The 72,089-nt window shown below is 31.4% G+C and overlaps 4 protein-coding genes, 4 long non-coding RNA genes and 1 other non-coding gene across 9 annotated transcripts; 6 read left to right on the plus strand and 3 right to left on the minus strand.

Annotated features, from left to right (window-relative positions):
- Positions 1-5,792: 5,792 nt before the first annotated feature.
- LOC148766302 (uncharacterized) lies at positions 5,793-7,423 on the minus strand. The gene is made up of 2 exons (XR_016035040.1): positions 6,780-7,423; positions 5,793-6,146 (listed from the first exon to the last, which is right to left on the minus strand). It is a non-coding gene; the product is annotated as an uncharacterized LOC148766302 (long non-coding RNA).
- An 11,231-nt stretch (positions 7,424-18,654) lies between these two features.
- LOC105951491 (uncharacterized) lies at positions 18,655-22,101 on the plus strand. Its single transcript, XR_016034982.1, has 2 exons — positions 18,655-19,302; positions 21,882-22,101. It is a non-coding gene; the product is annotated as an uncharacterized LOC105951491 (long non-coding RNA).
- On the plus strand, positions 19,301-22,101 carry LOC148766303 (uncharacterized). The gene has a single exon (XM_088827000.1). The coding sequence runs from the start codon at positions 19,815-19,817 to the stop codon at positions 20,838-20,840; it is 1,026 nt and encodes a 341-aa protein (XP_088683126.1). The 5' UTR covers positions 19,301-19,814; the 3' UTR covers positions 20,841-22,101.
- A 2,441-nt stretch (positions 22,102-24,542) lies between these two features.
- Positions 24,543-26,594, minus strand: LOC148766304 (uncharacterized). The gene is made up of 6 exons (XM_088827225.1): positions 26,482-26,594; positions 25,885-26,364; positions 25,707-25,810; positions 25,240-25,414; positions 24,901-25,167; positions 24,543-24,821 (listed from the first exon to the last, which is right to left on the minus strand). The coding sequence occupies exons 2-6, from the start codon at positions 26,353-26,355 to the stop codon at positions 24,543-24,545; spliced, it is 1,296 nt and encodes a 431-aa protein (XP_088683351.1). The 5' UTR covers positions 26,356-26,364; positions 26,482-26,594.
- Positions 26,595-26,693: 99 nt separating this feature from the next.
- On the minus strand, positions 26,694-28,544 carry LOC105956451 (uncharacterized). The gene is made up of 2 exons (XM_088827016.1): positions 26,926-28,544; positions 26,694-26,849 (listed from the first exon to the last, which is right to left on the minus strand). Exons 1-2 carry the CDS (start codon positions 27,517-27,519, stop codon positions 26,694-26,696), a joined length of 750 nt encoding a protein of 249 aa, XP_088683142.1. The 5' UTR covers positions 27,520-28,544.
- A 10,612-nt stretch (positions 28,545-39,156) lies between these two features.
- LOC105964761 (bidirectional sugar transporter N3-like) lies at positions 39,157-41,887 on the plus strand. The gene is made up of 7 exons (XM_088827073.1): positions 39,157-39,250; positions 39,879-39,961; positions 40,787-40,997; positions 41,090-41,248; positions 41,333-41,452; positions 41,543-41,662; positions 41,760-41,887. The coding sequence occupies exons 2-6, from the start codon at positions 39,891-39,893 to the stop codon at positions 41,657-41,659; spliced, it is 678 nt and encodes a 225-aa protein (XP_088683199.1). The 5' UTR covers positions 39,157-39,250; positions 39,879-39,890; the 3' UTR covers positions 41,660-41,662; positions 41,760-41,887.
- Positions 41,888-43,462: 1,575 nt separating this feature from the next.
- Positions 43,463-44,442, plus strand: LOC105964404 (uncharacterized). The gene is made up of 3 exons (XR_016035017.1): positions 43,463-43,484; positions 43,567-43,666; positions 44,086-44,442. It is a non-coding gene; the product is annotated as an uncharacterized LOC105964404 (long non-coding RNA).
- Positions 44,443-53,148: 8,706 nt separating this feature from the next.
- LOC148766305 (U6 spliceosomal RNA) lies at positions 53,149-53,249 on the plus strand. The gene has a single exon (XR_016035147.1). It is a non-coding gene; the product is annotated as a U6 spliceosomal RNA (small nuclear RNA).
- Positions 53,250-56,967: 3,718 nt separating this feature from the next.
- Positions 56,968-59,455, plus strand: LOC148766306 (uncharacterized). The gene is made up of 3 exons (XR_016034781.1): positions 56,968-57,262; positions 57,651-58,583; positions 59,211-59,455. It is a non-coding gene; the product is annotated as an uncharacterized LOC148766306 (long non-coding RNA).
- Positions 59,456-72,089: the final 12,634 nt, after the last annotated feature.

The raw sequence follows: 72,089 nt of genomic DNA on the forward strand, positions 1-72,089 counted from the left end.
TTGGTTTTATTTCTATGAGTTGAATCGATTGTTTTTGTCATTAGTCAGTTTATTTTGCCATTATATTCCTACGATGATTGAATTTTTTGGTGCTGAAAGTTTATAACTTTTTGAAATTATTATGTGGTATTTGTTTAAATTGTTGAGTGGTGTTATTTGTCTTTAGTTCTTTAAGTGAATTTATTTTGCTAATCGATAAGTACTTTTATGGAGTCCGGATTAAGTTATTGGGATGCATTGTCAAGATTTAAAAAAAAAATATATCCTGAAGAAAAAATAAGAAAAATGAACGTGTCAAACTTTGTTAATGTGAATAGAGAATTTATGTTTCCACAGGAGGAGTTAAACTTGGGTGTGGAGTAGTTTAATGGTATTTTTTTATTTTGAAGAGAAAAGGGTCCTGTGATCATTTAATAGGAAAATATAATTAAGTTAAAAAGATAGGGAAATTAGAATTTGACGAGATTGCCCTTTGTGATCTCCAGAAATTTTTTCTTCCGTCAAGCGAATCCGCTGGAATATATTGTGGGGTGCACTTAGGGATGGCAATGGGTACGGGTTTGGCGGGTCTTGGACCCGGAACCGACCCGTTTGGGGCGGGTCTGGGTCAGCTAAATGGTTCTGGGGCGGGTAATGGGTTTAAGTTTCTAGAACCGGATGGTTCTGGGTCGGGTTACGGGTCTTATTGGAACCGACCCGGAACCGACCCGTATATATATATATATATATATATGTATATATATATATATATAATTTCGAGTTTCATTTATCAAACTATCAATTTCCATCTTGTCTATTCTCATTTACCTATTTTCAATGTTTTATTTTTCGATTCTCATTTCTCGTGAGTAATATTTATGACTTGTCGACCACCGCTAATTGTCTTCCATTTTGAATTTTACTTATTATCGAAGTTAAATATAATTAATTGTAATTTTATTGTTCATGTTATGACACTTGAAGAAATTTTTTTAAATATTGTATTTTAGTATTGAGATTATTTCGTAAAAATATACAAGCAAAATATTATGAAAGTTAAAAAATATTAAACTTTTTGTATGTTAATGGGTCTAACGGGTCTGGCGGGTCGGAACCGTTTAGTTAGGGTTTGGGTTGGGGCGGGTCTGGGTCTAAGCTTAAGCGGGTTGGGGCGGGTCTTGGGTTTATATATTTTTCGTGGGTCGGGTCTTGGGTTTAGGCAAACCCGACCCAGAACCGACCCGTTGCCATCCCTAGGTGCACTTTGAAATTAGCTATGGAAACTTGGGGTGCAAAATGACTTTATTTTGTTTCAAGGGTGCATTGTGCCAAATGCTTATAATTCAAGGGTGCAAAGTGGAATTTATCCGAACTAATCATTAAAAGTTATTCAAAAATATAAATACAAACATTTAGAAATTGGCTTTTGTTTATTTTTTTATTTTTTGGGTGTGAGGAGGTTTTGCTTTGCTTCTTTTTAAGGGAAGTGTAGTCATTTCATCTCAGTCAACGAGCTTTATAATGGTCGGTGGGCTAAATAAACTACATCATAAGGGGATCTGATAATTTTTTTTTAACACCAGGAATTTTCCCGGCAATTCGACATCTCACAGGGGTATATGAAATTACTTCTTATAAAAATACTAAAGAAGCCCTTAAACTAATTTGTATTACTTGATTCTTTTATTCGAACCATAAATTTATGTTGATAATTGTTATATAGTATGAAATGTGACATTGAAACCGGTAAAGTAACATGCTAAATTTGTTATTCAAGGTCGATAGAAAGATAACTTTCCACAACGAACAACAAAAAAAAATTATTTGAAGTGTCCAAACATTTCCACGAGTAAAGAAACAAACCAACTAATAGTTAAGGTTTTCTACAACTGCTAACTATGCTTTACAACTAAGTAGTAAATCAGATAAATGTATAGTACACAAGTTACATGGGGCAAACCAAAGAAATGTGACAACGTATGCACAAATAAGCAGACAGAAGCAAGCACGAGCAAGCGAACTCCTAAAAAGCTAACAATTGGAAGGCAATCAGTAAAACAGGAGAAAATAAACAAACAAACAAATGCCTGACGAACACATCCTAAATGAATTGTCATTTCTATACTACTTATAAAAGTGTGAATAAATTGAAGGTTTCTTCCCTTTTTTATTCTTACAAAATTACCCCTGCAAAATAATACTAAAAATCGCATTTGAGGGTCAATTAAATAACTTTGTTAAATATATTAATGTTACTAATGACATTAAACACACAACATTACAAAGTAGCAATGTTAATAATAATATTTATTTAATAATGACATTAAACTACACAACATTAATTACAAAGTAGCAATATTAATATTAATACTTTTTTTACATTGCCATTCTGATTGCACCTATTGCTTTAATTAGGTCTATTATTTTATACGTTTTTTATTCATGAGGATGAATTTACTGAATAGGCATTTAGTCCATTTGGTATTACTTAGGGACTCTTTTGTCATCATCATGCTTTTTTGTCTTAAATTAAAAACGGAAATATATTTTAAATTTTTCACTGGTAATTTTAACTCTTACATCATTTTACTAAAGATTTACTATGTTAAAACTTAAAACTCTTACTAAAAAATTCTACTTTTAAAAATAAAAGATAAATAACACATGAAAAGACGAGAGACACATTTTATTTTGGGATTTTTTTTGCATAAATCTATGACCAACCACCTTTATTATTCTAGATTATCTGTTATATCTCTTTTGTCAATAAGCCAATCTCTTTAGTATGTATTATAAATAAATGAAAAATTAATGTATATGACAAAATTACCCCCAATTATTTACACTATATTCTTAATTGTAACCCCAATTGAATAAATTTTGACCACAAAAATTCAATTTTGACCTTTTTTTTCTTGAAATTACTTTTTCGCCGCCAGTCTCCGGCATTGACTTTTTCGATTTTTTTTCCCGCCGCCAGTTTCCGACGCCGATCTCCGGCGTTGATATTTTTAGTGATTATTTTTTTCTTCTTCTAAAAGTTTTATCCGTTTTTTAACCCTCGTCGCTAAACATTGACCCTAATTGTACTGTCATTAAAAATAATTATACTGTCACTAACAATACATTAACGTAATTATATTGTCGTTGACAGTACATTAACGTAATTGTATTGTCGTTGACAATACATTTATGTAATTGTACTGTCGTTGACAAGAAAATTAGAGTCAACGAAAATATTATTATTTTTTTGAGTTTTTTTTTTCAATTTTGTTTGATTTGTTGACAAGTCAGCGTAATTATATTACTGTCGTTGACAATAAAATAACTGTAAACACAATAGTATTACTATTAACCACATAAATATTATTATGTTTTGGGGTTTTTTGTCTTTTGTTTTTGTTTGAGTTGTTGTCGGAGTAACGTAATAATATTGCTGTCTACTATTGTAATATTACTGTAAACACAATAATATTGTTGTGGTTGACTGTAATATTATTGTTGTTACGGTAATATTAATGTGAACCACATCAATATTAATTTTGTTGGCTTTTTATTATGTTTACCTTTGTTGAACGGTCAACATATTAATATTACTATATTACAAAATAATAATAACTTTGATGTGTTAATATTACTGTGTTAGAGATTAATATAGCAATAATACTATGTTAAACTGTAGTATAGTTATTATTAAAGTGTTTAACAGTAATATAGCTAATACAATTGTCAACCACAACAAGATTGATGTCTAAATGGGGGGCAAAAAGATGTTTTAAAAAAAAGTCAACGCTGAAAACCGACAAAAAAAATAGGAAGAAAAAAAAAATCAACGGCGGCGACGGACGAAATTGTCCATAAAATTGTGTTTTTTTGTCAAAATTGAATCATTTATGAAATTTACGGTCAAATTGAGGTTACATTAAATTAAAGGATGAAATTGGAGCATATTAAAATGCGATGGGCTATTTTAGTCTTTACAAATCTCTGGACAATGTGTGGACTTTTTTTAAAAGGTTCTTTTGTCTGAACCCCTTTATGAATAAGTACTCATTTCTGAGCTAATATTAAAATACCCTTTTATTTTAGGCCTCCTCCAATTACAATTAGTCCAAAAAAAATATTACTTTTAAGTTAAATCCAGAACCTTTTTAATTAATATAGTTTCACGATTATGCCCTTCGTCCTATTTAACATAACATTTTATTTAATATTAATTTATAATTTCCACCCACACTATCAAACCCTATGCCCACGTTTTGATTTCTCCCACGCATTCTCTTCTCTATCGCCCCAGCCCCTTCTCTACATTCTCCATTGCAGCCGCCTCCCTTTCATCTCTCTCCACCGGTCACCTTGCGATCTTTGTTCGTCCGTCGCCGCCGTCGCTCCTTTTTTTTTTCCCTCAAGCGGCAGTCCAGCACCCCATAACGGCGGAGGCCTTGCATCGGAAATAATTAAAGTGGTTGAAGAATGATTCATGGTTGGTGGTGGTGCGGATGACGAGTTTCTCGATTGTGGGGTTCTGGACAGTGTGGCGGGGAAGATTAACCTGCCAGATGTTGATTCTCTCGACAATCTTCCAATATCTCGGCCTGCATCTTTTCTTTTTTCCATTAAATGTTAGGTTTGTTTATTTTATATAAAAAAAACACATATGCATATAGTTGTTTTTTGTAAGTTTATAGTAAAATTTTGTAATGGAATTCGTTAATTACATAGTGATTTTTGTTAATCACAGAGTGCTCTTTCATTAATTACAGAGTGGTTTTTGTTAATTACACAGTGATGTTCGATAAGTTTATAATGGACTTTCATAACGGAATACTGTAATCACACAGTGATTTTTGGTAAGTTTTATAGTGCATTTCAATTTGTTAAAATTATTTTATTTTTAAATTTAACTTTAAAAAACAAAAGTATAAAAAATAAAAAATCGAAATTAAAAAAATGAAAAATAAACGTTTTTAAAAATAAAATCAAACTTATCTAATGAAAAAATTGAAATAAAAAAAGAAATAAAAACGAGAATTTTTAGAGTTGATTTGAGAGCGTTACTTGAGGCATAAAATCTGAAGCGTGACTTGGGGCATAATTTTTAGAAAAGATTTGAATGTGGCTTAGAGGCTGGATTTGAGTACATTAACATAATTTTTTTTTAATTTATTAGAATAACTAATTTGGACCTATAATATATTTTGGGTTGATTGGATTATAACAAATAACAATTTAAAAAATGGATTTATCAAGAAGTTAAAATTCAATAGGGGGTTTTATCAAATAGCTCATCTATTTTAATAGATAATTTTTTTTTTAATTTATTAGAATAACTAATTTGGACATATAATATATTTTGGGTTGATTGGATTATAACAAATAACAATTTAAAAAAATGGATTTATCAAGAAGTTAAAATTCAGTAGGGGGTTTTATCAAATAGCTCATCTATTTTAATAGCTTAGGGTCACTAAAAATGTCAAACCAAGTCTTGGGGGTTCACTCAAAATTTTGTTATAAAAATAACTATACAATGAATCACCTATAAAATATCAATCACCTATAAAATATTTACACATTTTGAGTTTATACTATCATATTAGTGCAAATATACCAAACTCAATTTTAATTAAATAATAAAAAAAAAAAAAAAAAAAAACCAGACACGTGCAACGCACGTGCACCTATCTAGTTTTCATAAAATATAAATTTGACAAAAACAAGGAGCTAAAATGCTGCACAGCAGTTCGGATCAAGAAAATTCCACCGGCATACTAAGAAAAATTAACCGAAAGGAACAAGAAAGCATGAGCAGATGATGGTGCAAAAATAAGAGAATAAAGAAGACTTCATCAAGCACATTCTCAGTACTACAACATAAATATTGGCAAATTCAAAGCCGAAGAATACAATCAAATCTGAGAAAAATAATAACATCGTAACATATTGTGACATAGTTTTAAAACTTCTAGCAGAGAAAAACTTGAAGAAAGTGAGCCTCAGACCTGAGATATAAGTGTTGTAAACATCGAGAACGGTGAGAGCAGTGACTTGGAGCAGGCGGACAACGGTGGGATATGGCGCGTTGCACGGGATTCGTTCTGTCGTGGCCGGCGGCAATAACCCCAATTTTTCACCATATCAAAAAATGCGACGCATCTCATTCGCATCTGAATGTTGGAGGAATTTAGCGATAACAATTAGGAGAAGGAAGTGCAATACACGCAGCAGTTTCAACAATTTTCAACAATTATAGGCGGAGATGACAAATCCCGCTGCAAATATCGATATGGGAGGCAAAAACGAAATACACTACACAATGCACCGTTTCGATTACTATCCGTCAAAGACCTGAATGCATTAATGAAACTACCCCTAAAGTGAGAATATTAGCTTTGGTAGCAAAAACATTTGAAGAAAAAAGATGGATGTCCAACTACACACTAAAAATCATTACTCTAACACAATTTGAATCTAAACATTGTAGCAAAAATGCAGCCGCGTCCACAAATTACATAAAAAAAGCCACTACTATTTTGACAGAGAAGTTGGTAATTAACATCAAAGATAGATTTATCCCAATCATATTCATAGAAGCGTATAAGCATGTAAATCAAATATAGATAACCAATGCAATTTTGATTCAAATCAATGCTCTAAAACATACCATCGATACACACAATAGATGAATCAACTTCCTCAATGTATCATTTAATAAAATCACATTAACATTACACATACAAACAAAGTATTTTAGCCAAAAAAACACACAAAAAGAGCAAAAATAATTAGTAAAGGTGTACCATCTTGAGTGAGAAGGGGGTAATCTGCAGAAAGATTTATGAAACAATCGCAATTAAATGAGAGACGGAGCAAAACAGATGCGCCGTGAAGTGTGTGATGCGACACGGGTAAATCGATTGATAAAAGAGCAAGCCCCTAAAATAGCCAACAAGAAAAGCAACGCTGCTGTCCAAACCCACACCCTGATGTTTAGCAAAGGTGAACATGAAGGTGTACATTATAACAGTGGGCTAACCAACTCTAAGAATTAGTAATGGCTGACCTCCTAATATTGTTTGATTTTCTTCCTAAAAAAAATCAGCTATTGGGCTACTGCATTGCTGTGGAACTCGAACGCAGTTTGCCCAACAATTTACATGAATTTGGTCAAACAATATATTGGAATATTCTAGACGGAATAAAAATTAAAAATGCCAACTGTGGGATAATTTACACCACGATTTGAGATGAAAAAACAGTGCCCAGTGAATCTCTGAAGCCTAAAAACATAAATCCTATGCAATCAAAGTTTTTAACTATCGAAAAACAACAATCACGCATCACCAACACAAAACAAACCAACATAAATATTGTTCTGCTAAGAGTCATGTTTCGAAACCTGTCCCAAAAAAGTCAATAAATAGATAGGGAAGAAAAAAAAAAAAAAAAAAGCACGAACATATTATGTAAAAATAATTACTTGTCTAAATTTCTAACTAACTTGCGAAGCTTAGAACTCGAGTGACAAGAAGATTTGCTCCATTTCAACTGAAAGCGGATACCGTTTCGTAGTGGAAATTCTAAGAAGGCCGCCGTCCTGTATAGGTTGCCATCTTTCACATTTATCAAATGTTATGTTTCCGATTTCTGACTCTTACCGCCTCCAAATCTTGTCTGATTTCTTGGTTTTTCCATTTCCGACTAGGATGGTGCGCAAATACTCTCTGATTCTCTTCTCTTCAATGTCTTTCGTTAAATAATTTGGCCTGACACCGGGCTGGGTAATTCTCTTCGGACCACAAATACACAACAAACCATTTAAAGAAGATGAAACTGAATATATCTGAAAATAACACATTTACAAATGCTTCACCACCACCACCACATGTTTATTAAAAAACAAGTCTTGTTGTGGAATGCACATAGAATCAATATCCCGGTGAGTTTCTGACCGATTCCTGATCGGAAAGCTGATTAGAGGCCTCCTCCAAGCAGCTTTACAAAAAGCTGAAACTCCTCCAATAAAAGCCCATTCAGATCACAGTAGTTTCTGATAAATGGGAAATTAGGGCGAGTGCACCAAATATGGCGCCATAATTTGGACAAAACAGAGGTTCGGACAGCATCATCTTCTTGTGACACGAAATAAACTATCCCACTGCAGTAACCCTTCTGGCAAATCGGATATCCTATTATCCTCCTCCATGGAATTGCAATTTGGAACCCCCTCCTCCGTCTTCCCCACCCCTTAATTTAAGGGTGTTGCTATTTGCAGCGGTATTTTTACTAAATACAGCCAAATCTTTTTTTTTTTTTTTTTTAAATTCTCTCCCCTACTCTCAAACTCTCTCAAGTCTTAAGACATTCGAATTTCGAATAAACAATTCGACTTTTAATCCATAGCAAACGAGGCTGGATTCCATTAAAAACGCATATCTATGATTAGATCTAAGTACATTTCACAAAAAAAAAAATTGAACTTCCCGTTCTCTTGGGCACGAAAACTTAAAGATTCTTCAAACAACCGTGCTCTGCAGAACTGTTGCTTGAAGAACTTCAAGTTTTTGTTGTGCCCTAGAGAAAGGGAAGTTCAATTTTTTTTTTTTTTTGAAAATTCTTGGGGTTTCGTCCTCTACAAAACGGGGAGTTCAATAATTTTTTAAGCTCCTGGTTCTGCAAAATTCCTTGAAGATCTTCAAGTTTTTGTGATCTACAGGAGCTTCAATAAAATTTGGTTTTTCCATTTTTTTTAAATATCGATTTTTTTAATAATTTGAGGAACATCATAACACATGTTGGGATAGTTGTACTCATTTACATATTTTATCGTCAAATTCTTCGTCAGAATCACCATCATCACCCTACCAAATTATAAAAATTAATAATTAGTATATTAATAATGGGTTAATCTCAAAAAGGCCTATGACAAGGAACTTAGAGGGTGTTGGGCTAAGCTTTTAAGATGTTAAAAGAAGCTTATAAGATGTTTTAGAGCTTATAAGCTCTTCTAAAGTGTTTGGTAAATTTTTAAAAAAATATCTTAATTTTTTTTGAAATAAGTTGTTGGAGACCAAATAAGATCTTTTTAAATAAGTATCTCTACCCCATTTTTTTTATTTAAGATGTTATAATGAGTAAAAATAGGAAATAAGTTCATTATCCAAACACTGTAAAAATTAATCCTAAAAATAAGATGTAACATCTTATCAGCTCTAAAAACATCTTATCAGACGTAAGAGCTTATCAGTTGTTTAAAATAAGCTTAGCCAAACACCCTCTTAATTAAAAGAGGGACATCCAACTTTTTTGTCTTTCAAATTTTTCGCTTTTACCTCGTAAAAGTAATTCGAGTCAGTCATCGAAGAAGTTGTTGTTCGGTTTTGAATTTGTCGAACGACCTTCAGATTCTAATTTTGACTTTCTTTAGTTGGGAGAGTTTCTAGTTTTTAGAAAGTTAAAAAATTGACTAATGAGACTACTGTTGCAAATAAACCAATTGTAGTGAAAGTCTTACTGCAATTAGCATTTCAGTTAATTTAATTGACCCCAACAAGGTGTAGAGGAGAGAGAGCCCCACTAAGCAGTACTGGACCCACCACGAAATAAGTAACATGTTGTATTTATATTTTTGGGTTTTTTGCATTTTGCATTTTTGAATTACACCATTTTGGCACTTTGCACCCTTAAATTGCAAAATTTGCAGATTGCATCCTTTAAACATAAATTGTTTGGCACTTTGCACCCAAATCACTTTTGGATTAGAAAACTTACATGCAACTTGCTGGAAACCTGGATGATGGGCGAGTTCATAATTTTCTTATTATCTATCACCTTCCCCCAATTCATAATTAGCGTTCCACCACTTTTATTTTCATCCCTTTAATCAAAAAATCCTAAAATAATTTTAGACATTTCTTCAATGTTTTCATAACCGGACCGGACCTGCCGGTTCAACCGCGAACCGGTGACTGGTCCGGTCCGGTTCGACTATAGAACTCGGGAAAGCCAAAAAACAGGGCGGAATGATTATAGAGCAGGCAAATCACGTTTGAACCGAACAAAAACGGTGAAAATCGGCTATGAAACCCGGTTTATGGCAACAATAATAATCAGCGGAAATTTGTGTACTCCTCTCTGAAGTTGGTTTGTAAGAAGATGTTTGAGTTGAAGGATTTAAGGAAGACAGTAGAGTAAAAGGAGAAAAAAAATAAAAAAATAAAAAAAATGTTTTTTTCTTCTTTTTGTGTTCTTCTGAACATTGTCGGCGGAAGGAAGGAGAAAGAGTGTAGATAGACACGGCCACGGTTTGGTTCGGGCCAGTTCATATCGGTTCACGGTTCACTTTTTCCAGAATCGGAATTGGCCCGTAATATGCACGGTTCCACGGGTCGGGTCGGCCCGCCGGTTCGGGCCTATACGGGCCGGTTCCGGGTCGGCCCGAAAAATTTGAATTTTTTTTTTTGAAATATTTGATGAATAAGTAAATTATAGGAAAAATTAGGTTGTGAGGGTATTTATAGGAAAATTTGCGGGGAAAACATTTCAAAAAAAAAAAAATAATAACGGCCGTGTGATTTTTTTTTTATTTTTTTGATTTTTTTTTAAATCCGGGTGAACCGCCGGGCCGGCCCGACGGTTCACGGTTCACCATTTCATAGAATCGGGCCCGTCCCGAGGACGACGGGCCGGTTCACGGGTCCCAGGCCGGTTCATCGGTCAACGGGTTGGGCCGGGTCATCAACGGGCCGGTTCTGGGCCCAAAACCGGCCCATGGCCGTGTCTAAGTGTAGATGGTGAGACTTGAGAGTATTGCGGTTGAACCCAATGTGTTAGGGTTTAATGATATCTTTAGTAATTTATACGAAAACAATACTGCGTTATTTATTAATTTAGTTAATTTTTATTATTGCTATTTTTCTCAAACTTATTTTTGATTTGCTAACAAATTTATTATTTAAAATGTATTTACATAGTATAATAAATTTTCAATGATTGAGAATTTATTTATCTATTTTTTCATACATTTATTTTGATATTTGTAATTTTAAAATTTATGTTATGATCTTATAAAATTTAATTTTATTTTCTCTATATATTCAAATTTATTATGGATAATGAATGGAATTTCAGGTTGATATTTAGTGATAGATGTAGTTTTTTAATGTATTAATTATCTGTACTATAAAATTATATATATATATATATATATATATATATATATATATATATATATATATATATATATATATGAAAACCCGGTTGAACCGATCCAACCGTGACCCAGTTGCTTGTCCGGTTCTATCTCCGGTCCAGTTTAAAAAACATTGCATTTCTTTCAATGGTAAATTAGTATAACCACTAAACAATAATAGTAAATCAATTTTTTTTTTTTTTTTATCTTTTGAGTTTGAAAAATTATGTAATTGAAAATTTTAGGCCAAACCCTCAATTTTTGTTTTTTGAATAGTCATATGACAAAATAAGGCTACTGGGGTCTGAGAGGTTTATTTAGTGGCAGAGAGGTGGTGTCTATTAGTTTCATGATGGGAAGAATTTTGTGGTCTCACTGAATAGTTTGGATCTAAAAATAATTTAAAAAATAGCGTTACCATAGAATAGAACTTGATCTTCTGAAGGTGTGTTATCGGACTCGTGTCTATATATTCCGGCCATTCTTTTCATAATTCACATATTAGAGCAAATAAAGATGGCTAAGAAGAATTTATGATTTTTTTGACTAAAAGGACGAAAAATGAAAATGGTTAAACGATAATTAAGAATTGGGGGAAGAGGATAGATAATTAGAGAATTATGAATTTGCTCATCTTCCAGGTTTGTTTTCAGCAAATTGCAGGTAATTTTTATAAGCCAAAGTGATTTTGGATGTAAAGTGCGAAACATTTATGTTTAAAGGGTGCAATCTGCCAATGTTGCAATTTAAGGGTGCAAAGTGCCAAAATGGTGTAATTCAAGGGTGCAAAATGCCAAAAACCCTTTATTTTTCTATTTATTTATGCATATGTAATTTTGTGCACATAATCGTGCAATTCAAGGGTGCAAAGACCTTAACACTATTTGATCTAAGTTTTAAAATTACAAAAGAACCCACCCCTCCTAATTTAAATAATTATTAATAAAAAAAATTGTGGCTGGCGTTGTGGACTATGTTTTCTCGCTGTCTTGAATTATTTATTATTATTATTATTATTATTATTATTATTATTATTATAATTATTATTATTATTATTATTATTATTATTATTATTATTATTATTATTATTATTATTATTATTATTATTATTATTATTTATTTTTTTAATAATTATTTAAACTCGGAGGGGTGATATTTTAGTAATTTTCAGACTTAGATCAAACGGTGTTAAGGTCAAATGTCTGAAAACTAACGGCGAGGGCCACATTGAGACAATTTTCAAGTACCAGGGGGCAAATCGATGCAATTGAGAATGGAAGGGGTTAAAGTGATATCGAGCCAAAGTACAAGGGGGCAAATCGATGAATTGAGAGTAGAAGGGGGTAAAGTGATATCAAACCAATGTACAAGGGAGCAAATCGATACAATTGAGAGTACAAGGGGGGTAAAGTGATATCCAACCAAAGTACAAGAGGGGAAAGTGGAATTTATCCTTCATTTTTTAATTTAAAATTAAATATATTTTTGGCATTTTCTTATTATTTGAAGTTGAAATATTAAAATTATTAGATCTTATGTTATATTTTCTACAATTTGGCTTTCATATAAATATTTTTGTTTAGTTTTATAAAAATATATATATAAAATTCAAATTCGGGGGCCCTAATTTATAATACATATAATTTAGGGGGCCCTATGAATATTACAGATACTTTGGAGGCCCTGGGCATAGGCCTGAGTTGCCTATGCACTAGAACCGGCCATGTATACACATAAACACACACACCCACATTGGTGTGTAGACCAACAGTAAAAACGCACCCGGTGTATTGTTTTCACTGGATGTACCATAGAAATAAATAACCCAATAAAAGAAATGTTTCCGGAAGGAAGGCAGTGTCGAACATTTAAGTGTGGGCTAAGTTTCTGATATAATTATAAAAATATACAAATCGTTAAAATAAATAACCAAATGTAGCTAACTTTTTTTTATATTATAAATTAATGTAAAATATTAAAAATAGATACGTCAGAAAAAAATACAATCGTTTGGATTAATTCGTAGACACTAATTTGAACAATCGAAGCTTTATTAAATTTCAAAAAACCGAATAATATTCAAACATTAAAAAAAAACCCTAAATACATTTAGAATATAAAATAATGAAATTAATTAAGATTATTCAACAAATTCTAAGAAAGACACAAATAAGAGTGGGATAGAGGGATTGTTTGATAATCACCTTTGATAATATTATTTGTGCTTGTTATAAATCAATGTGATTGTGTGAAGACGAAGAGAAGAGAGAATAGAAAGTGATGAAATTATGTGTGGTTGGCACTTCACACCCTTAAATTGAAGAAAAAAAACGCCGTCGGAAATGTTTTTCGCGATACTTTAAAAACCGTCGGAATGGCAATGATTTTTTATTTTTTTTCCCCAACATAATGAATTTGAGTTGAATGTTTACAAATTACACAACGGTGGTCAATATTCTAACAGGCTAGAAAATGAATGGCTATTCTCTAGCTGAATCCATTTTCTTTAGCTGAAAATTTAAAAATTCCATCCACAAAATCTTATCTTCAAACATCAACGTATGGAGTAAAATGTTATAATCCTTAACAATAATTTTGGGGAAAAGGTGTTCAGAGAAAAAAACTAAAAATAACTAAATTATAATTTTTTTAAATATAAAATTATTAAAAAGAAAACAAAATTAAAAAAACAAAACAAAAATGTTAAATGAAGTTGGTGGAAATGCTTAACGCAGTTAGGAAAAGAATTGCATGTAATAGGAGCATAATCTTTCTGTCTCTTCGTATCTCAAAGGAAGGATTTAGGATTGAACTTAACCCTTGTCTCTTCGTATCTCAAAGAAAGGATTTAGGATTGAACATAACCCTATATGTTTTTCATATTATGGGAGTATATCAAATCACCACATTAAACATTTTTTTTCTAAACTCCTTATTAATTCTGAAATTTATTAGACTTCTTTGTTTTGCTATCATGCATTCCGATCCCATGTTTTATAAGTATATCAGTAGCATTTGACAATATTATTGTATCCCGAAAAATTAAATTAATTATTCTTGTCGTGCACACATAATTAATTCGTTTAGAATTTCTACAATTATTAAGATGTTTTTCCCTTAAATTTAAAAATTAAAAAAAAAAAAAAAAAAAAAGAGAGAGAAATAAAGAAGGGGCTCTTTGAGAAAACCCCCTCACTACTTTTTTTAATTGAGGGAGGTCCAAAATATTTTAGTCTATTTGAGAAAAGTCCACACCCATTTTCAGCCATTATGATTTCCAGCTTTATCCCCACCCGCCACCTCATCACTGGGTCAACGCTCCGCGATTTTTTTTTTTCCGTTTTTTTAATCGACTATGAAGCATAGTCGATTAGTCTTAAATCGACTATGCTTCATAGTCGATTAAGGAAAATCTTTAATTTTTTAATTTTTTTTTGTTTCTAATTTTGTTTTTAAATTTTTTTTGGTTTTGTTAATTTTTTTCTCTATCAGGTTTATTAATGCATAGTCGATTAAAATTTTAGCTATTAAAAATAACAAATCACTATTACAAAAAAAATGCAAAATCAATTATATTTAAAAAAAAATACAAACATTGTAATTGATTTATACATTGGAATCAATAAACAAAAAAACAAAAATAAAAATAAAAAAATTAACAACTAGAGTCGGTTAACCTTAATCGACTACTGAACATAGTCGATTAAGCCTTAATCGATTATTAAACATAGTCGATTAAACCACGTAGTCGATTAAGGGCCCTGCCTGCGCGAATATTTTTTTTCTGCGCTGTCTTCCGCCACAATCCACCAAAAAACCCTAGATTTGTTCTTCATCATCACCACGTCGTCACCACACCACAGCATCACCACCCCACTTCCATATTCTAACTGTTTTTACTCCAAAAAGACCTTGATTGCTTATGGGCCTTGATTTACTCCCATCATAATCCAACTCTCCTTCGAAACCAATCCCTAACAAGAATAAAATAAATAACCGGAGCTAAAGACGGCGGTTTTGAGTGCTGCTGGGAACACCGCCGCCATGGCCAGTTGGGTGGCGAATACAAAGGCATCTTCCTCTGACCGATAATCCATGGCGGAGGTAATTGCCAAGAGAAAAGAGAAGAGAGAAGACGAGAAGAGGGAAGACGAGAAAAGAAGAAAGAGAACGGCAGAAGAGAGAAGACGAGAAGAAAAGAAAACGAGAAGACGAGAAGAAAAAGAAAGAGAGAACGACAATGGGTTAGGGATAATAAGGATGGTTTGGGAATTATTAAATAATATTTGGATAGAATATTAAGTAAGGGGGTTTTCTCTAATTATTTTTGGGAGGGATGTTTTCTTACCCCATTTACCTAGATGAGGGTGTATTGCTAATTATCCCAATAAAGAAAAGGGGATTGTTCAATTCTCCTTTTTTTTTTTTTTTTTTGACTTTTTCTAAATTCCCATTTTCAAACTTTTCTTGTCAAGAGATAAATATAAAAAGTCCGTTACCTTCACAGTTTAGGGACATAAAAGAGGAAACAAAATACAATTTTATTCTAGGGATAATTTGATAAAACCCCCTCACCACACAAGTGCAATTACAATGAGCCCAAATTTATTTTATATTTTTAAGATAAATCCAAAACATCTTTTATTAATAAAAATTAATTAAATATCACCATTATACCCTTGGCTTATTATAAGGTATCTTAGGGTTGGGTTGAAATTAAAATAAATATACGTAATATCTTTGTTCTTCTTTTTTTCCTCATCCATCGTCGTTCGCGCCGCCCTTTTCTGGCATCTCACTCCAACCCACCATACTCAGTGCAGCTCCAACAACCACCTCTGCAACTCGCCGCCGCACCCCGCCACAGCGCCGTCGCACGATTCTTACTTAATGTGAATGCTTCCCTAATGGCATCGTGGTATATTTTCCCATATAGAAAAATATTACCATCAGTACCATTATTGATCATTTGATTGTATTGTATTGTCTTACATAATATTATAATCCATTATTGATTGTTTTATTTCTCTGTTTTTCAATCATAAAAAATGGGGATTTCTCTGTTTTTATGATTGTGTACAAGAATGCATTAATTGGATTTTTGAAGACAGTTAAATATCTCCATTAATTGGTCAGATTGATGATTTTTTTTTATGAAATTGCTGAAGGGGAGAAAAAACTTTCGGATTTTCAGCGAACCATGAACCAAAAGTGGATTGGAAGAGTGGATTAACCTTCTTTTTTTTATTATTTTTTATTTGTAACTAGTAGTGGATTATATTAATTCGTTGTGGAATATGCACATTTTTAGTATTTTTCGATACGTTTGTAGCGGATTATATTAATATTAAAGTGGACTACGTCAATTTTATAGTGATTTTTGATAATTTAATAGTGATTTTGAATGAGTATATAGTGGTTTTCAATATCGACGAGTGTGTAGAGGGTTTTATTTTTTCGATGTTCTGTTTTCTGAAATTTCAGGGAGGCGTCGGTGGCCATGGGAGATGGAAGACGATATAGGGTCGGGAATAGTGGATTTCGGTTTTTGTTTGTTTTTAGTGGATTACGTTAATTTGTAGTGCATTACGTATATTTCGGTAAGTTTGTAGTGGATTACATTAATATTAATGTAGATTACGTTAGTTTTATATTACTATTTACTTTAATTTCATAGTGGTTTTCGATAAATTTATAGTGGTTTTTGATGAGTTAATTCGTAGTGCATTACGTAGATTTCGGTAAGTTTGCAGTGGATTACATTAATACTAATGTAGATATTTATATTAATATTTACTTCAATTTCATAGTGGTTTTCGATAAATTTGTAGTGGTGTTTGATGAGTATGTAGTGGTGTTTTGATAAAAAACTGAAAGAATATAAAAAAAAATAAAAATAACCATTTTTTGTTTAATTCGAAATAAATAAAGTATTTTAAAAAAAATAAAAAGAAAAAGAAAAAGAAAAACTAGAATGACGTGAGAATTGAGATTGTGAGAAATTTTGGGGATTTGAATATTTAAAAAGAATTAATTGATTCTCCATAATAATATATGGTAACTTTCAGTAATCTTAAGTAGGGGCATTTTAGATAATTGAAATCAATTGGGTTTATCACAAATATCAACAAAATAATATGGATTTATTATGAATTGGAAATTCAATGAGGGGGGTTTGGCAAATAGCCCCTTTATTCTATCTCTATTCTATTGTTTTATAGGAGTAATAATTAGCTCCTTAATTTGAGAGTAGTTGTAGCGAATTTTTGTATGTAAGTATTTGAAATTAAAATCTACTACATTCAATTAATCTATGCTATATTTGTGTTTGTGTGTCAAAATAGAAAACTGACAAAAAATTGCTGCAGTTTGCAAGTTCATTTAATCCACCCCATTTACTATTAAATTATCCACCAACTACCACATTAAAAACCTTGTGACTACAATGAAAAAATAAATATTTTTTATCATTTGCCATCAAACTTATTGAGTTGTTTTTTTAGTTTAATTTGATAATAACTTAATATAGCTCGAACGAGTTTTAATTCAACAGAACACGAATCAAACTCAATTACCTTAATGTTGATTGAATATTATGTTATTATTATTTTTTTTCTAATCGGATTCGAACTCGAATCGAGCTTCATAATTTATCAAGCTTGAAAAATATATATATTTAAGCTAATTAGTTGGTTATGTTAACAACCAAATTAAAACGAGATTTTGAATCAAGCATCGTTGAATAGTTTGATTTCATCCCTAGTTGTGCTCAAAGAGTGTCAATTTATTATGGTGTAGATCACATTAAGAATGTGAAAGCTACTTAAATTACATTAATAAATAAGAATATAAATCCAATTTATTGTTGATTTTGATGTTAATGCTACTTAGATATAACCTCCACAAATAAGAGCAAAATTCCATTCATCATTAATTAAGTTTGCTTATAAAAGCCAAATTATATTATCTAAATTACTATAGAGGGAAAACATATCTGCTAACTTATTATACGATGGAATGAATATAATTTACATTATAAGGAATATAGTAAATATTCTGTAAAAAAATAGTGTGCATTTGGTTACACAATTTATCTTTATGTGAATTTATTTTCATTGTGATTAAAATGGTGGACCTCCATTTTTGAATAAACCAATTACGCATATTTTTCTTTTTCTTCCTTTTTTGTATTATTTTTATTTTTTTCTATTTAAAATAATAAAATGTATATTCAGATATTTTTGGATATTATATATATATATATATATATATATATATATATATATATATATATATATATATATATATATATATATGAATTTTAACAATCTCAGTTATGCATTAACAATTACACAAAGGTGCTGTAAATTGTAATGTAAGCAAACTCACTGCGGCACTGACACCGCACTGACTTATTTCAGAGGTGAAAGAAAAAGAAAATACATACTAAATTTTCTAGAAAATAGTTCTCTACAAGGGGAAACTACAGATAAATCCCTAATCCAAAACTTGAAACACAGATCAGTCCCTAGGTAGTTTCCCCTAGCAATTCAGTCCCTACTCACACGCCTAACATGCAGATCAGTCCCTAATGTGAATTTTATATATTTTATTATATCTTCTTCTCACTCTCACCCTTTTCTCTCTCCTGCTTTTCTCTCTCTTCATCTTCTCTTTCTTTCTTCTCTCTCTTCATTTCTATCTGCTTTCTTTCTTCTCTATTTCTTCTCCATTTCTCTCCTCTGGTTTCCCCTTTTTTCCGGCGAAAAAATCACTGTAAAACCCACCCACCCCACAATGGCTACAAATGATGTATCTAACGATGTACCCAGTGTGATTCTTGGAAGTTGTCGATACAAAAATCAACTTCACATTATTTCCATAAAAAGTAATTCGACATTAATGGAGATATATGGTGCTATTATCAACAAATGGAATCATATCCATCCAGATGCACTGATCCTCCAATACTTGGCTCCTCGGGAAAGATTGTATGTGACATTGGGCACTGATGAAGATGTGGAGAATATGGTTGCATTGCATCTGATAATGAAGATGAGTGTGGTGGACATTGTCGTGACCTGCAAAGATGAAGCTAATTCGCGTGGAAAGAGGGTTCGCACCGATGGCTGGTAGGTCTCCATCTTTTTCTGTACTGCTGAAATGCATTTCTTTATGGTTGTTAATTATTGTGTGATACATAGTATAAAATATGGCACATAATAGTATCATGCTAATATAAATATGGTATGGACGTATGATACTTACAGTACGTAACCTTGATCTGAGTAGTATGGGTGATAGGTAAATTTGGTACTGCTGGTGGGAAAACATAGTATCATATAATGAGGAAGATAGTACGTTACCTTCATCTGAATAGTATGGGTGATAGGTAAATTTGGTACTGTTAATGGGAAAACATAGTATCATATAATGGGGAAGATAGTACGTAACCTTCATCTGAATAGTATGGGTGATAGGTAAACTTGGTACTATTTGTGGGAAAACTTAGTATTATATAATGGATAAGATAGTATGGAACCAGTGCATTGTTATGATATTTTCATGTACATTGTTATTTGGATTCCACTCTATTGTAATCCATTTTTAAAATTTTTTTGAAACCAAAAGCGGCGATCAATCGATGGAAATCGAGGGTAATCCGCTTGGAAATTCAATTGATGCATGGAGACATTGCATCCGTGGGGAGAATCAGTTTTTTAAAGATCCTGATGATTTTAGGCATATGCTGAAAAACTATTCTATTGCTAATAATCGATCATTTAAGTACATGAAAAATGATCAACAAAAGATCATAGCAGTATGCATTCACGAAAACTGCAAATGGAGGGTTTATGCATCATTGTACAAGTCAGATAAGTTATTTAGCATTCGCAAGTGCAATCTTGAGCACACTTGTGGTGATGCTACTCTTCGTACAAGGGGTCATCCTAAAGCCGATGCTACATGGATTGCCCAAATTATGAAACGAAAATTGAGAACGCAGCCAGCTTACACACCATGTGGTATGTTAGAAGATATCCGAGACGATTATGGTCTGGAGCTTCAGTACTACACAGCATGGAGGGGTAAAGAAAAGGCAATGCGTGATATCCATGGTGATGAGACGACATGTTATGATAAACTGAGACGCTATTGTCGTGCATTAAAAATGCATAACCCTGGTAGCATGGCAGAGTATGAGATTGAACCTGCTACTCAAAAGTTTATTCGAATATTTATTAGTTTTGGGAGTTCTATTTCCGGCTTTTATCGGTGTAGGCCGATGATATGTTTGGATGGGACTCACATTAAAAATAAGTACAAAGGATGCTTGCTTTCTGCTGTGTGCAAGGATCCAAATGTTTCCTTGTATACATTGGCATACGCAGTTGTTGATGCTGAGAATGATAAAAACTGGGAGTGGTTTTGCATTAAACTGAAACAAATTCTAGATCTTCACAATGACAATAGATCTTTTACCATTTTCTCTGATCGTCATTCGGGGCTTCTTAAAGCCGTCCCGTTGGTATTTCCTAGTAGCCACCATGCATATTGTTTGCGACACTTGGTGGATAACTTTAGAACTCAGGTATTTTGTCACCTCATGTCATACTTTTGTATAACATGTTTCATACTTTTGTATAACATGTTTCATACATTTGTGTAACATGTGTCATACTTTTGTATAACACATTTCATACATTTGTATAGCATGTTTCATACATTTGTATAGCATGTTTCATACATTTGTATAACATGTTTCAAAATAATATAGGTCCTGAGGAAGTACCCATTGCACAACAAGTCATACTGGGCGAGTGTTTTACATAATGCTGCATATGCTCCTACTCGGCAGGAGTTCGATGCAACTATTTCTCGTATAGTGCAATCTATGCCTCTCGCGGCATCATTTATTTCGAATTCTGATCCAAATCATTGGGCGAATGCCTATTTTTCTGGAGAAAGATGGGGAATCGTGAACAATAATCAGGCAGAAAATTGGAATGGTTGGGTTAAAGATGCCCGATCTTTGCCTGTTCCATCCATGATTGATCACATACGGATCAAAGTAATGGAGATGCTAGTTAAACGACAAGGAAAAAGTTTGGCAATGACTGGCATATTGTGCAAGAAAATTCTAAAGAGATTAACAATCAATCATATGGCCTCTCGTTCCTTAAAATATTGTAGATCAAGTAGTACCGCTTTTGAGGTATATGAAGAGGACAAGTCGTATAAGGTTGACTTGCAGCACAAGACTTGTTCTTGTAAAGCATGGCAATTAGAGAAACTTCCATGCAAACATGCATGTGCATGTTTGGAGTCAAAAGGATACTCAGTATATGAGTTTGTTGATCCATGCTTTCATATTGATACGTACAAACAGGTATATCAATTCACGATTAACCCAATTCCCTCGTTTGATGAGGACTTTGACTTGTACGATGCGTGTAATGCTCCGCCCGATGTCTTTGTTAATGCACCTGATTCGAGAACTCGACCGGGACGTAGAAAGACAAAAAGAATTCCTTCACAAGTGCAAACTCGTAAACTGAAGTGTACTCGGTGTGGGAAGCCTGGACACAATCGTCGTACTTGCACACAACCAATCTGACTAGCAATTTTTTTTAATGTAAATATTGTCTGCATTTGTGTTACTTAAACTAACTAGTCTTGTTTCTAATGTAAATTTTATGTTTTTCATCAGGGAGGACAAGATGGAGGAGAGCTTACATGATTGCCCATTATGTTATTCAAGTGATTGAAGTGAATGAAAACTGGCTGTTTGTACTTTATTATTATGTGATTTGCACTATGTTGTTTTGAACTTTGTACTATGTTTCAATTTGCACTATGTTTTTGCTATTTGTAGTTTGTACTATGTATTAGGTACTCTGTTCATTGATGGTTTATCATTTTCAGTCTAATGGTACTATTTTTATTTACACATGGTATTGGATATGAGATAGGATGGTATGCCTATTGTTGGTTGATGGTTTATCATTTTCAGTCTAATAGTACTATTTTTATTTACACATGGTATTAGATATGCGATATGATGGTATGCTTGTTGCTGCTTGATGGTTTATCATTTTCAGTATAAAGGTACTGATTTGATTTACGCATGGTATTATCTATGAGATAGGATGGTATGACTTACTCAATTTATGACCGTTACAATATAGCCGTTGCTTATAATATAGCCGTTGCTTATTGTCAGAACTAGTCAAGTCATAATATGACCATAAATGACACATAGGCTCATTTGTTTCTAATTCATGGCTTCTTCTAGTAGCACCACTCAAATGAGTGGGTTAAAATACAAAAAAGGGAAATGCAAGCGTCTTGATTGTGGGAAGAAAACAATAATCATGGTTTCAGAAACTATTTCGAATCCCGGAAGGTTATTTTACTGTTGCCCACACCATGGCTACTCCCATTGGTGTGAACCATTTGAAGTTGGGCAAACTTTTTCCAACTCAAATCGTGAAGAAAATGAAGCTACAAGTGCGTCGATGAACCAAGTCCATCAAGAAAGTGAAGTGAAGAATTGCAATTCTGAAGGTGGAGTAGTTCATAGTTTGATAGTGTTGAATCTAGTAATATTTGCAGTCTACATGCTATGTAAAACCTATGTACTGTTGTTTAATTAGTGAACATAAGAGTACAATGTATAAGCTGGTAAAGTTCGGGTTCTTCAGCATTTATAGTACGCTTTGTTAACCAATTAAGTATAATGTATTAGCTGGTAAAGTACAAGTGAGTCGTGAGTATAGTACCATGTGTTCACTGATAAAGTATATGTTTGCCATTCATATAGTATTTTTACAGTCTATATATTATTGTCGGGCCAATGCATCCATATGATCGCATTTTAAGACACAACTCGTCAGTTTTAGACTATTAAGAATGAATGGAGACAATGTGGGAGTAGATCAACATCGACTATGGTAAGAATTGAGGAAAGTATTAGTTTTACACTTGAGCATTGTAGACTTGTATGAATATATTGTATAGTATATGAGTATCATGTATGAAATTCAACATATTTATGGGATCTTGTATTCCAAACGCAACAATAATGCTCACCTACCTTAAAATAATCATTTAAAACATAATTTATGCATCTCCCGTACTTATTGATCATTAAAACGTCGATGAAATTGGTACAATTCAATTCATCAAAAAATATAGTACGCTTTGTTCACCAATTAAGTATAATGTATAAGCTGGTAAAGTACAAGTGAGTCGTCACGATAGTACCATGTGTTCACTGATAAAGTATATGTTTGCCATTCATATAGTATTTTTACAGTCTATATATTATTGTCGGGCCAATGCATCCATATGATCGCATTTTAAGACACAACTCGTCAGTTTTAGACTATTAAGAATGAATGGAGACAATGTGGGAGTAGATCAACATCGACTATGGTAAGAATTGAGGAAAGTATTAGTTTTACACTTGAGCATTGTAGACTTGTATGAATATATTGTATAGTATATGAGTATCATGTATGAAATTCAACATATTTATGGGATCTTGTATTCCAAACGCAACAATAATGCTCACCTACCTTAAAATAATCATTTAAAACATAATTTATGCATCTCCCGTACTTATTGATCATTAAAACGTTGATGAAATTGGTACAATTCAATTCATCAAAAAATATAGTACGCTTTGTTCACCAATTAAGTATAATGTATAAGCTGGTAAAGTACAAGTGAGTCGTGAGTATAGTACCATGTGTTCACTGATAAAGTATATGTTTGCCATTCATATAGTATTTTTACACCCTATATATTATTGTCGGGCCAATGCATCCATATGATCGCATTTTAAGACACAACTCTTCAGTTTTAGACTATTAAGAATGAATGGAGACAATGTGGGAGTAGATCAACATCGACTATGGTAAGAATTGAGGAAAGTATTAGTTTTACACTTGAGCATTGTAGACTTGTATGAATATATTGTATAGTATATGAGTATCATGTATGAAATTCAACATATTTATGGGATCTTGTATTCCAAACGCAACAATAATGCTCACCTACCTTAAAATAATCATCTAAAACATAAATGGAGACAATGTGGGAGTCGATCAACATCGATTATGGTAAGTTTTTCGTGAATACACATGTAATCGCAAAATAAAGTACCATGTGTTCAAAAGGCAAGTACATTTCATCGAAACATATAGTACAATGTATACAATGAAAAAGTACGAGTAGAGCTAATCAATAGTATTATTAGCTCTACAACAAAAGGACAGATTGTTTATGGCATAAAAACACATTCACCTGTTCATTAATTAATTACAAAAAACACAAGAACCCCAAAACACTTCCACTCCCAGTTTTTTCACAATAACGCCAGATCTATTTCATATTTAGCTTCCACTTCTACTCCCCGATGCCTCAGAAAGATAGCTGCTAGTTTTGGGCGAAGTATTTTGATATCGCAAGTTTTTGCCTTAAACCAAATTTCTTCACTGTTTACAGCATGACAATATGCCCACATGCAGACAAACAAGCCGCAATCAAGGTTCCCATCCTGCTCCCTGCATCCATGAACCCATTTAGCTTCCGATTGTATCTGCAACCCAGACCTTCTTTCAACCACCTTGCTGTAAAACGAGGCCTACGAAAATAAAATATTATATTAGTCTACAACAATTCGCAAGAATAAAGAATAACTAATTACAAGAATATGGGCTTACGACATAATCCGCAATTCCTGGGAAATTCGGAGAATAGTCTATGGAGTTCCAATGGTAAATACATTTATCTATTGGGTTCAGAACAAGCAGGAACCAGTGTTCACTGGAATTGATAGGTATCATGACAAATGTTTTACTGAAGATATTTGCTGTGTTTAGCTTGTCAAAAGCCATCGTTCCAAAAATAGTAAAATCATTGAGAAGACGATCAAACTTGGCATCGCTCATTCGTTCTACGTCCATCCGAGGTCGCGACATTAACTCTTGCTACGAAACATAATAGAGAATATTAGATAACATTGTAATGTATGCAAAATTATTTGTTAAACCACTATATACCTGGGCAGGGGAGTCAAGGTAATCAATCTCATGTCCATGCTGGGTCATGATAGATTCGGAACATAATAGATTCAAGTACAAATCTATGTGTTCTGCACTCAGCATTTCATCAAATAAAAGTTCGCACATATGCCTTCCCGTCAACTGATGTGGGCCTCTCTCCACAATAATTTCACTACAGTAAGACATAACCACGTACTATTGGATAAGTAAACTTGTACTATGTACAAAGTTACTACATACTATAACATGCAGTAAACATGTACTATTGGATAAGTAAACTTATACTATGTACAAAGTTACTACATACTATAACATGCAGTCAACATGTACCATTGGATAAGTAAACTTATACTATGTACAAAGTTACTACATACTATAACATGCAGTCAACATGTACTATGCATTCACTTGACATATACCATTAAAGACATTAACATGTACTATCAAGGTGGTTGTGCTCTTACCCTAAATCAACACTTTCCAAGAACTGATCCAACAATATCCTATCTTCTTCGGATATTTGGTCACGACGTACGTAGTCATTTCTTCCCCGGTAATAATCGGCATTCTATATAACGAATAAATCACACCAATTATGACAAAAAATAATAATAATGTAATACTAATATTAGATAAAAATACCTTGATCCCAGGGACTGAAACCGAAACCTTGGACACAGGAACTTGTTTACGACCACGTCCTCGTCCTCGTCCTCGCACGCGTGGAACTTTGGCCTTTGACTTTGGCCTTTGACTTTGACTTTCGTCTCCTTGATTTCTCTCTCTTTCTTCACTTTCGTCTCCTTGATTTCTCTCTCTTTCTTCACTTCGTTCTCCTTCACCTTCCATCCCCTTTCCTCCTTCATTTTCTCCTTCCTTTTCCCTTTCCTCTATCTCTGCCTCTATCTCTATCTCTTTCTCTGTCTCCGTCTCTCTCTCTTTTTCTGTCTCTGTCTCTTTCTCTTTCTCCTTCTCTTTCTCCTGCTCTTTCTCTATCTCTATCTCCTTCTCTTTCTCTATCTCCTTTTCTTTCTTTCTCTTACTCTGCATTTTTTTTTCTTTATTTTTTTCTTCTGTTACATTCCCCCTCTTCCTTTTTAAGTTATTCTTCATCTGCTGCAACTAAAAAAAACAATAGTACGAAACATGTTATACCATAGTATTATATTAGTTGACATATAGTATGTTCCAATGGGAATGGAAGTATGAATTTTAGGGTTTATTGTATTAATGACTTACAGATGTTGCTTCCACGTCTCCAATCTCATCTTCACTACTCTCAGAACTTATTTCCACAAATCTGTCAGCACTAATTCCAACAACTGGACCAGAAATTACTTCCAAAACCGGAGAAAGCAACGCTTTCTCTTTCGGGTACACAGAAAATGGTATAACCTAATAAACGTAAAAAATTTGTTAGCAAATACCTAATACATTATATATTTTGTAACTCAAAGTGTTACCTGCACTTGTTTTATTTGATCAAAAAGCAACCTAGCTGCTTCTTCATCGATTGGGATTTTGCTGTCTTGCCACCGGAAGAACCGGGGAAATTTGTAAACACTGGTGCTAACCCCTAGTGACGTGATCCTTTCATGCACCCATGCCTGCGTATTTTGGAATCAATATTAATTGGTATATTCAATATAACATAATATATATTCACTATTAGATATCACTTACCAATAAGCCGATAGTGCATCCATCAAAATACTTCAACCCCCCCTTCAGATACCCCTCCATATTCTCAACAAGAATATCATACACCAACTTTCCCCATGCAAAAGACCCTAAAACCTCCAAATCTTCTACATGCGGATAAACCCACCTTTCTAACGTTTTGTTCCCCTTTGGCAGTAGAATAGTATTAAACAGATAAATAGTGTACAATCTGCTGAAATCTTCAACAGATTGTTGATCGGTCATAACTGCATAGGCCTCCAGTTTATAACCAATATATGGCCTCGTCATTAAAGATAACTTACCATCAAAAATACGTGTGATGAAACCAGTGTCTCTGCCATCCATATTCACATCCACCGGTACGCCTTCGTACTGCAGCCCTAATACGATAGATAATTGCTGCGGAGTGAATTCCAAGCGTATAGTATTTCCCCCAAACCAGAAGGCCCGATCTTCTGGATTGTACGCTTGCATGAGAGACACAACCCTATGGAAGCTGTGGTTTATTTTAGGCATGTCCATGTAGTGATAGAAGGGATTTTTCTTCAGTACTTCATGATGTTGTTTCTTCATCACTTTTTTCACACCTTCCATAGTTAGGTGAAAAGCGATCGGTGAGCACCTGCAGCCTATTGATAGCTTGCTGCAATCTTCTTTTACAACAATTCCTGCAATTACATACACATAAAACAAATACAATTATAACAAATACAACGTACTATAAAGTTCCACATGTCAATACCATCCGAAATCACTAGTAATACCATTCAAAGGCACTGGTAATACTATTATGGCATATGACTTATACTACAGGACCATCAAACATTATACTTCTAGTACCACAAGTCAATACCATCCGAAGTCACAAGTAATACCATTCAAAGGCACTAGTAATACTATTATGGCATATGACTTATACTACAGGACCATCAACATTATACTTCTAGTACCACATGTCAATACCATCCGAAGTCACTAGTAATACCATTCAAAGTCACTGGTAATACTATTGTGGCATATGACACATGCTACAGAACCATCAAAGATTATACCATCTAAATGCACTATTAATACCATTACTGCGCATGACACATACTATAGAACCAGTACGAAAAATACAATAAGCCTCTTTCCCATATCCTATATGAAACCCTTGTTAGGACTCAAAATGCTTTGGGGACATGCTAATGTCACCGAAGAATAATACCCATGAGAAAACTGTTACAAAATCATGAAATTCGACAACAAATAAATGATCTTTGCAAACCCAAACAACAGAACAACAAATATTGGAACCGATTTAATGATTAGGGCAAACACCGAATAAAGTCGAGGCATAATACCCATGAGTGGATATGTTCAAAATCATGCAATTCTATAACAAATAAACCTTTTTGCCCTGCTTAAGCAACACCCAAATGGGTCTGTTTCCAAGAAAATGAAAAAAAAATAAAAAATCAAACCTTGTTGTTTACCCTGCTTCACCATTGTTTATAAATGGGTTTGTTTATACTATTTTTCTGCGGTTTGTTGATTCTTCGTGTTTCGTAATTTCTTCCTTCTTTGTTGTTTCTCTGTTGCGTTTCTTCTTCGTTTCTTCTTCGTTTCTTCTTCGTTTCTTCTTGGTCTGAAAATGGGTATTGCTGAACGGTGGTTTTTTCTGCGCCTTTTTAGCTTCTTTTTTGTTGTTTGATTTTTGAAATGTAACGGGCAAAGAGCGTGTAATACAAACGGCGCGTGGGAAGTTGAAAAGAAGTTATGTAAAATTAGTATAAAGTAAAGGGTATTTTCGTATTTGCACATTTTATTAGGGACTGATCTGCATGTTAGGCGCGTGAGTAGGGACTGAAATGCTAGGGGAAACTACCTAGGGACTGATCTGTGTTTCAAGTTTTGGTTTAGGGATTTTTCTGTAGTTTTCTACAAAGAGGGGAAACTACAGATAAATCCCTAATCCAAAACTCAAAACACAGATCAGTCCCTAGGTAGTTTTCCCAAGCAATTCAGTCCCTACTCACGCGCCTAACATGCAGATCAGTCCCTAATAAAATGTGCAAATACAAAAATACCCTTTACTTTATATTAATTTTACATAACTTCTTTTCAACTTCCAACGCGCCGTTTGTGTTACACGCTCTTTGCCAGTTTATACCCATTTTCAGACCAAGAAGAAACAGAGAAGAAACGAAGAACAAAGAAACGAAGAACAAAGAAACAACAAAGAACGAAGAAATTACGAAGCACGAAGAATCAACAAAACGCAGAAAAATAATAAAGCGAAAGGAAAAATAAAAATAAACAAACCCATTTATAGACAATTGTGAAGCAGGGTAAACAATAAGGTTTGATTTTTTATTTTTTTTTCATTTTCTTGGAAACAGACCCATTTGGGTGTTGCTTGAGCTTGCAAAAGGTTAATTTGTTATAGAATTGCATGATTTTGAACATATCTACTCATGGGTATTATGCCTCGACTTTATTCGGTGTTTCCCCTAATCATTAAATCGGTTCCAATATTTGTTGTTCTGTTGTTTGGGTTTGCAAAGATCATTTATTTGTTGTCGAATTTCATGATTTTGTAATAGTTTTCTCATGGGTATTATTCTTCGGTGACATTAGCATGTCCCCAAAACATTTTGAGTCCTAACAAGGGTTTCATATAGGATATGGGAAAGAGGCTTATTGTATTTTTCGTACTGGTTCTATAGTATGTGTCACGCGCAGTAATGGTATTAATAGTGCATTTAGATGGTATTGACACAGGGTACTCGAAGTATAATGTTTGATGGTCCTGTAGTATAAGTCATATCCCACAATAGTATTGCTAGTGCTGTTGAGTGATATTGCTAGTGCATTCGAATAGTATAATGTTTGATTGTAATGTAGTATGTGTCATATGCAACAATGGTATTGCTAGTGCATTTGGATGGTATTGAACGAAATTACTGGAAGTACTAGTAGTGGAACTTTATAGTACGTTGTATTTGTTATAATTGTAGTTTTATGTGTATGTAATTGCAGGAATTGATGTAAAAGAAGATTGCAGTAAGCTATCAATAGGCTGCAGGTGCTCACCGATCGCTTTTCAAACAGATGAATGTGTTTTTTGTGCCATAAACAATCTGTCCTTTTGTTGTAGAGCTAATAATACTATTGATTAGCTCTACTCGTACTTTTCCATTGTATACATTGTACTATATGTTTCGATGAAATGTACTTACTTACCTTTTGAACACATGGTACTTTATTTTGCGATTAATTAGTTTGTATAAAGAATATAAGCGTACCATAAAAATGAGCAACAAATACTTTCTAGTCTATTCGAAGATACCTTGTCAACACTAGACTTGTACTTACTTGATGAACAAAGCGTACTTCACATGTGTATTCACGAAAAACTTACCATAATCGATGTTGATCGACTCCCACATTGTTCCTATTCATTCTTAATAGTCTTAAACTGAAGAGTTGTGTCTTAAAATGCGATCATATGGATGCATTGGCCCGAAAATAATATATAGAGTGTAACAATACTATATGAATGACAAACATATACTTTATCAGTGAACAAAGCGTACTATAGTCACGAATCACTTGTACTTCACATGTGCATTCATTGTACTTACTTGATGAACAAAACGTACCATATTTTTTGATGAATTGAATTGTACCAATTTCATTGACGCTTTAATGATCAATAAGTACGGGAGATGCATAAATTATGTTTTAGATGATTATTTTAAGGTAGGTGAGCATTATTGTTGCGTTTGGAATACAAGATCCCATAAATATGTTGAATTTCATACATGATACTCATATACTATACAATATATTCATACAAGTCTATAATGCTCAAGTATAAAACTAATATTTTCCTCAATTGTTACCATAATCGATATTGATCAACTCCCACATTGTCTCCATTCATTCTTAATAGTCTTAAACTGAAGAGTTGTGTCTTAAAATGCGATCATATGGATGCATTGGCCCGAAAATAATATATAGAGTGTAACAATACTATATGAATGACAAACATATACTTTATCAGTGAACAAAGCGTACTATAGTCACGAATCACTTGTACTTCACATGTGCATTCATTGTACTTACTTGATGAACAAAGCGTACCATATTTTTTGATGAATTGAATTGTACCAATTTCATTGACGCTTTAATGATCAATAAGTACGGGAGATGCATAAATTATGTTTTAGATGATTATTTTAAGGTAGGTGAGCATTATTGTTGCGTTTGGAATACAAGATCCCATAAATATGTTGAATTTCATACATGATACTCATATACTATACAATATATTCATACAAGTCTATAATGCTCAAGTATAAAACTAATATTTTCCTCAATTGTTACCATAATCGATATTGATCAACTCCCACATTGTCTCCATTTATTCTTAATAGTCTTAAACTGAAGAGTTGTGTCTTAAAATGCGATCATATGGATGCATTGGCCCGAAAATAATATATAGAGTGTAACAATACTATATGAATGACAAACATATACTTTATCAGTGAACAAAGCGTACTATAGTCACGAATCACTTGTACTTCACATGTGCATTCATTGTACTTACTTGATGAACAAAGCGTACCATATTTTTTGATGAATTGAATTGTACCAATTTCATTGACGCTTTAATGATCAATAAGTACGGGAGATGCATAAATTATGTTTTAGATGATTATTTTAAGGTAGGTGAGCATTATTGTTGCGTTTGGAATACAAGATCCCATAAATATGTTGAATTTCATACATGATACTCATATACTATACAATATATTCATATAAGCCTACAATGCTCAAGTGTAAAACTAATATTTTCCTCAATTGTTACCATAATCGATATTGATCAACTCCCACATTGTCTCCATTCATTCTTAATAGTCTTAAACTGAAGAGTTGTGTCTTCAAATGCGATCATATGGATGCATTGGCCCGACAATAATATATAGAGTGTAACAATACTATATGAATGACAAACATATACTTTATCAGTGAACAAAGCGTACTATAGTCACGAATCACTTGTACTTCACATGTGTATTCATTGTACTTACTTGATGAACAAAGCGTACTATATTCACGAATAACCAAAACTTTACCAGCTTATACATTGTACTTATTTGGTGAATAAAACGTACTATATTCACGAATAACCCAAACTTTACCAGCTTATACATTGTACTTATTTGGTGAATAAAACGTACTATATTCACGAATAACCCAAACTTTACCAGCTTATACATTGTACTTATTTGGTGAATAAAGCGTACTATATTCACGAATAACCCGAACTTTACCAGCTTATACATTGTACTTATTTGGTGAACAAAGTGTACTATATTCACGAATAACCCGAACTTTACCAGCTTATACATTGTACTTATTTGGTGAACAAAGCGTACTATATTCACGAATAACCCTAACTTTACCAGCTTATACATTGTACTCTTATGTTCACTAATTAAACAACAGTACATAGGTTTTACATAGCATGTCGACTGCAAATATTACTAGATTCAACACTATCAAACTATGAACTACTCCACCTTCAGAATTGCAATTCTTCACTTCACTTTCTCGATGGACTTGGTTCATCGACGCACTTGTAGCTTCATTTTCTTCACGGTTTGAGTTGGAAAAAGTTTGCCCAACTTCAAATGGTTCACACCAATGGGAGTAGCCATGGTGTGGGCAACAGTAAAACCCGAACTGCACTTGTGAAGGAATTCTTTTTGTCTTTCTACGTCCCGGTCGAGTTCTCAATCAGCTGCATTAACAAAGACATCGGGCGGAGCATTACACGCATCGTACAAGTCAAAGTCCTCATCAAACGAGGGAATTGGGTTAATCGTGAATTGATATACCTGTTTGTACGTATAATAATGGTTACGTACTGTCTTCCCCATTATATTATACTATGTTTTCCCACCAACAGTACCAAATTTACCTATCACCCATACTATTCAGATGAAGGTTACGTACTATCTTCCCCATTATATGATACTATATTTTCCCACCAACAGTACCAAATTTACCAATCACGCATACTATACGAACAACGATTACGTACTGTAAGTACCATACGTCCATACCATATTTATATTAGCATGATACTATTACGTGCCATATTTTATACTATGTATCACAATAATTAACGACCATAAAGAAATGCATTTCAGCAGTACAGAAAAATATGGAGACCTACCAGCCATCGGTGCGAACCCTCTTTCCACGCGAATTAGCTTCATCTTTGCGGATCACGACAATGTCGACCACACTCATCTTCATTATCAGATGCTTGTATCGACAACTTCCAAGAATCACAGTGGGTACATCATTAGATACATCATTTGTAGCCATTGTGGGGTGGGTGGGTTTTACAATGATATTTTCTTCGGAAAAAGAGGAAACCAAAGAAGAGAAAGAGAGAAGAAATAGAGAAGAGAGAAGAAATAGAGAAGAAAGAGAGCAGATAGAAATGAAGAAAGAGAAGAAAGAAAGAGAAGATGAAGAGAGAGAAAAAGAGGAGAGAGAAAAGAGTGAGAGTGAAAAAGAAGAGAGAGAATATAATAAAATATATAAAATTCACATTAGGGACTGATCTGCATGTCAGACGCGTGAATATGGACTGAATTGCTTAGGGAAACTACCTAGGGACTGATCTGTGTTTTGAGTTTTGGATTAGGGATTTATCTGTAGTTTCCCCTTCGAGATTAGGGTGAAATGATGGAATATTACATTATGTTTTAATATATTAAAAAACTCCAATAAATCAATTAGTCTAACTAAAAGATATAAATATAAAAATTCCGGACAAACATAAATCAATTCTAGAATCCAAATTAGGGATGAACAGAAAAACTGAGAAACCAAAAAACCGGACCAAAAACCGAAAAAAATCGAGTCAATATGCACCGTCCTGACTTAAAACCGCATATACGGTAAAAAAAATTGAATGACTGAATATATTGGTTTATGTATGGAGAATAAAAAAATTACCGAACCGACTACCCGAATCGAACTGATTTATACCAAACGGCGTCGTTTTTATGTATACTATAAAAACTTACTGTCTTCCCCTACCGTGCGTCTATCCTTCGAACGCCTCCATGTGACATGTTTTTTATTAGTTAATTTTGGGTTGTGACATGTCTTTTATTAGTTACTTTTGTGTTGTTATTTGTTAATTTTCTCAAACAAATGTAATGAAACTCCAAATTTACAGTTAATCAAATATCGATTTTATGCCAAGCCGATTCGAAGCGATAGATGAAACCAAAACCGAAAATAAATTGAATTAAACACCGACCTGAAAAAAAACCGACATGTTCGGTTCTTAAAATATGAAAAACCGATTTGAAATCTTAAATGACCAAAATACCCTACAAATTAAACTCGTAACTATAATCTGAACTAATTTTAAGTCACTTTAGTTCATTTGAAATCCAATACTTTACGAACTTAACGAATTCTCATAAATGTTCTTCAATCTAAATTTAGATTGAATCTTTATTTTATTTTACTTTCTATCTTTTGGACATAATTATCTAGGGCCTAGGAGTGCTAATTTGAAAACTTGTTTTCCACATCTTTATATATAAAGAAAAGGTTTTCCCCGAAACCATAAACGTAAACCTAGGGGTATTTTTGAAATTTTAAATTTTTTAGTCGATTTTTGTTTCCTTTTTTTTTTTTCTTTTTTTTCCTTATCGTCCACATTTTTCTAACTGCAAAACTTCGGTATAATTACAGTTTTGGTCCCCCAAGTTTGCACGTTTTTCATTTTTGGTCCCCCATTTACCGCCGTCAACAAAATACACATTAATGTTGTCACATTTTAACACATTTAGTCCCTCCGTTTGTTTGACCGTTAAGTAGTAACCGTCAACGGCTGAATTTGGGGTTTTTCTTTGAGAAAATTGCAATAAGACCCCTGTATTCTTTCAAAATATTCTAAAAACCTCTAAAAATTTATTCAACCATAATTTAACCCCAATTTCATCAATTAACTAATTTTAAGCAATGACCCCAATTTTTCAAAATTGGATAATCCGACGTTGACTTCCTTTTTAACTCGGTTGACTCTTTTTTCGATTAATCTTCTTTTGCCGTTGTTGACCGATGTTGAATGTCGGGCTAACAACATTGACATTTGTCTCTTGATTTTTATTTTATTTTTATTTAAACTGTTGAATAATGGGAAAATATAATTTAAAAAAAATTCAAAGCTGATAATCGGCAAGAACAAAATATCATAAAAAAGTCAAAATAAAGAAAAAAGGAAAAAGTCAACGCATCTCAATAACGGAAAAATTTTAAGACAAAAACAAAAAAAAAAGATAAAAATTAACGGGCGGTGCTAGCCCCAAAAACCGTTGTACTAGAGTGGTTATCTCATTCCAAATTACTCCGCACATGCCTAATTCATCTTCTTCATATTTTTTTGGGAAAAAAATTGGGATGCACCGGCGGTTCCACGAAGAAAAAATTGAGGGGAACAAATTATGGATTTTAGATTTTTTTAAATTGTAGTTAGGCCCTAGAATTTTAGATAAAAACTTTATAAGAGTTTGTAATTTTAATATTATGATACTAGATATTAATATATTATTATTATTGTGTTCTACAGTTGATCAGAAAAAAAAAAAGTCACAAGAAAACAAGAAAAAGTTCATAAAAAATCAAGAAAAAAAAGTTCAACATTGTTAACCTAGAATACAATGTCGGTGAACGGCGTCAAAATCAATATTAAATAAAAAATTCAATGCCGAAAAAAAAGTAAGAAAAAAAAAAAACGTCGGTCAATGGTCACCGGAAATGCTGCTAAAAATCGGGGTCGTTTGTCAAAATTGATTAAATAATGAAATTGGGGTTTAATTAGGGTTGAATAAAACTTTAGGGGTTTTTAGAATATTTTAAAAGAATGCAAAGGTCTGAATGCAATTTTTATCTATGAAAAATCTCAAATTCAGCAACAGTTGACCGTTACTTCTTGACGGTGAAACAGACGGATGGACCAAATGTGTTAAAATGTGACAACATTAGTGTGTATTTTGTTGATGGCGGTAAATGGGGGACCAAAAATGAAAAATGTGCAAACTTGGGGTACCAATACTGTAATTATCCCGCAAAACTTCCGTAGAAACTTCTCCACTTGCCCTTATTAGCTTCTTTGTTGCATAAACACATTCACCACTCCACTACTGACACAGAAACCTCTTTTTTCTGCAACAATGGAGCAAATCGAAAAATCAGAAGCAATCTCATGGTAAGTAATCCTCCTAATATACCGATTAAATTCAATAATTGTGTTTCTTCATTGCTTTGCAGATACCTGATGGCAAAAAGTAGAATCCACGGCTCGATTATTTTTGGGGATTTTTATATGTTTGGAGAAGGAATTGAATTTTCAATTTCCCTCATTATCGATCTCTGCACTTTCCACTCCCTTATTTTCATTTTTTTCCGCCTACAAAAAGTACAGAATTTGAATACTATCTTTGTTGCTATTCTGGACGAATTCTAAAGTTTATCTTTTGTAACGATTTATTCGTGTAAATTGACAAATTCCACACAACTTGGTTGGTTTTGCATTCAAGCTGCTGCTCATGAAATTCTTTGTTGCTCTATTTTCTTGCATCTTTGCTTTAGCCTTTAGGTATGTTGCTGTTAAAGGGTCAGTAAGTGAAAATGGAAATAAGAGATAGACTAATGGAGGCCATTAGATCGTACATTGCTTTATAATTGAACCGCAATGAAATTCTAGGAACCAATTTTCTTGACGTTATATGTAATGTAATCAAAGTTCTTCTAAGTTTTGCTATATTGTTTGCGTTATTCTGTTCTTTTTTTGTAAAAAATCAATTGATGGATCTGTGATAGTATGAAAAAATAATTTTTCTTTCTTTTCCGAAAAAGTATTTCTGTGAGCATTTTTGGCCACTATATATATTATCAGACAAGAATAATTAATCACATAATACAATTAATGTGAGCAGGACAAGCTTCTGGATGGGACAATCATCACCTATTTGTTTCTCATTACTAAGTACCTCTGTTTGTTTGAGAAATACTAGCATGACATGTATCCTTCTTTTCTTTTTTGAGATAATTGTTTTGGATATAAGGAATTTTGTAAACTGGGGTGCGGAAAATAATTAGTAATTCCAGAAGTTGGCTTTGTAAGTTCTTCATTTCATCATTTTTATTAAAAATGTCACAATGTATAGCAGTATGTATATATATATATATATATATATATATATATATATATATATATATATATATATATATATATATATACTCTAATATTTCCCTAAATTAATAAAAATTTGCTTTCTCAAAAAAAAAAAGAAAAATTTGCTGGTCCGACTGTATTAATTTATGGAGGTTTAAGTGTATATATACACATATAGATATAGAACATAGTTCAAATTCAAAACGAAACAAGGTTTTATATATGGATGCATGTAATTAAATTGACCTGGGTGATGTTGGCTAGAGAGATGGCGATATCGAGGTCACGAAGCTGCCTGAACTGGGAGGAGTCGACCTCGAAGAGCTGGCCGTACTCGTTGCTGTGGCTCGGGCGTTGGTCGTATAAATTGAATGTGCCTTTCGATTCGCCGCCAAAGGGCCAGATGCCGCCCTCTTCGTGGTGGCTCATTGCTCTAACTTGCTCTTCCGATGCTTTTATTATTACACCTTGCTTTTGTTGTCCGAACAGCCTCTGTAGCCTATCCCTCCTTGTCTGCAGAATCCCCATGTAATTAATTAAATTCAACCACCGTAATTAGTTAATTAATAAATTAATTCTACTAATTAAGTGAATTAGAAATTTTACATTGAAAGCAGCTTCAAGTATTTCATTGCTGAAGGCAGTGTAGAAGGACTCTGGATTCTCCCCTCCGGCGCCAAAAAATGCAGATTTTTTTTTTTTTTTATTACAAGAGAATTTACAGTTAAGAACACATTTATATATAGTGTAACAAATTATTTATGAGCAATAAATAAATAAATAAATAAATAAATTAATTAGTAATTACCTCGAATTGGCCGGGAGTGTTGACAGGCTGTAGAAGCTTGGCAAGGACTAATTTCTGGTTAGAGTCCCTGTTGATCTCCCGGAGATGATACGCGCGCGCACTTCTTTAATTTGTGGAGACAAGACGGGTCTTTGGTATTTTAGACGATAATATGTTGATTTCGTTTTGGAGGCTTATGGGTTTTGAGCAAACTGGAATCCCATCAACTCTTCGTTTATGTTGGAGAAGAAGTAAGTGAAGATGGAGGGATAATTTACGTATTTACGTTTTAACCCAAGTTTGGGGTCATTTTGTATTTTTTTGTATCTCAGCATAGGTAGTTTAGATGTTGCTTTTGTAACCCTATTTACGGGTCATTTCGTAACCCACTTTACCTCTTCATATATATTCACATTTATTATCTTAAAAAGAAATATTTAATAATAATTGTTACAATAAATTCAATAAAGCAAAAAAAATTAATAACCGGGCAGAACATTAAAATTGAACTTGTACAAAATTAGTAACAATTTGCATCTTGCTTTCATTGTGGTGCAAGATTAATAAAATTGGAGTTAATACATAAATTATTACAATGAGAATAGTGAGTTCAAATTTTCGTAAGATTAGAAGCAGTAATGGCATTGCACTTCATCTCAATAATAAATATGTAGATTTGATGGAGCAATTTCATGATTTTTGATAAACATATTATTAGTATTCATAAAAGATTAAACCACCTCAAGGCAATTTTTCAAAAGGACATCCCCATTCTTGTCAAATTCTTGACCCGTGTTAAACTCATCTTGATACAGAGCAAGAGGTTGGCTTCTCTCTCTCTCTCTCTCTCTCTCTCTCTCTCTCTCTCTCTCTCTCTCTCTCTCTCTCTCTCTCAGACACACACTTCTGTTGATGCTTTTAAATTTTTTGTATTTTTTAATGTTTTTGAAAAAAGGTTAGTTTGTAGTTTTGATTTACATTTTGGTTCATTTTGGTTTTGAGTGTATCAGGATTTTCAAAGTTTGAATTCGTGGGTATATCGCTGGAGATTTTTGTTGCTAGCATTAATTTGAGGTAAACATGATTTATTTATTTGTAGAAATAAATTTATTGTTTGAAAAATATGATTATCTCGAATGTGGAAAAATATTAATTTATTGTTTTAATTTTGAGTGTGTTAGGATTTACAAATTTTGGGTTTATTGCGGGAAAGGCTTCCCTCTTGCTGCAATCTTTGAGAGAGATTTTTGGTGCTAGTAATCATATACTAATTTCAGGTTAGTAAGTTATTTGCTTAAATTTTAATTAATTGTTTTTTAGAATTACTTAAATTATTTGTTTGACTATGTGTTCGTAAAGGAAGAAAATTATACTATGTTCACCATTATTGTTTTTTGTTATTTGTGGAATAATAGTTAAATTGTTAGTGTTGTTAAGTGTGTTAGATAAAAAAAATTGATTCTTAATTTAAATTCTTTGAATTGTTTTGAAACTTATGATAGAAATTTCCAAAATAGTGATGAAAATTTTATAATTTTACAAATTCTGAAATTTTAGAAAGAAAATATTTGGATTTCTTTTTTGAAAATACAAAAATAAAATAAAACGAATAATATCAATTCCGAATAATAGTAAAAAAACGAATAATAATAGAAACACTAAAATCAAAAAACAAATTCACAATTATTTAAAAAATGCGGGGTTTAAATATTTAGAAATAATTAAGATATTTCCCTTTTTCTTAGATATTTAAAAATGTACGAAAATATAAATAATTTTTTAAAAACATATTTGAAAGTTATTGAAAATTATGATTAAGTATTAAAAATATTAATAATACTCTGAAATGTTTTTTTTCTTTTTAATTCATTCATTCATTTAGGCCTGTTTTTTTATTTGCCGCAGCATCATAATATAATGGCCGGTATTGTCTCTACATTTGGGATACTAGGTATTTTAGTATCTCTAGCCGTTTACCTGGCTCCGGTGTACGTCCCTCTCTTTCTCTTTGTTTTTTTTTTTTTTATAGTTAATATTTTATGGTTTAGTTTGTTAATGAAATATATTTATGTTAGTGATAATTAATATTGGTTCTTTTATTTTGTTATAGTTTAATCTGTTAATTCCCAGAAATGATGATATACAACAATATGAAATAATTTTCCAATATTTAGGAGTTATTCCCGAAAATTCTAATTATAATATTAGTATTATTCTGTACTTCTATTGTTTTGACAATATTGTACATTTTCTATATCATTTTCGAAGAATCACCGGTGAAAATTCCAATTTTTGTTTTTGGATTGGGACCGGAATTATACTTTTAATTCCCATATATTCTGAAATAATTTTTCATCATTTCTGGATTATTCCCAAAATCTCTAATTATAATCTTAGTATTTTTATGTACTCCTATTGTTTCGTACATTTTTTATATAATTTTCGATTTCGGAATTAGAATCGAAATGGAAGTAAGAAAGAAAAGTACACTTCCAAAACAAAAAAGAAAATTTTGCCAATTTTTCTTTTTTCCTTTTCAAATTGGACATATAATTTATGGTTTAGAATAGCCATAAAATTAAATACAATTTGGTACGACTTAGTCTGTTTATGTCGAAATAGACATGCCTTAGTTATCTATGTGAGCCAATATAATTAATAAAGTATGTCCTTAACAAAAATTAATACAAAAACATTACCTCCCGCACAACAAAAGTGTGCATTTTTATCCTTACAACAAAATATTTATTTTGATCATATTTAATCAATAATAAATAAATAAAAAGCTAAAAGTTAGTTACAAATTTTTGTAGGTGTACATTTAGAAAAATCCGCGACAAGAAGTCGACGGTAGGGTATACGGTGATTCCGTATACCGTGGCCCTATTTTCATCGGCCATATGGCTCTATTACGGTGCCATTAGGTCAAACGCAACCACGCTGGTTATTATTAACAGCATTGGTTGCGTTATCGAGATGGCGTACGTCGTCATATTCTGCTACTATTCGGGCCATCATGATCGAGTAAGGTTTCAAATTCTTCATAATACTTACAAAAATATTAAAACTAATTTTATTTAAGACATCACTAATAGTTAAAAAAAATAATTTTGTAGATTTTTACTATCACTATCTCGAGTATGCTCTTTGGATTATTTTGCGCTATCACCTTTGTCACGTACTTTACGTGCAAAGGTGATTTGAGGATTATGGTCGTTGGGTGGATATGCTTTGGATCATCCATCTTAGTCTATTCATCGACTATAGGCACTGTGGTAAGATTGATATTAAATAGAGTTTGTAAGTTTAAATTAAATTTATATAATTTTTTTATTTACCATTTTTTTTATATATAATAGGTTAGAGCTGTTAGGACGCGCAGTGTGCAGGGTATACCTATCACACTGACGTGCGTCCTCACAGCTAATGCTGTTATTTGGGGCATCTATGGCTTTGCCAAAGGAGATGCCAATATTTGGGTATGTAAATCCTAATCAACATTAAATCTAATTAAAAATTAAATAATTAGTAATTTTTTTCTAAAAAAACTTTTTTTTTCATTAATACAGATTCCAAACATTATTGGATTAGTTTTAGGTATAGGCCAGATTGTAGTGTACGGGATCTTCCGTACGCCACAGACTGGCGAGATTACTGGAGAGTCTCAGACTGCGGAGACTATTTGACAGGTTAGAATATTTTTATTTATTATTTTTTAGTATTTATTTATTATTATTATTAATTTTATTTTTTTTAAATATACAGTTTGGATAACACTTGTTGCAGGTAGATATCAGACAATGGTTCATCAAATCACCGAAGATATGTGGTCCGTCCTTAAACAAAATTTCGTCGAAAAATATAAAATAAGGCCCAGTTATCTCAAGCTGCAGATCTGAATCGTCATCGGTTTGGTCTACATACACCACCACCCTCAATTTCCTTTTCTTCTACCGCAATTCGCCGCTGTTGCTGAGATTCTTACGGCCGTTTCTCTACACCGTTTTCTGTCGTCGGCTGCTTCCGCGGCCCTCTGTCCTTAATTCCAAAGTGCCTTTCTCGTCCAATTGATTCTTGCTCTCTCTCTCTCTCTCTCTCTCTCTCTCTCTCTCTCTCTCTCTCTCTCTCTCTCTCTCTCTCTCTCTCTCTCTCTCTCTCTCTCTCTCTCTCTCTCTCTCTCTCTCCCTCCCTCTATGTTTTCCTTCTGCTTTCCATTCGTGGTTGCAGGAAAAGAAAAACAGCGTGTAATTGCATCTATGTACGAAGAAACTTTTTTATTCCACTACATTTAGCATTTTAATTCGGTTGATATTTTCAATTTGTTGCCTATTTTTTCTTGCTCAATAAAATGTAATTTCCTTTTTTAAGAGCACAACAATCACATTTTACACTGTATGATTACTTTTAGGGCAAATTACCAAAACCCCCCTGAGGTAAGGCTGAATAACGAAAATCCCCCCCTTGTTTGCGTAATTACGAAAATCCCCCTGAGGTATGTTGTCATCTTACAAATTCCCCCTACGGTGTTACTTCTGACGGAATCTTTTTGATTCCATGGAATATTCCTCCGAAAATGACATTCTTGCCCTTGAGGGGTAATTGTAAGCATATTAATTACTTAGGGGGTAAATTGTAATGTATTTAAAAAATGTAGTTATTTTAATTTTAAAACTATAATGTATTTCTTCATTTTATAATTATTAAAAAGATAAAATGTATATAAAATAATTAAAGATAACATTAAAAGTTTTTATTTCTTTTTTAATTTTTTTATATATTTTTTTATTCAATAAAATCGAGGTTACGTATTTTTGAAATACTCTCGTATTTCTTATTTTATGCTACAAATATTTTTAATAGTTTTTTAATATTATGGTAATTGTCAATGTTTTATTATATTTTTTCGTCAAAAGTAACACCGTAGGGGGGCTTATAATACTTAAAAAACGTAGTTATTTTAATTTTAAAACTATAACGTATTTCTTCATTTTATAATTATTAAAAATATACAAAAAGAATATATAAAATAATTAAACATATCTTGTAACATAATTTTTTTTACTTGTTTTGTATTTTTTTTTATATATTTTATATTTTTTTATTCAATCAAAACGAGTTTACATATTTTTGAAATATTCTCGTATTTCTTATTTTACGGTAAAAATATTTTTAATAATTTTTAATATTTGTTTAATTATATTTCAATTTTAAACAAACGAAATGTAAAAAGTATATATTAAATACAAATAAATCATAATATTCCATTGAGGGGGATTTTCGTAATTACGCCTTACCTCAGGGGGGTTTTCGTAATTTGTTTTTTTTCTTTTATTTTTTACATATTTAACAGAAGGGTATAATAGACTTTTCACGTTTTCTGTTAAAAAAAATTGGTCAACCGTTAGTCAAGGGGGATTTTCGTAATTACGCAAACAAGGGGGGGATTTTCGTTATTCAGCCTTACCTCAGGGGGGTTTTGGTAATTTGCCCTTACTTTTATGATGAGGTATGGCAGTTTTATTTATTTATTTACTTTTTGTAATTTTATGATAATTTGTTAGTATACTTGTACCTAATTTACTACAGAATCAAGTGTATCTGATTCTGGAATATGCATGCTGCCAAGAGAGAACTCTACAAAGAGCTTCGGTTTGTAACTTCACCTTCGCGAATGGTCTGGCAAGTTCCCAAGGGTAATCGTTGTTATCTCATTTTGTTTGATCTTAATTATGATTTCCGTGAGGATGATGTACTTAGAACTCTGCGACTGATTTTTCGGAAAAAAATAAAAATAAAACTTTTGTTGTTTTCTTCTATGTGCTGAAAAGGAATTTTGATATCTCCTCAAGAGAATGTGTAGTGTTTTATATTAGCATTGAATTTTTCTTTCTTTCTTCAGGTTTTGACGAAGCAAACTTTTTCTAATGAAAAATCATTCTAATTTGTTCCGGGGAATATTTCCTTGATTTTATACGGAAACAACTTTGATGGTTTCCAATGATGGTAGCAACTGATTATGGAGCATTGACTATTTGAGGCGTATATTTCAATCCTTTGAATTTTATTTTTTTCCTATCTAGAAACTTAAATCTTTTGTCTCAATTCTTTTCAGACCTGATGATTCGTCCATTGGCTTTGGTGCCCTTGTTCGGGCAAATATGAGAATAGTCGGACATGTTACAAGTGCTACTGTAACATCATCGTTGCTAGAAACTATAAGCTTCAATACATTCCGCTAAACATTATATTTAGAAACATGACTACATGTATTAAATATTTTGTGTTATCTATTACGCTGGATAAGAGTTTGCATATGTAGTTGCATTTTGTAAGATTTGAAGAAGAGCAGTATAAAAGAACAAATTTCTTATCTACAGTCTACAGTTCTTGAAGCTCATGTTGAATATGTGGTTTCTCTAAATTTTGTTTCTACGGACTATAAAGGAATAAGATCTTCACCGTTGCTTGCTGCCGTTTTCCATTTTTTTCTTTGTTTTATCTGCAATGTAGTGATTTTATTGTTGTATGATTAAATCGATCGGGCACCGGCCCCGCGCCTTGCGCGGAGCCCCGCGCCTTGCGCGGAGCCCCACCCCTAGTATATATAGATAGATAGATAGAGAGAGAGAGAGAGAGAGAGAGAGAGAGAGAGAGAGAGAGCGAGGGAAGAAGAAAAAGAAGTATAATGAGGTCATGTTTGATTGCACTTAATGACCTCTTAATGACCACTTAATGACTATTAACTTTTTATTCGGTAAGACATTGTATTTTCAGCGTATTTGATAGTGATCTCTGAATGGAATCATTCACTTTTGATCGGTTCAGTTAAAACATCATAACTTATTGGTTCAGAGGTAAGTTTAGTGAAATTGAGACAAAATTATCCCGGTATAAAATTTTGTCCCTCCCTTTATAGTTCTCTTTCTTCGTTCTTGTTGCAAATTGTCCATTTTGATTTGTAGTGATGAAAGATGGTTTCCACATAATTATTTTTAAATAAGAATTGTCCTTTTTATTGTTGGAATAGTGGAATTCAAATTTTTTTTTATGGTATTTTTTTATTTATTCGATATTACTAGTGAAAAGAATATGATCAAATAATTATAAAGGTCAGTAGGTCACAGTGAATTTTTCATTTATATATAGTAATAGTTATAATATATTAATATATGTAGGGGTGTTAATTCGGTAAAATTGTATCGAACCCTTCCGGAATTTCGGTAAACCGAAATTGCAGTACTTTCAAATTTTTATACCATAATTAATTTGGTTTTTTCGGTTCGATACTGGTAAAAGCGAAAATATATTTTCTTATTTAAAAAAGTTAAAAATAAATATTTAAATTAATTAATTCTAGAATTTGACATTCAAATTACGACAATCGGCCCTAAAAATATAAAGTGATTTCAATAGAGGCTAATTTGGAAATAATGAAAAAAATATCAAATTTAAAAGTATTTTATAATTTGATATAACCTTAAAGGATTTAAAATAAAATGGAGAAAAAAATAAATATTTTAGTATTCACTACGATACGGTAGACCGGACATCAATATTGTATATCGTACCAAATACCATAATTCAAAAAAAAAAATTACTGAATACTAAGCATAATTTTCGGTTCATTATTTGGCGCGTACCGAACTTTCTATCGGTTTACCGACCGAGTGAACACTCTTAAACATATGTCCATAATTTTAAGGGTTAATATAGTAAAATTATACTATTCAGATATAATAAATTTACAGTTATCAAACAAACTTAATCATTATGCATTCAATATTCAGACATTGTGCTTAACAATTCAGTTATTTATTCAGCATTCAGTGTTCAGCGCTTAACTTTGACAAAAAGTTTAGCACGAAAACTTAATAACAATAATGTATATATATTATATATACTGAAATGATATTTATAGAGTTAAAATTTATGTCACAACGTCTCTTTAATATTTATTAACTTTTAAATTCTAAAAACCTAATATTCTCAAACTCTTTCAACCATCAAAATCTCTCGACACCAATTTGAGACACGTGCAACTACAGATTTGAGGTAAATTTTAGATTTACACAAACCTTGAACTATGAAATTGTCGAAAGTAAAAAAAAAAGGTAAAAAAATCCAATTTTGGGAGTTCCGTGTAGATCTACATGGAATTACCGTATAGAGTGTATATCCGCGTAGATCTACACAAAATTGACTCTACCAATTCCGTGTAGATCTACACAGAAGAAAATAATAATAAAAAAATCGGCTTTCTAGTGGTTTTTTGTCAAAACTCTTGTTATTTCGTATTGCTCTTCATCAAATGACTCGTCGAAAGTTGCCCGTGAAGATAATTTATCAGATCATGATTATGATTGTCATTTACAATTTTAAATCGCCATAATCCGTCAACTCGATTCTGGAGACACCACAACGCAAAAGGATAGTTGCATTTCTTTGTCCCGGTATATCGAAGATTTTCAACATTGACACATCTTGCTCGTCCAATCCCATACTTCTAGACTGTTTTATCATACGTATACCATGACTAATAGCAGTTCCTTTCATGCAGTTAACGAATGCATTTCGACTATCTAACACAAGCGTAAACATCAAACAACTCACTATAGTCGGTTAATTCATGCGTGTTCAAATGGACCATCTCTTCTTCCAATTCTTCTTCTTCCCTTTGTTGTTGTATCATTAAAAAAATCAATTAAAATAGAGAGGAAAAAAAACCGGTTTCGTGTAAATCGACACGGACCGACTTGAACTGGTTCCGTGTTGTACAACACGGAATATCTGGTTCGGTGTTGTACAACATGGAGCCCGGTCCAGGTCAATCCGTGCGGATTTACACGTAACCAATTTTTTATTTTTTTTAATTCCGTGTTCAGCAACACCGAACTTTGGCAAGTGATTATGTGTTGATTAACAAGGAAATAAAAAGATTAAGTATATATATATATATATATATATATATATATATATATATATATATATATATATATATATATATATATATATATATATATATATATATATATATATATATATATATATATGAAAACGAAAAATTTACTTCAACATCGGGATAATCGTCGTACATTTAATTAATTCTAGTTTCGTAATTGAAAAAATCGGAAAGAAACCTATCAAAGTTTTAAATTCAGAACGAAAGAATTTATTAAATTTTAGGAGTTTTTGAAGTTTGGTGAGAAATTACTCTCCAAACTATCAAAAGCACTTCTATAGCTATCAAAGCCCATATATATATTGAAATGCTTTCTGGGGTAGAACTTTGCTATTTGCAGTTAACACCCCAAAAATACTTCTCTCACTACAAACCCTCTCCCACCCACTCTCCCCCTCCCAAAACGAAACATTTAAAAAAATAGGGTAAATTACAAACACCCCCTGAGATATGATTAAATTACAAAAACACCCCTCTTGTTTGGTTAATTACAACCACCCCTCAGCTCTTCAAATTTAGTGGAATCTTCGAGATTATATGAAATATTATCACTTTTGTACCCGTTTTATACCATTCAAACTCTACATTATGAAGTAAGATGATCATAATATGTGATTTTTAGCTTGTGTATATCAGTTTGTAGTGCATCGGAAACTGTATTTTTACACAAAACGAATACAAACTAGAGCACATTACATGGAATCTAGATAATTATATTGAATTTGGCACAATAAGGGTGGAGGTGTAAGAAAAAATCATAGTTGAGGGGTAGATGTAATTATCCAAACAAGAGGGGGGTTTTGTAATCTGACCATACCTCAGGGGGTGTTTGTAATTTACCCAAAAAAATAAAACAATACAAAAAGTTTGAATTCAAGAAAAAACAAGTCAAATTCATCGAAATTTTGACGTATTTGCTACTCACAAACGTTTTTATTGCATTGTGTAGGAATTTTCACTTGTAATTTCATGTTAAACATCCCAAGTAGGGCTTTTTTTTCCTTCCAAAATTGCACTCGGTGAATGCCCAAACTGGGCGTTCACCAGCATTTTTCACGTTTTTTCACGTCTGTTTTATTTTTAATACTACACACATTAAATAATAAAATTATTTAATATTTTTTAATTTAAAGGGATTATTTTACAAATTTTCGGGTAATTTAGGAAATAGTTAGACATAAAATTGATGAAAATATTAAAGGAGTTGTAAACACTAAACATATTAAAGTTGCAGGCGACAAAATGTGTATTTCATTAGCAGATTTTGAATTTTCAAAAAAAAAAAAAAACCAACCCACATAGTTGTAAATTTAGAAAACAATTGAAATAGTATATATATATATATATATATATATATATATAACATTAAGAATTTGGGAATAATTTAGATTATATTTAATATTAAAGGAATGGTAAATAATTTAAAATTACAAATAGCAATATATGGTATATTAGGAATAAAAAAAACAAGAAAAATTAAAAATAAAAAGAAGAAGAAATAGAAAGGATCAGACTATCACAATAAGGTCTGGATCTAGGTAAGCTCACTGGAATTCTGCAGACTACTTGACCAGTATGGCTACAGTGCATCATTACCAATGATACATTTTAACATATATAACAGAAGTATATAAGGAATAATTTTTTTTTTTAAAATTAAGGGTGTGCAGTTGCACACCCTAGGACAACACTAGATACGTCACTGCCTACAATTTGTTAAATTAAATTTTACTTAAAATACTAAAATAATATTCTTTTACCATTTTACTCACTATTTTATTTTTGCTACTAAAAGTTTAATAACTAAAATAAGAATCAGTAAAAAAATATTTTTAACTATATGTAAAAATAACTTAAACCCTAAATTAATGGCTATTAATACCGGTAATTAAAAGAGAGTTAACCAACATTAAGTAACGACGAGAAGAGTTTTCAAATCTTTAAACAATATGGGTCCCACGAAAGAAAAGGGATAATTAATGTTTTTGTCCACATGATAAATTAATTCTTTTAAGATTATTTTTCTGATAAAAAAGTTCTTGTTGGCTTTATTTTCAATGAATGTAACAAATTTATGCAACACAATTATAGTAATTGAAAACGAAAAATCGATCACAAGAAACAATAAAAGAATAAAAATTAATCAATAGAGGTAGGTAGGCATTCCCAGCAAATTGAGGGGTGTAAATACATGAAACAATAAAAGAATAAAAATTAATCAACATAGGTAGGTAGGCATTCCTTGCAAATTGAAAGGCTGTAAATGCATGTAGGCCCCTAGATTAAGAAAGAAAGATTGACAAAGAGAAACTTTTCTTTATAAGAAGAGATAGAGGTCTCCTATAATCAAATACTATAGGGTAAATTACAAATACCTCCCTGAGGTATGGTTAAATTACAAAAAAACCCCTCTTGTTTGGATAATTACATCTACCCCCCTCAACTATGATTTTTTCTTACCTTTATGGTGCCAAATTCAACATAGTCATCTAGATTCCGTGAAATGTGCTCTAGTTTGTACTCTTTGTGTAAAAAATACAGTTTTCGATGCACCACAAACTCATATATACAAGCGAAAAATCACATATTATGGTCATCTTGTTTCATAATGTAGAGTTTGAATGGGATAAAACGGGTACAAAAGTGATAATATTCCATATAATCTCGAAGATTCCACTAAATTTGATGAGTTGAGGGGGGTGGTTGTAATTATCCAAACAAGAGGGGTGTTTTTGTAATTTGGTCATACCTCAGGGGGTGTTTGTAATTTACCCAATACTATATATAGTAACTACTCATATTTAATCTTTATTGCTGTAATTGAGAATAAAATGTGTTTCAAGACAAATAAAGAAAGGACTGAGCATTAATGAAGCTATGTAAAGAAAACAAATTGGTTTTCAGTCACAAATAAAGAAAGCACTGAGCATTCATTGAATTTAAATACCTAGCATTATTGGCACATGTGATGGAACAATTCAACAAAGTGCATGTAATTATTTTTCCCAGATTCTGGATTTTACGTTAGTATTGAGCTGTAAAATGAATTTCTTTTAACGTAAAACTAAACTCATTCATTTATCTTAAATTGGGCCGGCCCAAGGCAAAGCAAGGCCGAGAAATCGAAGATTTGTAGGGCTTCTACTTTTGATTCATATTATATATTAAGGTGGGTATAAATGTTTTCAAAAATCATATTTAGCTCAGTTGGCAGTAGGGGGTGTGAATGAGTTGAACTCGCATGTTTTGGAAGGCTCGAGCTCGAACTCGCATGAGCTTCGATGAGCTCATGCGAATTGAGATTTTCTGGCTCGAGCTCGAACTCGCATGAGCTTCGATGAGCTCGAGCTCGGCACGAGCTTTACAATAATTAACTCATTAATAAAATAATTCAATATTTGTTAATAATAACAATAATAATTTTCATTGTATAATATATAAAATAAAATTAAATAAATAAATAAACAAACAAATAAGAAGCTCACGAGTAAGCTCGCGAGCTATCGAACATTATAATCGGGCTCGAGCTCTAGTTTGAGATTTTGTCGAGTCGACTCGTCGAATTCACGAGGAGGCGCGGCTCGTTTACTACCCCTAGTTGGCAGTGTGACGTTTATATAAATTTAATTGCAAATACCGCCCTGTGAAATCTCTAATTGACAAATACTACCGGTGAAAAAAATTACTAATTCCTCCATTTGTAAACATTTTCGTAGCACATAACACCCATTGGAATTTAGATAATGGAAATGACAAAAGTGCCCGAAGGATTTTTCAACAATCAGTAAATCATATTTGTGATTTCTAAATATTATATGTATTTTTTGAACTTTATATTGAATTTAATTATACCATATTTTATAAATTTATTATTATTAATTTTATTAACATTATGTGTTTTCCAATTTTGTAATTAATATATAAACAAAAATTAAACATATATAGTAATAACATTCAAAGTTTTTATATGTTTTGCAACTTTTCTATTTTACATTTTATAATAAATAAAAGATAATAAACAAAGTAATAAAAATAAACATATATCTAGTAATAACATTTATTATTTTACATTTTACATATATAGTAAATCATATTTGTCGGTTCTGGTCCGCCGGTGCCTGCGGGTACTCACCACCAGGTCAGTGCTCCTGCACAACCACCATTTTCTCCATTACCAGAATTAAAATGGTGCATGCATATATGTAAACACTCAAGAAAAATAAATTTTATATCCAACCCATTTTCACTCCCTTGGTTGCATCCCCAAGGTTTCCCGGCGAATTGGTTTGTCCGAAATTCACGATTTCTCCAGCAAATCGGTTGTTGTTGTTGAGGTGCAAGCATCGATGTCAATTATGAAGACCTCCGGCGGAAGTTTACCGGCAAATTTGTGTGTGTTTTCTTCCAAGTATTGACTTTGTTTACATAGGGAGCTACGAGTATGTTTTTTCTTGAGAGGGGCTTATTTGGCAATTAGGATTTTATAGGGCTAGTATTTGCAATTAACCTGTTATTATTTGTTGGAAGTTGCGGGGTCGATCCGAGACGGCATCTCGTAACATGCCACACGAATTTTTCTTTATTTTTATTTTCTAAAAATTTCTAACTTTCTGGTTTGTCTTTTTCCATCATTTTGTCTTGAAGGCCCAAACTAATAAAGCCCAACATATAAATAAGAAAACAAATGGCCATTCTAAAAATAAGGTCAGTAATTTAGAGGGCCTCGCTTCTAAGAGGGCCTCGTTTTCGAGTTTCACCTCAGGTGGGGCCCTGGGATGACCCTACTTAAACATAAAGTTTAAATCAATATTTGGCGTCCAAATAAAGAGAATTAGGTAATGAAAAAAAAATGTATGATGAAAATAACTCTAATTGTGCAAACTATAAGCATAACTAAATCTTGCGAAAAAATAGTGGAAATAAACAAAACGAATGATAATAGGCTAATAGCAAACCACTATTTGTATGTAATAAAAAATAGAACAAAGAGTTTTTTTCTCTTTACAAAACAACATTTCGACACTAAAATTAGGAAAGGAGAAGACAAAATAAAAAATTATACCCATATTTATTTTCATGAAAAGCTTTGAATTTGTTTTAGGGATTTTCATTTAAACAAAGCGTATCAACTGCACAACACGGCTGTCCTTAATTAGGTGAAATACAGACACGACCCGACACGAGTGTTAGAGACGTGTTCTAGTGCTCGAGTGTTCGAAATTTGTGTGCGTCATAGCAAATAGCCAAATACCAAAAAAATTTACATGTAAAATTGAATGAAATTAAAACATAAAGTGATGGAGTAAACTGAGAAAAAAAAAAAAAAGCTTCATAACATTTATACAATGACAAAACCATGATTCAATCACTTAGGGGGTCGAATATGCATTAAAATAAAGAATATAGGAATAGAAATTTATGACAACAATAGTTTCCATGTGATTATTCGCAACTTCTTTCTTTGATAAATAAAGGGTTAAATACAAAAACACCCCTGTACTATGAACTTTGTATCATATACTCCCTGTATTATACATAAATACAAAAAAACCCCTATTGTTATACTTTTTCCAAAATCTGACGAAAATACCCCTGCCAAGCTTATAAATATAAGGGTTTGTTCGAGCCATTTTCCATTTAACATTATCGGTCAATTTTACTTGGGAAATTTTGATTTTTTTATTTTTTTCTTCAAAACATTTAATTACTTCGATTTTTTTCCTGAATAAAACCTTTTATGGTTGTCATTTTGAATTTGTTCATTTTTTTCTTAAATATCTTCCGGTAGTTCAAATTCTCAACAATAATAGGATTGTAAAGATGTTTGTAATCTTAGGATGTTTGAACTACAGGAAGACATTTAAGAAGAAAAAATGAAGAAACTCAAAATGACAAAAATAAAAGGTTTTATTTAGAAAATTAAAAGAATCTAAGCAATTAGATGTTTCGGAGAAAAAATAATAAGTACCAAAAATTTCCACGTAAAATAGACTGAAATGGTAAAACATATAGTGGAAAACAGACTGGAAATGGAAAATGGCTCAATAAATAAAATCAACTAAAATTCTTAAACAGGGTCAGTCCGACGTATTTTGGGGCCCTGGTCAAAACACAAAATTGTGCTCCTAAATAATATGGAGTTCAGTACCTAAAAAAAAATTAATACGAGGAACATCCTCGATTTTTTTGAAAATTTATACATGTAAAATTTAAACATATTTAAGAATAAAATTATAAAATTGGAACGATACAAAGAAGATTAGCATGACGTCTGCGCAAGGATGACACCCATAAATCGAGATGTGGTCCAAATTTTTATGGTAATCAAGGTTTTTAACGAGGTATCATCATGAATTTTTCTTTTAGCCATAAAAAAATAATAAAATTATATAAAAAAATATATTTACTTTAACAAAAACTAGGTTAAAGTTAGGAAATAAAAAACCAATAATGATTAAAAAAATGAATTAAAGTATAACTTATAGAAAAGTAGAAACATAAAATGATACAAGGATTGAGCCGAGAGAAAAATAAAATTGGAGTAAAAAGACATATACGGAGAAAGTGTGGGTAATATTTAAAAACTAACAGAATTGGGTAAAAGCATTAGTGGGGAGGGGAGGGAGTTGAAAAGTCAAAATAAAAAGGGAGGACCTTTCTTGTTAGTAGAAGAAAGAGAGGGCTGAAAATAGGAAAAGAAAAAAAAAAGAATTAAACATATTATATTTATAGCCTACTAACTAAGGACATTGAACCGACTAGTCAACTGGGTCACGGTCGAACCGGTTCAACCGACGGTTTTCCGGGTCTTTCGTCTTCCGACCGGTTTTTTGGAGCATCCGAGTTTTCATGCTTAACCCAACCGGACCGGACTGGCTTCCGGTTCCCGATTGAACCGGTCGGACCGGCCGGTCCGGTCCAGTCTGGTTTTAAAAACATTGCTACTAACATATAACCAAAAATTTGGGGCCTTGTTGACAATTCTTAAACATATATATTTCTAAACATATACATTTCACAAAAGACAAACAGACGTTCTATTATTTTACAAAATGTATCTTTTTTTTAATCCATATTCAATATTTTAGCTATTTCTTTCTCGATATACAATATCAATGACTAGTGTGGTATATATATGGGCTCTCGAGATACGTGCTTTGGAATCTGGGTTTAAGTGGTTGTGGCCCGATTTCAGGAAGTGGGCTGCCTAGAGATGTGGGCTTGTGCCGGTTATATCAAACCATTTGGGCCTCAAGTCCGACAATCTCAACCTGAACCGAACCGAACAAATGGTCTAACGATAAGGCCGGCGTTTGTGCCGATGAATTGATGTTCGTTTTATTGTCTTTAACTTGCCTACTAAGTGTCTTGTTATGTTTTTCGAAAAAGATCCAGTACCGTCCTCCTCCAAATCCCCAGAACTCGTCAACTCCAACAAATACGTCAAAGCTTCAAAACAACAAACTGCAAATTCGGCACACTATATACATGCATAAACATCATATACATATTTAATAAACCTACAGAATTTAAGGTTAAATACAGTTCGTGCTTCAGTTTCACCATGGTTTAATCTTTTTATTTCGAATTAATGCTTCGATGAGAGAGAGAGAGAGAGAGAGAGAGAGAGAGAGAGAGAGAGAGAGAGAGAGAGAGAGAGAGAGAGAGACACCCCCCCCTATAAATATTGTTTCGGTTGCAGTTTACCCAAAATATATTTTTCGAAAGACATACTGCAACAAAAATAACATATGAAACGGGCGACGTGCAAAAAAAAAAGGAAAAACATTTTTAAGGGACAATGTGCACCGAAACACTCAATTTCGGTGAATAATCCATTGAAATTTTGGTATCGGGGCAACGCACAACAAAAAATAGCATTTTGAAGTGGATAATCACTTCTTTGAATTTCGAGAGGGAAAGTGCGAAAATGGAGCTTCGCTCTCAAACCCCGGAAAAGCAGGTATTGGAGGCGTCATTAGAGATAGTAATGGAAATTTTACTACAGCTTTTTCGAAATATATTGGAACAACTAGTAATAACAAAGCGGAGGTCGGAGCCTTAGTTATGGGTCTAAAAATTGCTCGAGAATTAGAGATTGAACGTCTAATTGTCGAAACTGATTCTTGTTTTCTCTTATCTTGTTTTCACAGGAACACAATATGCCACAGCAAGCTAACAACTCTAATGGAGGACGCGAGGGATCTACTGCATGAATTTAGAAGTGTCCGCATCACTTTCGGTTATAGAGAAACTAATAGTGTTGCTGATGCACTTGCAAAATTGGGAACGTCTCTTTTAAACAACCATGTTTGTACTTTTGATAATCCTCCCCAGTTTATCCTTGATCTTTTGGCTAAAGACAAGGATTCTTTATATGTACGAAAAACCAGCAGACCTTGTACTAAAACTCTTTTGCTTATGTAATATATGAAGTATTTTGCTTGTTCAAAAAAAAAAAAAAAAAAACCCTACATCCGGTGATAAACACCGGGTGAGTCTTCTACTGACACGTGTTATATTTAACTATTTATTATATATTCCCCCACTTGTGTTAACCTATAGGAGTTTTAGAAAATTACACGTATTAGCAGAAGACCCACCCCGTGTTTATCCGCGAGTGTAGGGTCGAAGGAGCCCGTCTTTTGCTTGTGAGAATTATTAAATATTTGAAATAATTTGTCAATACTAATTATTTTAAGGGCAAATAGCATTTCACATTCTCAAAAAGTGTCATTTTAGCACTTTCCCCCCTAAAAATATGAAAAAGAGACATTGGCCCTTCAAAATGTACAAGTGGTTGCATTTTGCCCAAGATGCGTATTTCCGGCATATTTACGTAATTTGGAAGGGTAATTTCATCAGATCAAGTACAAGAGAATCTGATTCTCTCATGTGGACAAAAGAAAAATTGAGAGCAAAGCAGAGTAAAACTCTGCTTACTACATGATTCACCTATTACTATCTCTCCCATTCACTTTGTCTCTCTCAGACACGAGAGAGAAATCAAATGTCCATGCATTCATCTTATTGTGACGTCATACCCCTTGTCCACCACCGGAGCGTTCCATTTCTGAAGCCAGTGGGTGGCTCGTGAGGTTCCACCAACGGAACTTTTCAATTCCATCAACGATTGCGTCCAAGGATTCATAAGGCCTTCAAGGATTTCAATCCTTGACTCCATATATAATTTCAGATTTAAGGAGAAAAGAAGAACCCTGATTTGGTTGATCCAATTTGGGGAGAAAAGAAGAGCCTAAATGAAGAAATTACCCTTTTAGATTACTCAAATCTGTCGAGAATTTCACCAGAATTACACCTTTGGGGCAAAGTGCAATAAGTTTTATATTTTGAAGGGGCATTGCCTCTTTTTTTTTTCTTTCTTTTTTTAGGGGGAAAGTGCTAAAATTGAATTTTTTTAGGGGGGCGAAGTGCTATTTGCCCTTATTTTAACGTATTTTTTCTTCTCCAAAACAAAGCTAGATAAAATTGTAGGGTTAAATACAGTTTGCACCCCTGTACTATTGAAAAGGTCGCATTCACTCCCCTGTAATATTAAAAACTACAAAAGCCCCCCTCCGTTAGTGATTCTGTCAGTCAAGTCTGATATGGCACGTTGACCACATATATTTCAATATTCTGGACATTTTTATCCCTTAAATATTTATATTTATATATATATATATATATATATATATATATATATATATATATATATATATATATATATATATATATATATATATATATGGGAAATAAGTGATAACCCCCTAGTTTTGAAAATATATATGAGGAGGCCCATTAAATATTCTGTCCTAGTTAAAAACCCAAATTCTGAACTTAATTAGTGAGAACCCCCTAGACAACTTGAAGTACCTGTTTTACCCTTTTAATTTTAATTCAATACATAAAACCCTAGCCCTAGCCTTCCACACGTATCAGTCCACCCGACACAACTTCGGCCCCCTTCTCTCTTCATCTCTCTCTAACTCTCTCTCTCTACAAACCCTCTGCAGCCAGATCTGCTCCCCCACCGCCGATCCGCCACCGTCTTGCGCCGCTGCTTTGCCACCGACGTCTGTCGCAGCTCCGCCACCGCCGTTCGTCTTGCGCCGCAGCTCCGCCACCGCCTTGATAAAAAAACACACTGATTTGTTTTTTTTGTTAATTTTTAATTAATTTGCTCAATTCGTTAATGGAGGTTTTTCGTCTGCTGTATTTCATTTGTGTTGGTTTGCTACTGGGTGTGTGTTTTGGCGCGGATCCCATCACCAACTTCGAATTGGATATCTCTTACATCACTGCTTCTCCTCTTGGTGTTCCTCAACAGGTGAATTATTTCTTCATTTTTTCAATTTTTCAATTTTAATCAGTTCACTATGTGTTTGTGTGTGTGTGTTTTTTGTTTTTGTTTTGGTTATTGGTGAAGTTAGGATTTATCGAATTTGATTATGTTTTTGATTTGTGTGGATTTGTGACTTTTCCAATTTGTAAAATTATTTTTGATTATGGATAAACTGTAGCAGTAAATTCTATGTAGGTTTTATTCTATTCCATTTCGATTTCGATTACTATTTACATTAATTATACAGTTCTCATATCTGGTGTTATTCCAAACCAGTATTTTTCTTTGTTCCTTGTTATTTGATAATTCATTTTTATTTGTTTATTTAATATTTGCATCAAATTATAATTATACAATTCACTTCCTTTTGCAGGTAATAGCAGTCAATGGGAAATTTCCATTGGCATTATGCGATAATTGATGAAGCACAGAGACTTAAAAACCCCTCCAATGTATGTTTTCTGATCATACATTTATCTAATTCTAGAATCTGTTTGATGGCCTTATCTTAGTTGTCAATCCTCACACACATTAGAAAGTTGGTAGACATTTTGAACTATGTAAGTCTTTTGCACAATGGTCATTGGTTAACTGCCATCTCACTATACCAATCTCTCACACCGTATTAATCTTGACGTATGTTAACTGGAATTAAATTATTTTTCGTTTCTTGTGGGATTTCTGTCTATTAGGAATTTAGGATACATTAACTAGGCAATCATGTTTCCTCTCTAACAGATGCATGATTATATGATCAATCAGTTCTAATCTGAAGGCGAACATATGATATAGATTCACTTGTGAACTTTTTTGGTGGTGTAGATGAATTTTATATATAGTCATATATAGTCACATGTGGTCATGTACACGTAGTCATATATAGTCACATGTAGTAACAAGAATCAACACAACTACATGTGACTATAGTTGACTACATATAGTCATATGTAGTAACAAGAAGACATAACTACATGTGACTATAGCTCACCAAAGTAAATTTATCAATAAAGTGTTTTTCATTGTTTATTTTTCTATTTTCCATGTAATGTAATTCGAATTTTGCAGGTATTTTTTTAGTTCACCGAAGTATTTTTTGTACAGCCATCATCGAATTTTGCAGTTATTTTTTGAGTTTTGGTTTTAATTTTTTTTCTTTTTTTTTTGTGAAGCTGTGAGTTTAATTTTAGGAGTCGACTTGTACATAAAACTCTATTGTTGTGGCAAGAAATATAATAAAAAAAAACTCGAAACTTGTTCCTGGTGGTGCGACAAAACTGACTGTTCATCCATTGAAGGCATAGAAAAGGTAATGAATTTTAATGTGCTTATTGATATATTGAATCACAGTTTATTAGTCCTCAAATGATCTGTTTACTTTTTTTATACTTGGGAGTATATGTAGATTCGTGATGAGAATATTTTGTTGGTAATATAATATTTATATTCTATTTATCGAGAGTGAAATAGGTGACTGCTTTACGTGTGTTTCAACTATTATTTTATCTATGGTTCCACTTCAACTTGCTTTGATCTTTAAGCTTTGGTTATACGAAGAATAATGACTAGCATACTCTGTTTGTAATTTGATTTTGATAATATAAGCTGTCTCGTATCGTCTGGAGAACAAAGTCAGGTACTTGAAGGGACACACATAAAGTCACATACATGTATATAGTCACATAGGGTCATATATAGTCATGTATAGTAACATACAGTAATATACAGTAATATATGGTGTAGTCACATATAGTAATATATAGTCACGTGTAGTAACATACAGTAATATATGGTGTAGTTATATATAAACTATGTAGTCATGTATGAGTTATGTGGGGAGTATCTATGTATACCGGTAGGTGATAGTGCGTGTGTGCACATTTCAATTTGAAGCAAAATTCGTTGTTTGTTTAACTCTTTTTCTTTTTTTTCACAGGTTTTGGTGTTTGAACTACTATGTAGTAAGTTTTTTCACAGGTCTTGGTGTTTGAACTACTATGTAGTAAGTTTTTTTGCGGAGTGGATTGTGTTCGTTGTTCAAAACAAGCGGTTCTCGTGTTGACAGTGCGATTTGAGTCAAATTTAGTCGTATAGATAATTGTAGTCATGTAGTTATATATATTTATATACAAGCTATGTGGTTTTTCTGATGTATAGTGATCTTGATGATTGTGTTTTTTTTCACTTTTTTGTTAGGCATTAAATTATTTATAATATCAAGAATCAGATTTTGAATTTTTTTATTGGTATAGATGATTTTTTATATATAAAATCAACGGTTTTTATAATCGATCGACCATAACTTTGAGGTAAAAAAACAGTACATGGCTACATATAATTATACATGACTGTAGTATACTATAGTCATGTGTAGTCAATTTCAGTACAGTAAATTAAAAATTAAAAAAGAAAATTTAAATAATTAAAAATTAAAAAAAAATTAAAAAAATAAAAAAATTAAAAAAAAACAAAATTAAAAAAAAATAAAAAATAAAAAATAAAAAATAATTAAAAAAATAAAAAAAAATACAAAAAGAGAGTACGTATAAAAAAATAATAATAAAATAAAAATTTATAATTCTTTATTAAAAAATCTGAAAAAATGATAAATGCAGGTCTAAAAGTGTGGAGTGCAGTTTGCTATAATGCTGAATGCAGTTGGAAAAGCTGAATGCAGTTGGTTAAAATTTACAAATAAGGGCACAATAGTACTTTTGCCTCTCCAGGGGTGTATCTCAAAGAAAGAATTTTAGGGGTGGACTTACCCCTATATATTTTCCATTCTAGGGGTGTATATCAAATGGACCCATATATATATATATATATATATATATATATATATATATATATATATATATATATATATATATATATATATATATATATATATATATATATATATATATAATGTTTTATACAATTAACAAAATAGATAAAAAAAACTATAAAATTATAGAAACAATTAAAATAAAAAACTTCAAGTTTCAATTATTGATTTATAAATAAATATAATTTTTAAAATTTTAAATTGCAAATTATAAATTTAGTACAAAAAAATAATAGGAATTACTAAATAATGAAATATTCTCTAATAATTTATAAAATGACAAAAATTATAAAAAATACTTTGTTGTAGAAATTCAATTATTATAAAATAAAATAAATATATGTACAAAAGTACAAGAATCCTCCAAGCCCCACCATCGGAATATAGAAAAAAAAAATATTTTCACCGTGCTCCAATCTGCACAAAAATTCAACAACTTTTCTCTTCATCATCTTCTAAAAACCATCAAAATCCCATCCCACCACCAGCAAGTGTCCAAATCTCATCACACCACCAACAACATCAACCACCCATTCCACAACAACATCAAAGCTCATAGTACAAGAACCCATCACCGGATTTCGTGATTTTTTTTGTGTTTGAGGATTCGATGTGAAGGTAATCGCCTTATATGAATGGATTTTGTGGAGAGGGTCGTGATTCCCTGCGGAAGAACCCACCCTGGCTAGCCGGCGATGTTGTGGTGACGGGGAAGGGCCGCGGCATCGGAAGTCTGCAGCGGCGGTGGTCGAGGCAGAGGTGACGGTGTATTGAAGGGAGGGGATCGATGGTGGTGGTGTACCGACGGCAGCGATGGGTGTATCCTTTCGACAGGAGGGGATCGGTGGTGATGGGGTTGGTGAAATCATCGTCTCCGTACTTCTTGATTTTGGTGGTGGATGGCGGAGAAATTTTGGTGAAAGTAAAATACAAAAAGAGAGGGTATAAGAGTAATTGCACTGAAAAATTGAACACCGTCAATTTTTGTTGACTGGCTGTCAAAAATAGGGGGAATTTTGTAGTTTTTAATACTACAAGGGGGTGAATGCGACGTTTTTGATAGTACAGGGGTGCAAACTGTATTTTACCCAACATTGTATTATAAATATATTCTTTTTTGTAATTTTGAATACTTTAAGACTAATGATGAATGACAAAAATATTTAAAATATATCCTTTCTATTTTTGTAGGATTTTAAATGTTCAACAAAATAAAAAAATAATATTTATACAAGGTATTAAAAAAATAGTATTTTTTAATAATGTTTTCTTTAATATAAAAAACAAATTAGTACATATAATTTTATATTTTTCAATAATATTCTTATACTTAAATTTTAAATAATAAAATATTTGAAGTATAGAATTAAAAGAATGCACAAAGAATTTGTATAGAAGTGCATACTATTATTCAAATTTGAAGTAATTTAAATATCATATTTTAAATTTAACATAAAGTAAAAAAAAAGGGTAAATTACACCTATACCTCTGTTGTATGCTTAAGTAATTTTAAGGTCCCTATGGTATCAATAATTACATTCACCCCCTGAAACGTAGTTAGAAACTCTAACGGGATAATACATTGGATACATTATAGGGTTCTAATGGACTATTGTTTTTAGCTAGTGGTGGAGATAAGATAGAGTTATGGGGTGACATGGCTCCCCCAATATTTCTTAAATCACCCATAACTCTTTGTTGTCTCCATCACTTCCTGAAACCAATAGTCCGTTAGAACTTTATCGTAATAACGTATCCAATGCATTATCCTAGAGTTTATAACTACGTTTCAAGGGGGTGAGTGTAATTATCGATACCATGGGGACCTTAAAGTTATTTAAGCATACCTCAGGGGTGTGGATGTAATTTACCCTAAAAAATGATAAAAAATAAGGTAAATACAAATTGCATCCATTTAGCATACCCATTGTCACGTTCATCCCCGTGTACTAACAAAAAATACAAAACACCCCATATTTTTAACGGTCAATAGTAAAAACATGGGTTCATTTCAACTGTACAACCTCTTAGATAGTGAGATTACATGGACCTCCCCTCTTAGATGAAAAGTTATTAAAACCCTCCCATCTTAGATGAATCCGTATACACCGTTACAGCCTCCGTCGGATTTTTGGATGAAAAAAATAAGTGAACTCTCTATTTTACCCCTTTGACCGGTGTTGACGAATAGAGGGTATGTCAAAGTAACAACATAAATTTATAAGGGTCATATTGCTACAATAAATTTCAGGAGGTGATTATTTGTTATATTTGTAATTGTTCAAAATTATATTCGTCTGAGAAAGAAAATGGTTGTGAAATAGTAAAAAAAAGTATATAGATGTATATATTTGAATGGACAAAATACACTTCACCCCCTACAAATTTCTCATTTTTGCACTGTCCCCCCTTAATATCCAAAAACTGGATAATCCTCCTTCATTATATTATTTTGGTTGCACTTTTCCGCAGAAGCCAATTTTTGGTAGGCATTGTGCAACAAAAATAATATTTTAAAGGAGCAATGTGCAAAAATATAATGTTTTTAAGGGGTAACATGCAACAAAAATAACATTTAAAGGGGCAATGTGCAACAAAAATACTGAAATGCCGATGAATAATCCATCAAAATTTTACTATCGGGACAATGTGTAACAAGAATAACATTTTGAAGGGGACATTCACTTTTAAAATTTTAAGGGAGTAAAGTGTGAAAATTATAAATTTCTAGGGGTGATATGCAATTTGCTCTATTTGTAATTAATAGGTCAAAGTAAAAAGGTACAAACAAAGCTCAATAAAATTACAGCAAAGATAATAGGCAAAACTCTAACAAGAATTATTCCACATTGAACTTTTTCTACAATCTTTTTCACAACTACTTTCTTTAGGGCAAATTGTACTTCACTGCCTATAAATTTACAAGGGGAAAATACAGTTTGCACCCCTGAACTATAGGGTTTGTCACAAACATCCCCTGAACAACAAAACGTAACAAAATGGCCCCTCCGTTTTCAATCTGTTTGTGTGTGATGATGTGGCGTGTTGACTTTTTTCAATTTTAATCACTTTTGTGGCTGCAACAATTTTTCGACGTTTTTACCCTCTATATATATATATATATATATATATATATATATATATATATATATATATATATATATTATCAACAAATACACAAAATTGAACCAAAAATCTTTACATCACACAAAATCCTTTTTTTATCGCTATAAAGTTAGAATATTTGATTTCCCAAATCTTTACATCAAAACAAACATACAGTTTTTCTTTATCAGCCCACAAAATTGTATATTAAATCCTAACAAATCACGATGATAATGAAATATAATGTTGGAAATAAAAATATAATTAATTATAAAAAAGAGAAAAAAAAAAAAAAAAAAAAACCAAGTCAACTTATGCATTCTCTTCTCCGATGGCTTATGCCTTCTCTAGTTCAAGCACGCCAATCATTTGTGCCTTCCAAATAGCGAAATCGGTTCTCGTGCGAACTCTTTTCCCTCTCCGACTCTCCAATTGTGCAATTTGGGTGCCCTTGAAATCTGATGTTGGAGTATGTCTTGTAAGATGGCGTCGTCGGCCGGAGTATTCAATTTCAATTTAATGAGGAGGAAGGCGAATGAAGCTGCTACAAACTGACAACAATGGCGCCTTTGTTGTTCTCGCCGCGGGACGACGCGTTGGAGATGGAAGGCTGCAATTTCACCATTAAGGAAGTGTATGGGGCTGAAATCAACCGACGAGCGGAGAAGGAAGTGAGAGGAAATTATTGTCGATTTGGTAAAGAAAAAAGAAGAACAAGAGGCAGGCAAAAAGAAGAACATGAGAGAGGAGAGAGGAAGGGGTTTCCTATTTTATTAATTAAAGTTTGAGGACAAATAAGTAAATGAACATGAAAAGTAACGGTGTTAGTGTTGCAGACGTTGACCACAAATCACAAGGGTCATTTTGTTACGTTTTGTAGTTGAGGGGGTGTTTGTGACAAGCCCTATAGTTCAGGGTGCAAACTGTAGTTTCCCCAATTTACAATTTCAAACGGGAGCAAAAGTGGAATTCTCATATATATATATATATATATATATATATATATATATATATATATATATATATATATATTAGAGACACCCTCATTTTTAAATTATATAGAACTAACTACCATGAGAATTACACACTAGTGCAAACCTCATCCATTTCGATAATAATTTGACATACCCCCTCTGTTTGAGCAGGGTCTGAAAATTACAGAAACACGCACTCACCTGGTTTAAATGGTTTGCATCGTTTTTCCATTCCCCTCTTCCATCAAATTTTCGAATCACTTTCCCTAGAAAAGAACCGGTAGCCTTCTTCGCGATTTTTGGTTGTTTTCTTCCACAACAAAGGTATGGCTGAAAATATTTCACCACTAATTATGGGCTCAAGTTACATGAGAAGAAGTTGGAGTAGCGGGAACTCACCCACTAATTTTAATGAAAATTGAATCAATTGCTATGGTAAGTTTTTTTAAGGTTCAACATGCATTCACAGAGAATATGAACGTCTTGTGTGAATCACAGTGATTCTTTCAAATGGGTTGATCCTCCCTTGTGTGAATGAGCTCGAGATTGTGGTTGTGTTATTAACAAAATGATGTTAGAGCTTAAGAGAAAAAGAAGAGCTTCTGCAAATGGTTGAACACTTTTCACGTGCAAATGAGGAATTGTAGGCAAAAAATTTAGAATTGAGACTGAAAATAAAAGAATTTGAACAAAGAATTCACTATTCCTATAATTTTCAGTCCTTGGCTAACATTGTGAAAATTGATGGAGAGGGTTACATTGACAATTGTAAAAATGCACAGTTAAATTAATGCAATTGAGAGTATGAGGGGATAAAGTAATTCAAGGTCAGAGGATGAAGTGAGGAAGTTAATATTGCCCTCAATAAATTTATATATTAAATTACAAGATAAAATTTAAATGTGAGTCTTTTATTGTCTAGAGAACTAGTAGTTCACCCGTGCGATGCACGGGGATCAATTCAAAATCAAGATGAAGTCATCCAAAAAAATGAAATAAAAAGTACCGATACTAATACAAATATTAATACCAAAATCTATACAAATATAAATACAAATATTAACACTAATATTAATACCCATACTAATACTAATACCAATATTAATACTAATACTAATACTAATATTAATACTAATACTAATACTAATACTAATACTAATACTAATACTAATATTAATACTACTCATATTCAATCTAATTCTAATACTAATACTACTACTAATACTACTACTAATACTAATACGAATACGAATATTAATACTAATACTAATACTAATGTTAATTCTAATACTAATACTAATACTAATATTAATGCTAATACTACTACTAATACTAATACTACTACTAATGCTACTACTAATACTAATACGAATACGAATATTAATACTAATACTAATACTAATGTTAATTCTAATACTAATATTAATACTAATACTAATACTAATACTTTTTTTTGAGTAAAATACTAATACTAATACTAATACTAATATTAATACTAATACTAATACTAATACTAATACAAATACTAATACTAATACTAATACTAATACTAATACTAATACTAATACTAATACTAATACCAATACTAATACTAATACTAATACTAATACTAATACTAATACTAATACTAATACTAATACTAATACTAATACTAATACTAATACTAATACTATTACTGATATTGATACTAATACTAATACTAAAACTAATACTAATAGTAATACAAATATTAATACTAATACTATTACTAATACGATTACTAATACTAATATTAATTCTAATACTAATACTAATACTAATACTAAAATTAATGCTAATGCTAATGCTAATACTAATACTAATACTAATACTAATACTAATACTAATACTAATACTTATACTATTACTAATACTAATACTAATACTAATACTAATACTAATACTAATACTAATACTAATACTAATACTAATACTAATACTAATACTAATACTAATACTAATACTAATACTAATACTAATACCAATACTAATACTAATACTAATACTAATACTAATATTAATAGTAATACTAACCGTGATACTAATACTCGTACTAACACTAATACTAATATTGATACTGATACTGATACTGATACTGATACTGATACTGGTACTGGTACTCGTACGCATACATATACCAATACTGATAGTAATAATGATAATAATTCTAATAATAATAGTAATAGAAATAGTAATAGAAATAGTAATACTAATACTAATACTAATACTAATACTAATACTAATACTAATACTAATACTAATACTAATACTAATACACTAATACTAATACTAATACTAATACTAATACTAATAATAATACTAATACTAATACTAATACTAATATACTCACTGAAACTTGAAATTTATATTTCATACAAAAACAAATCATCTTACAAAAATTTTATCACCAATTATTCCTTTTTTCGTACTCAAACTTTAAAAACGAAATCGGTAGTGATCTTTTTATATGAGAAACTATAATTAATTAACTTATATTGTGATAGATTGATTGATTTTAGATGAATGTTAAAAGTTTATTTTACTTAAATGGTGAATTGATACGAAGAATAATTATTACAAATATTATATTGAAACATTGAAATAATTATTAAAAAAACAATCAAATTAAAATATCCTAAGTAAATTAAGAAAAAAAATATTGAAAATATTGATTCTGTATTAAAGTAATAATAAAAAAAGTTACTTTTATGTATTTATCTAAACATTTCGTACATATATTTAAAATCATATTAAGAAGAAATTATCAATGTGTACATGTGTACATGATCGTGCAAAACCAAAAAGGGAAAAAGAACCTTAAAATTATTACAAACTCCTTAATAATTTAAAGAAAGAAAATTTGAAGAATTAAAAGATATTTTTTTAAAAATCATATACAAACAATAATGGTTATACTTTTAGAAGTATTATTGGAAAATGTAAACAAAAAGAATCATGAAGAAATAGTGGATACATTTCTAGAAATTAATTTCAAAGTTAAAAATAACGAACAATAGTGGATTGACAAAAACGTATAAAATTTATGTAACTATATTGACACAAAATCACAATCACTATTTTTGACGTATAACATCGAATAAGCGAAATACATGAATCAAATGAAGATTGACAAAACGTATAAAATTTATGTAACTATACGAAAACAATTAACTAAATATTTTATATAAAACACCAAATACATGAATTACATCTTTTTTACTTTTACATGTATTACTTGAATAATACTACTTTGTAGGGGTGAAAACAAAAGAATATGTATTGTCAGAACATATTATATATAATTCGCAAAAATCTGTCCAGCCTTCATTGACCACCATCTTCAAACCCGAGCTATTTTTCCTTGAACAAATAACCACATAGTAGGGACTTCGACCTATACACTCCAATTCTATTTTTATTTTTTTACAAAAAATAGTCATCCGCATGGACAAATTCTTTATTTATATGATATAAATAAAAGTTAAATAAAAAAAGCATAATATTTGAAATGACTATAATACAAACAATAAATAAATAATGTGTTTTTACTATTTGACATATATCATTAGATTTAAGATTTTTTTTAAATCCCAACTTAGAGTTATCAACATCAACCTTAACCACGTCCAATTCTTCTTCAACGTAAATAATATTGCTTCTCTTTTATTGATGTTGCCACATATTACACACACGACGTTAGCCATGTATCTAAAAAAATAAAAAATAAATAACAAACATAAATTAAATTATAATTTAGTATCAAATATATTGAAAATCGAACCGTAACAATTTACAATAAATACAATGCGTTGGACAAACTAATTAGTTATATATTATACACAATAGTATATAATCGATATAACTACAGAAAAAAATAGCATATGAGCCAAATCAATTTTTGATGTGATTCTAATAACTGTGGTTAGAGTATGAATGAGTTAGAATAGGTTTCAAAGGGGTATTTATACTTATTTTTTTAAATAAAAAAAGTAAATAACATGTTGTTAAGGAAATAAATATTAAATGTATTAATGGAGTAAAATAATTGATTAATTTAGGGTTTTGATTTGATTTCATAAACTCAATAATTGATTAGTCAGCATATTAAAAAGTAAAGAAAATAAATTACCATAGTAATCGGATATTATGTTATGAGTCGGTTATATACTGCTTATATTTAGGAGAAATCAAATTATGTGGGGGAATACGATGCTACACCCGGTGATTTTCACCGGGTGGCTCTTTTTTGACATGTGTCCTTTTTTATTTATTTTTATTTTATAATTATATTTCTAAAACCCATTGGGCCATAATTGAACCCGTAGTGGGAATCTTATTAATTAGGGTGCCTGGTTATATTCACCATGTGTAGCATAGAATTTCCCAATTATGTGTTAAACATGTGTAGCATAGAATTTTCCAATTATGTGTTATATATTACATTTAGTTAAACATGTTTTTAATTAGCAACTAAATAATTTCATTGACTTTCCTTTTAGAAAATGATCTCCGGTGATTTGATTACAACAAAAAATGGCAAGTTATGAGCACATACATAACAATGAGTAATTGAAACGAAAAATGGTAAGTTAAAAACGGAAAATCTAATCTTCTAATCCAAATGAAACAAACTAAAAATCAAAATATCAATTAGCTAGTATTGGTCTTAAAATCATTACATATTGATACGGTTCAAAATATATATGAAAATGATCGATCCAAATTACTATATAATTTCAAATAATTGATTTTATTTCAAATTAAGTTTTTCAAAATTATATTCGGATAATTAATTTGCCATATACTAAAGACCAATATAAATTTCATGACATGTACAAATTAATATTATTCATATAATGTATTCAAATATGTTTTATTATATTTCATTTGATTAATTGACCTATTACTAATCGGATGAATATAGTACATAATAATGCATTAATGAAATATATTGATATTATTTATAAAACAATATGACTTTAAATTTTTAAAAGATTTTGAATATTATTATAAAAATATGCAATTTATATTTACAATTTGTTTATAAAACACAAATATGAATACAAATTGCACCTAACGAAAATTAATATTTCGGTCATAACAACTTGATATAAGACATAATAATTTATATTCAACTTTTTGACTGTTACAGTACTCATACAAAAAAATTATTGTTGATTACATCATACTCCATATTCTTCAGTACGTAATCATTATTGTTACATAATTTGCACAAATTGGTAAGATTCTGCAAAAGGAAATAAGAAAGAAAAAAAAAACCAATGAAACAATGAACAACGAAAAAATAAAATAACAATATATAATAATAATAATATAGTTAATAAAAATGAAACTATAAGAAAAATAAAAATATAAGAAAAAATGAAAGCAAAAGAAAAATTGGTAAGAATCACATTGGGACAAAAAAAAGAACTTTGAATAAAAATTGAAATATAAGAAAATTAGGATAGGAAAAATTAATGGAAGTTGCCAAACATAAAAAAAATAAAGAAGTAAGGAGAAATAAAAGAATTTTACCGAAACAACGGATATTAAAGAATACAAATAATGATGCGAAAAAAAAAGAAAAAAAAAAAGAATGTTAACAATAACATAAAGACAGGATAATAAAAAATGAAACCATAATAATTAAACAAAGAATTTAAAAACAAAAATTTGTTGATAAATTGTATACACTTATTTATTTTATGAAGTGTAACAACGAATATCAATGAAACCAAAACATCAAGAAGAACATAATACATTGAATTCCAATTTGTTAAAGATTATGCAAGATCCAGAGCGTGGAACGACTTTGATTGATTCCCAACATGAGACGCACATACATGGATCGAAATTAGGATCAAAATACGCGTTGCAATTGCAAATAACACATTGTTTGGACTGAGCGCAAACAATTTTTTTGATCTTCATAAAGTACGCACGACTTTATTTAATAAACTGCATGAAAACAATAAAAAAAAAGTATATTAAAATAAAAACCCAAGAGAAAGAAATACAAATAGTACTAATATGTATACATAAAATTAATTATGAATATAAAACTATGCATATATACTTATAATAATTTATAAGAAATGATAAAAAAAAATGTAATATGAAACTGTATAATACGAACATTGTGCACTTTGTAATCGAATGGTGGTAGAAAAAAATGAAATGAACATTGAGGGGTTTATATAGTATTGAAAATGAACTTAATTATATGGAAAAATTAAAAATTCAAAAGAATTATATATTAGTAAATGAAATCAAATCAAACAAATAAAGGAAACAACCCAAAAAAAAAAAATAATAACTTGTGGAAAAAAATCTTGCAATATACAAACATTAAATATGAAGATACGATTTTTATTTTTTACCATTCAATTTTGAATTAAAGTATAAATTAAATCAATCAAAGGTGATATGATGGAATCTTGGATATTAAAGATTCCTTTATATTGGTGATTTGATATTTTATTTGAAATAATAATTAATAAATATAATGCATAATCCGTTTTATAATTCGGGCCATATTATATATTAAATAGTGTTTTTCAAATATACAACCAACTACTGCATTTAGAATTAATCCACCGTGCATTGCATATTTATTAAATAATATAATTATTTTTAATTTGAAATATGGTATAATAAAAATTATATAAAAAAATAGTGTATATTTATTAAATACTTCAATTAAAAACTAAAATATTTTTTTTATTATTATTTTTAATGGAATGGATATTCGAATATTCTAAAATATTAAAAATTAAAAAAAAAACAACAACAACAACATATTCCTTTATTTTAATATTTTAATATTTAAAAAAATATTTTTTTTATGAAAATTATTTGAATATTCGTAAAACAATTGAGTTTCATGAATTTATTTGAATAAATATATTTTGAAATACTGAAAATATAAATAAGATTTTTTTTTATTTCGAATTTATAAAGTATTAACTTTGGAAATAATATATATACATGTGGTAATTATTAAATGATTGTGTAAATGTAAAATAGGAAAAAACTTAAAAACATCCATAAATAAAAATGCCACCTAATCAATTGAACTCCAACTAAGCAATTTTGACAAATGACATCATCATTTGCCACATGTCAATCATTGAGGGCATAGATTCTCTTTTTATATTATATATAGATTCAAAAATAAAATAAAAATTGGGGACGCTGGCCTTGAACCCCTGTCAAATTTGCTATCCATGATTTGCTGGATGTCATATGGAATGAACAGTTAGAGTCTAGCACCCAATCATTATTAGATACAGTATTAGATGCAACTAATACATCTGCCGAATCATATCCATTAGAGGCTATGCATGCATCTCGCACATTGTCATAAAGCTGTAGCTGAATTGGTAGAGCTCTTCCTTTAATTCTAAAGACATTTAGTGTTCGAGACCTTCATTGGCTTGTAGTTAATTGATAGAAAGTTTTTACCCGCAAGATTTAATTTCTATTACATACAATATTTCAATTATTTTCAATTTTTTTGAATATGCACGAGGGTATTTTTTCATATTTCAAAAAATCAAAATCTCCTAATAAAACATATATTTGCTATTTGGAACTCTAATTTATCTACCATTCCTTTAATATTTTATATTATCTAAATTATTCCAAAATTTTTAATGATATATATATATATATATATATATATATATGTATTATTTCAATTGTTTTCCAAATTTACATCTGTGAGTATTTTTTTTATATTTTGAAAATTCAAAATATGCTAATGAAATAAATATTTTGTCACTTGCAACTTTAATATGTTTACCATTCCTTTAATATTTTCACCAATTTTATGTCTAAATATTTCATAAATTAGCCCAAACTAATTTGTAAAATAATCCCTTTAAA

The sequence above is a fragment of the Erythranthe guttata genome, chromosome 12 (assembly GCF_056151865.1).
Source record: "Erythranthe guttata isolate IM_541 chromosome 12, IM_541, whole genome shotgun sequence".
NCBI lineage: Eukaryota > Viridiplantae > Streptophyta > Magnoliopsida > Lamiales > Phrymaceae > Erythranthe > Erythranthe guttata.

Coding starts and splice junctions, on each gene's coding strand:
- LOC148766303 (XM_088827000.1), top strand. CDS start 19,815: ATGGAAATCGAGGGTAATCCGCTTGGAAATTCAATTGATGCATGGAGA.
- LOC148766304 (XM_088827225.1), bottom strand. CDS start 26,355: ATGAAGAATAACTTAAAAAGGAAGAGGGGGAATGTAACAGAAGAAAAA. Junction 25,415..25,706: donor TTGGAAAGTGTTGATTTAGG/GTAAGAGCACAA, acceptor GTCTTACTGTAG/TGAAATTATTGTGGAGAGAG. Junction 24,822..24,900: donor CAGGAATTGCGGATTATGTC/GTAAGCCCATAT, acceptor TTATTTTCGTAG/GCCTCGTTTTACAGCAAGGT.
- LOC105956451 (XM_088827016.1), bottom strand. CDS start 27,519: ATGGAAGGTGTGAAAAAAGTGATGAAGAAACAACATCATGAAGTACTG. Junction 26,850..26,925: donor GATGCACTATCGGCTTATTG/GTAAGTGATATC, acceptor CAAAATACGCAG/GCATGGGTGCATGAAAGGAT.
- LOC105964761 (XM_088827073.1), top strand. CDS start 39,891: ATGGCCGGTATTGTCTCTACATTTGGGATACTAGGTATTTTAGTATCT. Junction 40,998..41,089: donor ATTCGGGCCATCATGATCGA/GTAAGGTTTCAA, acceptor ATAATTTTGTAG/ATTTTTACTATCACTATCTC. Junction 41,453..41,542: donor AAGGAGATGCCAATATTTGG/GTATGTAAATCC, acceptor TCATTAATACAG/ATTCCAAACATTATTGGATT.